The 62,855-nt window shown below is 48.7% G+C and overlaps 2 protein-coding genes across 2 annotated transcripts; both read right to left on the bottom strand.

The window, feature by feature from the left end:
- Nucleotides 1–18,255: 18,255 nt before the first annotated feature.
- Nucleotides 18,256–62,552, bottom strand: LOC144942763 (mannan-binding lectin serine protease 1-like). Its single transcript, XM_078869662.1, has 16 exons — nt 62,483–62,552; nt 57,500–57,743; nt 53,904–54,081; nt 52,829–52,963; nt 51,754–51,953; nt 50,961–51,108; nt 49,284–49,402; nt 46,039–46,123; nt 44,204–44,332; nt 40,199–40,273; nt 28,451–28,612; nt 24,209–24,307; nt 22,466–22,663; nt 21,571–21,638; nt 19,565–19,670; nt 18,256–18,854 (listed from the first exon to the last, which is right to left on the bottom strand). The coding sequence occupies exons 1-16, from the start codon at nt 62,506–62,508 to the stop codon at nt 18,670–18,672; spliced, it is 2,157 nt and encodes a 718-aa protein (XP_078725788.1). The 5' UTR covers nt 62,509–62,552; the 3' UTR covers nt 18,256–18,669.
- On the bottom strand, nt 35,274–40,080 carry LOC144942650 (uncharacterized). The gene is made up of 4 exons (XM_078869447.1): nt 40,061–40,080; nt 39,733–39,840; nt 38,371–38,775; nt 35,274–38,289 (listed from the first exon to the last, which is right to left on the bottom strand). Exons 1-4 carry the CDS (start codon nt 40,078–40,080, stop codon nt 37,035–37,037), a joined length of 1,788 nt encoding a protein of 595 aa, XP_078725573.1. The 3' UTR covers nt 35,274–37,034.
- Nucleotides 62,553–62,855: the final 303 nt, after the last annotated feature.

Raw genomic sequence — 62,855 nt, 5'->3', positions numbered from 1 at the left:
CCTATTCCATGAGCAATGCTCCCTCTATTAATTGACTTAACCATTGGTGTAATCGTCCCAGCTCTACGAAAGATGTCCCAAATGACGAAAAGGTGTGTCGCCACCCCCACCGCCCCCCCCCTGCTGAGCCGGAATTGCGTTGTGTAGCCGTGAGACGACAGTGGTGATGGGACTCTAAGCGGGGTAGGGAGATCAAGAATGCTTTAAGCGCTCACCATCGTTCGATGCACAGAACGCCCGAGTTCTGCTTATATTTGATTTCGCCCGTGTACTTCTCAACAGCAACGCATATTGGGTTTATACCGTCAACATCATCATCATCACGATCCCCTATGGGCAGATAGCAACGTAGGTGGTCCACTGCCACATCCCGTCATTTGTTTCCAATGGGTTTGTATACAACGTCGATCAGCACGGTTGGCTACGTGCCGTGCGAAAGAAGTTCAACATACGAATGGGGCCCCCGATGTTGAGATGGGAGTCCTTTTTGCCAATGTCTTCTGGCAACGAAGCAGCATTTGTTCAACGAGCCCGACTCTGCTCATGGGACCCCCCCCCCCACCTTCCAGAAGGTCCGAAGCCTGTGAATAGTTTTATTACTCAAACACATGCTGCTGGATCGTATTGGTCTCGGAGGCCGATAGGGGACTGATGTGAACTAAAACGCATGTTTATTTGTATTAACGCACGGTGCGAAGGAGTTTTGTTCATGTTCGCATATAAAACTTGGAACAAGTTGTGGCCAATATGGGGCCTTTCTTGCCAGTATCAAAATATAAGAATAGCTTTTACTCTTCCTGGCAATAAACCAGGTGTTAAGATGGGAAGAAAGGTCCCATATTGTAGCTGATCGCCTCGAGCTAGAATTGCCCTGAGAGTGCATTGTCTTTGTGCTGTTCGCCTTTTGAGATTCTCTCGTCTAACACTTTGAGACTAGACTCTATAGAAAGCTGTCTCTGGTGTGGACCAATAATTTAAAAAAAATGCATCTACTATCGGAGCATGTTTTTGTTTGCATGTTCACCACAAGTACCTGTGATGAATGCAGACAGTATTCCTTGCAAAACATATTTCTGTGTGGTGTTTTCACATGTCAACACCTCCTGTTTTATTGCCAGAAAGGGTAAAACCTATTCTTATAAGTTGTGGGCACGGGGCATGGTGCGTGTGGATGGGGTGGAACGGTAACACTGGTCATAAAAAAAAAATTCTGGCCTGGACTTTTGCAGCTGTTTTAGACTAATTTCAGGGTGCTAATTCCAAATCTGATCTCAGATTTGCTCTATCACATTATTTTTATGCTTATCGGCATACCTCATTTTCATTCATTTTACCCGAAATTAACTCTGTCACTTATGATTGCAAGTTGTTGCGAGTCAGTGACTGCTTTAGTGTTAAAATATGGTGCTGTATTTTTAGGATAGTGTGTTTATAATATCATTTTATGTAGATATCCACATTTATTTAATATTTTTCTTCTGCAGTTTTTATTGAAAATGCAATATTTGATATATCAAAAACCTGATGTGATAGACAAAAACTGGTGCCAGATTTGGAATCAGCACCCCAAAATAACCTTAAAACCGTTGGAATACCTTATGCCAGAAAAAGTGTGTTGACCAGTGTTATCAGTCAGCTGCTGCTGCTGTTGATAGTTGTCCTTTGACGGACGCTGCCTGTTAATTAATTACAGCCTGGCTCTGTTTTTTTTTTACCCAATAATTAATAACCATAACAAATTAGTGCGGTGCACATGTATTGCAGTACTCGAAAAAAAAGAAAGGCACGTATGTGCCCACCATGACGGTACAAACTTCCCAATTTACAAAATCTGAGTAATTTTATGAATTGGGGTTATAACCAATTTATAAATTGTATTTATACCCAATTTATAAACCTGAGTAATTTTATAAATTTGCCAACATCGCCCCCCATCCACCCACCCACCATCCCCCTCTCCCCCTCCTTGTCGGACTATTGATTGTGTGTGAAACGCAAGCACGTTCGTGGCAGCTCTGTTGCCGCCAGAGTGAATTTTATTCCAGAGCTTGAGATGATTAAGGAGGATGTTTTAGCCAACAAGCCACATTGTGCCAAATTGGGCTCTACCCTTGGACGTTAAGAATGCCAATTATTTACCCAGGAGAGCCTCACTCACAAGTTTCAACCGTTTTTTTTTAATAAGTGGCACCCTGTTTATTCTTAATCATGCATGACTCCGTGTGCTGCTGTGGATAAGCGTGAACATTTGATTAGTCTCAACGTTCCAGTTGAAGGATGGGACCTGCTGCAATTGGATGTTGGCCACTGCCAAGTACGTAAGTTGAACTTCTTTCGCACCGTACGTAGCCAACCGTGCTAATCGGAGGCGCGTAGGGGGAAGGACAACAAACTTCACACGAAAATAAGTTCCAAAGAAATTAGTTTTCATGTCGAAGGAAAACCGCAAAAAAAAAAACGGAGAAAATCCACCATTCCTGTTTGCCGTAATTTGGCCGCAGGCAAAATTCAAATGTACACTACAGACATGCACACAACTATACGGCACATCCTATATACATCATATATAATTGACGTCGCTTCCCTGTCATTGCTTATCTTGATACAACAATAAGAGGGCTATGTTAAAATAAAGAGCTCTCTGGGTTTTTTTTTACGAACGCTGTACTAAACTAAAAACACGTTTTCTTAAAAAAAATATTCATAAGTACTTTGTGTGTGTGTGTATTTCAGACAGGCACGGCGCATGTTAATTACAGTGGATGCACAGCAACTCGGTACCTCTGTAGCTTGACGCCACCTGAAGCCAAATCACGTCTTGAGTGAGTGAGAGAGTGTGTGTGTATATCACGCGGGGAGCGGTAGTGTAGCGGTTAGCGCGCTGCGTTATGAACCCGGCGACACGGGTTCGATTCCCGCTCACTGCCAACATCAGTGACAATTATCTGAACCGGTCCCGGGCCTCCCCTAGGTCGACTAAGCCTCAAATGAGTACCTGGTGTGGTGTGTAAACATCGCCACTAGGGAGACAAAGGCGGTCGGGCGTGGTGCTGGCCCAACCACTCCCTCGTGTACCGTTCCGGCCTTCATAGGTGCTCGCTAACAGCACTTGCCCCTACAGTCTGTTAAGGCTATACAGGGGATCTTTGTCTTTGTATATCACGCGATGAAAAGATCCCTCGTTTTCGGTGGAACCGGGGATGCTGACTCTGCGCTTTCCTTTCTCGTTAACTTGTTTCCCTGGATGGCTAAGCATTTGGCTGTCTCCACCTCCGCCTCGTTGCTTGATTGCACATTCTATTGTGTGGCCATAGTCACTCATACAGCCATATGCACGGGTATCTGTAGCGGCGTAAAGTCAAGGGCCCTCCCTTCGTTCAATACACTGCAGGGGAGCAAATAGACGCGGGAGCATAGTGCAGTACAATAGTTAGATTTTCCTGCACTGCCTGCCACAATGCAAGCCCCACAGTCTGTAGTGCATCGACTGCACGACAGTCTGCCCGTCCAAGCTTTTGACGTCTGACGGAAACGGGCATTTTCCCCGGTGAATTGTTCATGGGCCATGTGTTGTAGTATACCTACAACGTGAACATTTACAGCCCTTTGTCCATGCACTGATGGATCATAAAGGGCTCGCGAAGCCATATGGTCGTGGAGGTTATTTTGCCATAGTTCGACATGCCGGTCATCGCACATTGGGTGAAGGGGATGAACGTGAATCAAGAGCGGATCGGATATCACTCGTTACTGATGTTAGCCACGGCCAGGAATGAAACTCAGGTTTCCAGGTGCATGGCGGAGCGCAGTGCCAACCACTGCCGCCACCGCTCCACCCGCACTTGTTTTATAGTACCAAAAAAAGGGCTCGATATTTCAAATTGGAAAATGATGATCAATGTATTGCCTGTTTCGTGATTTATTTGAACTTATACATGAGGATGCATGAACGAATGTACCCAATTGAAATGGATTATAACGTTCGCAAGGAATGCGTGGAATCCTGAGTGTGAGGATCGATTGTTTACGATTCATAGAAATTATTTCGTCAAAGTGCTAACAATCGTGACAATGGGATGATCAGAGCTGCCACAAGAGGCCAAAGCAAATCAGAAAGTGGTAAACAACAAACAGAAATTGACCTCTGAATCGATTCGCAAGCCCCCCAAATAGAGACCAATGGTCAAATCGCCGGAGGGGTGAACTGGTGACAAGAGAATTCGAAATAGAGGATTATATTTTAACACTAAAATGCAATTGTCATTTTATTTTTGAAAAAATAATAAAAGGACTACGTAATTTTATCCCAAATTCCACTTCTCCTCTCATTGCCATGTCACGAGACGACAAATCCCTTACGGAAATCTGACCGAGCAGTTGCATCCCCCCCCCCCCCCCGCACATTGCATTGGAGAACTTCCCGCAGAAAGGATTTTTCATGGGACTTCTGAAAAAAACCTTCACACAGAGGATGGCATGGTTTCCGCATGCTCTGATGTGAGATTATTGCGTGAAATTCAAAACCGATATATTGTTTACTATTTTTTCTCAGCTGGAATTTTTTTCCGCAATTCAAGTGCAAATCCGAATATATCGTATGAAGCGGGGTTTTATATATAGAAACAATCATTGGTGACCGTGCTGAGACCACACGCTCCGCTCGGTTTTATAGCAGGCGGCTGAAAACATGGATTCGAACCGAGACTCTACGAGCCACCTGGCCACCTCAATCAATGTGCGCACCCATTTTCGGATTTTAAGAGCTTGAGACGCTGCTCAGTGAGCAAAGCAGCGGAAGTACCCAGTCACGTGCTCGTCAGATTAAATCAGCGGTGGGGGGGAGGTGCGGGACCTTTCCCTTAATGAGGGCCAAATAATGTTTTAGAATTCCTTTGACGGGCCACGCATTCGCCGGCACCGTTCGTAACGTTATCCATTATCGAAAGAAATTTCTAGAAAGTCAAGCTCGCTAAAATGACAAACACAGTGTCGTTGCCAGGCCGACAATATTTTCCGACTCCGGTAGCCAATTAGTGTGGCTAAAGATGCTTGTGGCGGACCGTTTAGAAGTGTCCCATCTCGTGTCTGCGGGCCCGACGAGAAATGAAGCTTTGGGCTGTGTCTGGCCAGGGTTATCCACCCCTGATCGTCGTCATCGTCCAACTGGGCTTGGTTAAATGAACACCGTTTTGTGAAGCTTGGTGCAGTGAAATTTCACGTGTTTTTTTTCATCATGATGATTATTTTGATTTACGAGTCGACTTGTCCCCGCCACAGTAACGTAATTTCTAACCACTGGGCTCAGGACCATCGTTGGCACTGAGCAATCGCTCAGTGTTTGCCTCGAGCACAGGGGCGCTTCTGTCCATGTTGTGTTTTGATTGTGTAGGTATTAGGAAAAAAACATATATAATAACATACGTTTAAAGATAGGCAACATATATTTTCTACATTTTCAAACCGACTGCAGGCAATAGAGAGAAGAAGAAGAAGAAAAAACCGGCGCCGGCGAGTGACGGCCAGTGGTTGCCTCGGCAGTGTTTTGGTGTCTCCCTCTGCACCCACGTGCGCGCCCTCGATGTGGCCGTGGTGGGTGCTGCACGCGCGCGACGCCGCTCCGTTTCTCGTGCGCGTGTCGTGCCTGCAGCCACCACTAACCCCCACGCGTCCCCCCCCCCCCTCCCTCCCCCACGCTGGCGCCGTGGTATTTTTCTTCGTTATCCGTGATTGTCGAGGAGAACGTGGGCGTCGCGTCTCTCGCATCAGCGGCGGAGGCATTCGCGGTAATCACGGCCGTTTGCGTCGGTCTAACGGGGCCGATTTGATGTTCTGCAGCGAAAACCGTTTGTGCTCTGTGTGTGTGCGCGCGCGCGCGCGTGTGTGTGTGTACATATATATTACAATGGAAACTAAAAATTGCCATAAAATTCCACCGCAGATCGTTTTTATTTGGCCACAGCGTAACGGCCCTTACAGTATTTTCATCGCGGTTAATTCGGGCAAAGCCGGGCATGCTAAACGTACTTAATGGTAGATGTAATATTAATTCAATTCCCCGGCGTGGCGGAATATTATTTCTCAAGTGCCAGCTCGACAGCACCGACCTTATGGCTAATGGGCTGCCTTTAAAAAGGAGTGCTCGGCGTTGCGTCGAACTACGCGCCGTGTTTCACCGCTGCCGATGTTCCTCGTCGCTGTGATGAGGAAGAAAGCGACGCTCAACAATACGAGGGTGGGTTTCTTGGTGAACGGGGAGTCCGTGTTGTTTTTTTGTTGTTGTTTGGAATATGCAGGAAATAAAAAAAAACGTTACTCTTTACTGCTCATAGAAAACTCAAGGGCGTGGCTTATTACGTGTATTCAAGTGCTCGTTGATTAATGCCAGCAAAAACAAAAGTCCACGAATAATTTAAAATAACATGATTGTGTTTAATGACTTGTCTTGTTTTGGCACCCTTCTGTCATTAAAGTGCTCAAAACAATAAACAAAAGAATACTTCTGAAAATCTGTACCGGGCACCATCATCTTTTCTTACAGCCCCCTTTCAATCTACTGCTGGATGAAGGCCTCCGGAAGAGCCGTTGCTCTTGAGTGATGCTTGAACCATACTTCACCACGCTGGTCAGCTCGGGTCCATGGACCAGGACCGGTTGATATATTTTCCCGCTGCTAATCTTGCACTGTGATCGGGAATCGAGCTCAGGTGGCTTGAGTTCATAGCCCATCGCACTCAGCACGACACCACCATTCTACTGTCATCATCACGAAACATCTATGTAAATCAAGGTGAGAGCTCATTTCAAGGGAGATCCGAATTTAGTATGGGTGTACGTTCCGCTATCCCATGGCCCCAAATGTGAATGGCACTTCACCGAAAAGGTCAGAGTTATTCCAAGGATAGAGTTTAATGCCTGGGGAGTGCTGGCGCAAGGCAAACGCAATGTTAGCACAAGCTTAGAGCCCCGAGGAGCTCAAGGGGACCCAGATTCATGAACAAAATTCCGTGTGAACCAAATTTCAGCTCGAACTCGCATCACGATAAAAAAAATGGTCATCCAAATGAAAAAAAAACTTCACGTAAATGTAATTGTAATTACTGTCGTATATTTAAGTAATTATTCGAAAACTATGATATCATTAAGTTATGTACTGTAGTTTGACCATTCCTGTTTGAAGTCAAAGACGGTCACTGCATCGCGCGCTTTCAGAAGCACATCTGCGGCCGTCTGGAACGCTCTTCCGATTATTAGGAAGCCACTGAGGCTGTGCACTTTGAAATAATCTCGATTGAAAACTCCCTTCTCTAGAACTGCTTCGTTGTGTTTAGTGTGTTGTCCTTCCCCCGCACCTCCGATTCGCGCGGTTGGCTACGTATGTTCTCGAATGCACGTGTTCCTCTTTCTCTCCATGTTATCTCTGCGCACCCTTTTCGACGATTTTGTCCTCTATTTCCCGTGAATGGCCACGATGTTTCTGCACCGCGGCGTCAATGCGTGCAGTGTGACGCCTGCGTCTTCACAGTTTCCCCTCTGCATACGTCATTGCCCCGACACTGAATTCATGCATTTTGATCGCAGCGTTGGATCGCGTTCGTCTCGCGCGAGTTATCGTTGAAAAAACAATTATGGAACATCCGTGCCCTCTGCTGGCGAATTCAACTCTTTAATTGTGGTTGCGTTACGAATGCCCGAAGGCGCCGTTAAGATCGCAGAATGAGAATAGCAAAGGTTGTAACAACGTGAGCCCCCTTCTCGTCTTCTTTATTTCTCTCGCTTAGTGTCCGAATTGTCATTGCTCTGTAACACACCACGCACCTGTGTATCTGTTCTTACAAATATAGATATCTTACGTGCTTCATCACTCAAATAGCTTTTGATCGCCGCTTTGGTTGTTGTTTCCATGATAGAGGTGTTTTTTGGGGGGGTAGATCGCGTAAATATAAATGTGTCGTTAAACCCGCCACCACCCGACACAGCCAATCAGCAAGATTGTGTCACGTGAACAGAACGTGCCCATTGGTTGCTAGTTCAGCACAGCAGTTGTGCGTTTCAGAGTAAACCCACGACATTTACAATTGACTTGTTTTTTTCACGTGATAAACCTCACTAATTGGCTGTGTCGAGTGGCGGTGGGTTTAACGACACATTTATATTTACGTGATCTAACCCCAAAATACCTCTTTTGGATATTGGTCGCGTGTTAAACTTGTTGCGCAATCCTGATTTGAAGCTTACGTGACTGCAGGAATTAATCTTTGGTTCTTTCGGTAAAGTCACGTAGAAATAAAAAATAAAATCAATAATAGCTCACGCTGTTTCGATTGCAACACAAGCAACCGTCATCAGGTGCAAGCTCGGAGAGAGACAGAGAGAGAGGCACAGAGAGAGACAAACACAGAGAGTGTATCTCTCTCTGTATATGTCTCTCTCTCTCTGAGCTTGCACCTGATGACGGATGCTTATGTTGCAATCTAAACGTCGTGATCTATTTTATTTGTTGTGCGTTCACGCACACGTGCCTGTTTCTGCCAATCTACTCCGGAAATTCGGCTTACTTCCCCCCCCACCCCCCACGCCTTGCAGCCCGTGAGACAGATGTGACCATACTTCACCGCACTGGTCAGTGTGGGTTGATGAAGGTGGGAAGATTACAACAGCAATGGACTCTTACCGCACTGTCCCCTCTTGCCCACAGAGCTTGCGACACCTGCCTCTCGCGCATGATGGGCGCCCTTCCAAGCAATATCCAGGCTCACAACCTGCTTAGCTTATTAGATCTGATGAGACCGGGCGCATTGTAAGCGTGTATATTCACATGCGCAATGACATTCAAGGAAACCTTCACAGTCAAATGTGTCTCTTATTATTATTATTGCGATTGCACTTTGAGTGTTTGCTCTGGGTGCAGTCGTTTCCTCCAACGGGTTCGTAACAAGAAAAGAAGAAACGTGAAACAAGGGAACGGGGTGAAACATCCCGGCGTGGCTGGTACCCTTCAGGAAACATTCACGGTCCAACACACTGGGAGGGTAGATGCCTCGGTGAGATCAATGGACGGGCTTTGTGGAATTCCCAAGACCCCACTGGGGTTATGAAGTGGCCAGGAGTTGGCAGTGAAGCAGACAAGGGGATGGCAGTACAGCAAAGAGGTTTCAATCCACTTGGGTATTTGCCCCCCCCCCCCCGATTTAAAATATTGGGGTTTCTCTCAACGCTACGATTTCTGCGGCGTAACGGTTAGCGCACTTGACTTGCAGTCCCTAAAGGTCGCCGGTAATTTCCCACCCCGGCGAGGCAGTTGAAGCGAGCGTGCAAGTCTCTGACGTTCTTAAATCACCGCCAGCATTGCGTGAAGTCCATGCGGTACAAATTGGTGAACTGCAGTAAGTCGGATCGGCAGCAGGTCGCGTGGGTACCTTCAGTTCTTCAAAGATGCCGAGCAAGGAAGAGTAGGCCAAATACCCTCTACAAGGGCTTTCTCGAGGCATTAACGCCAGCAGTGGCGTGGGAAAGCAATTGCAGGGCTGTGCCTTAACCTTTTGGTCTGAATTTCACTAACAGAGCAAAATGCTCACAGATTCACTGACCAGACACTCCCCGATGCGAGACAACTGCTGGGGGGGGGAAAAGTGTCAAGACTTAACCGAGGCTTTCCTGAGTAAACTAAGGGGCTATATTTTGCTCTCGCCGAGACTTTACTCGGCAAATGCCGACTTCATTGCATAGCCCTTCATCACATCGCGGCAGCCACCCCCCCCAACCCCGACTTGACGGATCAATTGGCAGGAAGCCGCTCGTGGCACGTGCGTGCAGACGGACAAGGGGGAGAGAGGACGCAGACTGCGGGCGGTGTCTCGAAGTGAAGAACGTGGAAGCGGTCACGTGCGACCCCCTCCCCCAAGTCAAGCCCCATTGCCGAGACGGGCATGGCGGTGCCACGATGCTCTTCTTCTGTACGACGCGGTGTTTAGATATTCACGTCGAGCTTAGCGAGCGAGCCAGTTGGACGGGCTTCACAGGAGTAGGCTGGTGGCAATCTGAGAAGCGTGCCGTGCGGTGGCGTCAGGGTGTGGTCCACGACTTGAGATAGAGACTCGGACATGGAGATTCCTTCGACTTGCAACTACAATGGACACAAATACAAAGATCCCCCGTATGGCCTTAACAGACTATTGGGGCAAGTGCTGTTAGCGAGCGCCTATGAAGGCCGGCACGGCACACGAGGGGGTGGGTGGACAACGCCACGCCCTGTCGCCTTTGTCTCCCCAGTGACAGTTTACACACCGCACCAGGTACTAATTTAAGTCCGAGTCGATCTAGGGGTGGCCCAGGACCGGTTCAGTTAATCGTCACTGGTGTTGGCCGTGAACGGGAGTCGAACTCGGGTCGCCGGGTTCGTAGCGCAGCGCGCTAACCGCTACACTACCGCTCCCCACACAATAGACACCCATAGATTTGCATAGCTACCCATAGACTTGTTTAATTATGTTTTATTATTATGTTTATTTTCATTATGTTTTATTTTTATTATTTTATTACTTCCCTTCTACGTTACTTTACCGAAAGAACCAAGAAGATGAATACCCATAGACTCGCACAGATTATCATAGATACCCATGCACTCACAGACTCACGCAATGCACGCATAGACTCGCATAGAAACCCAGAGACGCTAACGACAGAATTGGTCAGTGACGTTCCCATGTGCACCGTCGATTGAGATTGGTGACCGCAACTGCGCTGTGGACCATCCGTAATGGTCCAAGCGCGTACGATATGGCCGCATCTGCCACGGATTGTTCAGTCCGTCATGTGTGCTTACGTTTGACAAACGTATATATATTTATTTTTTGGACTTTCCTCCTTTAGAGTACAGAGACGCGGTCGAGACCTGACGCCTAATCCTCCTCCTCCGTCGCACATGAGCCGGGATTCCCCGTTATTCGTTGCAAAGAGGATTAAAATAAACACATTCCACTTATTCGCCGCTCCGACAGCGGACGACACTTTTGAGAACGTTAATAATCTCGCGTTCGATTGTAGGTCGTGGATTTGCAAGTCTTGAATGTTCGATTCGATGGCTCATTATTTTAGTTTTGTTCTTGTTGCCTCGTCGTGTTTGCTTCTGGTCTTGCGCGCCTCGACGGCTCATCGCTGGACGAGTCGCGTAGCTCGTCCCCCCCCCCTCCCCCCGTAGACGGTGACGAGGAAGCCCAGGTAATGAGAGTTGGTTCGAATTCTCTCATTTATTCAGCCGTTTCAGCAATTTTACATCGAGTCGGTTTCTCTTATCCACGCGCGTGAAAGTCCCGAGCTGTTCCTGCCTCTCTTGCAGAGTCCGCATGCCCGCGTGCGTGCGTGCGTGCGCTCTCACGCGCGCGAACGACACGAACGCATCACGTTCGTCCACATCAGTGGCCTAAAACTAGTTTGTACGTCGTGATTTTTGTTTTTATTTTATTTTACTTTCTACGTGACTTTACCGAGAAAAAACCTAAGAAGATAGTTTGTACACAACACATTCGGGCGAAAATGGACCCAATGCCTGAAACGCGGCCTATGGTTTAGATTTTTTTGCTTCTAAGGCAGTGCCGTTGACCGACGCGTTTGCGTTATTTGTGCACCTGTGCCAAACGCGGGTTCACAACACCAGCAAACAATACACAATGTGTTATATTTCCCAGCGCTGCTTCGGGACACTTTCCGTGGTGACCTTCAATCTCACGATCCCTCATAGCCCCCCCCACTCTCCCCTCGGGGAGTTAATGTTCACGTTTCTCTGAGTGGTGGCCTCACCTCTGAGGTTCTGTTTTTACATATCTTCTTTTTACCAGTTTCTTTTTCTCTCTCCTCTCTCGACCCGAGTATTTTTTTTTTTAACAGACCAGGACAGATGTAGAACCCCCCCCCCCCATTCCCCGCTCACGCCATCGCAATGGCAGGCAAGCTCACACGTTTGGTGTGAAAATAAAAACAAGGTACACGGGACGTGAGCCCCTCAATCTAAACGCAACTCAATAATGTTTGCTGTGACCCCAATCTGTCTTCGCCCTCCTCCCGTTCAACATTTTTTATTAAAATGTAATTATGTTCAAAGCAGGGGGTGAAACAAATTCTGCCATCATCCGGAGACAGGCTGCAGTTGGTGATGTCGTGCGTGGCTAATTCAGTGGCGGCACAAGAAAAACAAAGATACACCCGTATAGCCTGTAACAGACTGTTGGGGCAAGTGCTGTTAGCCAGCACCTATGAACTCCGGCACGGCGCACGAGGGGGTGCGTGGCCAACACCACGCCCGCCCGCCTTCGTCTCCCCAGTGGCGAAGTTTACACATCGCACCAGTTACTCATTAGAGGCCGAGTCTACCTAGGCGAGGCCCATGACCGATTCAGACAATCGTCACCGGTGTTGGCCGTGAGCGTGAATCGAACTCTGGTGGCCGGGTTCGTAGCGGAGCGCGCTAACCGCTACCCCACCGCTCCCCTCTTGCACACACACACACGCGCACCTGAACATTCAAAACTGTTAACAAACCTTGCGCTGCATAAACAACACAAACCTACGAATAACGAATACGTTTTCGCAGCTGTTCTGTATAGCTATCCGATGTAGTTCCAGATTCTACCGCGTGCTGTTCGGCACCAAGTCCGACGTTTTCGCTCCTCGTGCTGGGAATTGCTTTAGGAATTGAACATTTCAAAACCGAACGGGAACAATTCAGCTTTTGGGTAGCCTGTCACGGGGGGTGCAGACGGAGTGTTGCCATCTGCTGCGCTCTGGGTGAGCAGGCGTGGCCATCAGTCCATCCAACTCGGCCAATGCAATCGAGCAGACTCCACAGCAGAGGTCGCAAACGGGTTTTGATTCCTTACCCGTACCCGGCCGCACCAGGGTCGCAAACGGGTACCCGTACCCGGCCGTACCCGTACTCTACCCGTACCCGGCCGGGTACGGGTAGGGTACGGGTATCGGGTACCTGATTGCGACCTCTGGGATGAAGCCATGTTGCAGGCGCGGGTGGGTTGATTCTAGGAACTTGAATTGTGAGAAGAGACAAGACGTTGGGAAATGAGTGACAAACGGTGACTCACCAGTGACTCACGGCCTACCCGTACCCGGCTGGGTACGAGTAACCGGGTATCGGGTAGGGTACGGGTATCGGGTACCCGATTGCGACCTCTGCTCCACAGCTTTCGCTCCAGGTGCCGGCAGCTTCTTCAGGAGCTGAAGGTCCGAAGCAGACCCGCCCCGCCAGCGGCACGTTCAGCGAAACGTCGCAATCACCGCAGATCGAGCAGCAACGCGGCACAAACCCAGAAAGCCCCAGCGGAGAGCGACCGCCAAGCTCCCGCTACTCCCGCGCACCCTCCCGACAAGGAAACTTCACGTTGCGCAGGTTGAAACAGGATTCCCATCCTCGCTCGATAACGTGGAAGCTGCCTTTGCAACTGGCAGATTTGGTCATCGCCGGGCGCGGGGGGCGATGGTGGACTGTGACTGCGTGGTCAAGGCGCGTTGTGTCATCACGCGGATTTGTCACCTGACCGGCGAGTGCCACGGCAGGAATACGACAGCGCAGCGCCTGCCGTGATTCAACTGTGGTGTGTGTGTGTGGTGTGTGTGGTGTGTGTGTCGTATGTGTGGGGAGTGTGGTGTGTGTGGTGTGTGTGTGGTGTGTGTGTGATATGTGGTGTGCGGTGTGTGTGTGTCGTGTGCGGTTGTGTGTGTCGTGTGTGTGGTGTGTGTGTCGTGTGTGTGGGGAGTTTGGTGTGTGTGGTGTGTGTGTGTGGTGTGGTATGTGGTGTGTGTGTGGTGTGGTATGTAGTGTGTGAGTGGTGTGTCGTGTGTGTGTGTGGTGTGGTATGTGTGTGTAGTGTGTGTGTGGTGTGTGGTGTGTGTGTGTGTGATGTGTGTGTGGTGTGTATGTGGTGTGTGGTGTGTGTGGTGTGTGTGTCGTGTGTGTGGGGAGTGTGGTGTGTGTGGTGTGTGTGGTGTGTGTGTGTAATATGTGGTGTGCGGTGTGTGTGTGTCGTGTGCGGTTGTGTGTGTCGTGTGTGTGGTGTGTGTGTCGTGTGTGTGGGGAGTTTGGTGTGTGTGGTGTGTGTGTGTGGTGTGGTATGTGGTGTGTGTGTGGTGTGTAGTGTGTGAGTGGTGTGTAGTGTGTGTGTGTGGTGTGGTATGTGTGTGTAGTGTGTGTGTGGTGTGTGTGGTGTGTGTGTGTGATGTGTGTGTGGTGTGTGGGGAGCGGTAGTATAGCGGTTAGCGCGCTGCGCTAATGAACCCAACGACCCGAGTTCTATTCCGCGCACAGCCAACACCGGTCATGATTACAATCTGAACCGGTCCTGGGCCTCCCCTAGGTCGACTCAGCCTCAAAATTAGTACACAATGCGGTGGGTAAACATCGCCGCTCGGGAGACAAAGGCGGCCGGGCGTGGCACTGGTGTGCTGTGCCGGCCTTCATAGGTGTCACGAGCAGCACTTGCCCCACTGCACCAAAGGGATTTTTTTTCTGGGACCCCAGACAGGATCGCTGGGTTTTATGAAAGGTGAAAATAACAGAACCGATCCTAGGTAAAGGTGCAGCCCTGAAATGTTTTGCTCATGCCACTGCTCGCGGTTTGCTGTCCTTCCCCCGTACCTCTGATTCGCACGGTTGGCTACGTACGGCGCGAAAGAAGTTCAATGTACATACACATAGATGTGGCGGAAGGGCCTCCACAACGGAGGGAGCTCTTGAGGGCCCTTCTCTGGCAACAGAAACCTGCGTGTTCATTTCTGCCCTTGGCTCGTGAACATTTTAGTTTTTGAAGGACCAAAAATTGTTGAAACCAATTCGGGCTTTTGCGTGCTTCAACACAAACGCTGTCGTTAAAACGTGGTCCCAAGGAGCCCCTTCCAAAGGCTGGACTGAACACAAACCCGCTATTATATTCTTAGGTTTTTTCGGTAAAGTCACGTAGGTAAAAAATTTAAATTAATAAAAGTAAAATAAAAATAAAAATCACGACGTTTCGGAGGCAAAACAAGCTTCCGTCTTCAGGTGGAACCGAAAAAACCTAAGAATATGAATCCTTGCAGTCACGAACGCTTCAAATCTAGACACAAACCCGCTGTTTACGCAAATACAGATGTCCGTTTATTTTCTTTGTTCGACAATTAGAAATTCGATTTCGTGGACGAATGGCGACAGTGGTGGGGGGCAGTGTTCGAGTCACGCCGACTCGACCGCCTTTGGGCGGTGGACTCCGGCGGTGGCGCCGCAAGCGCAAAACCGCGTTTGAGCGAAATGTCGGAAAAATGTCACTGGCCGCGCGATGGAAATCACACGCGGCGCGTGTCGGGCGGTCGCGTGGCAGCCGCGGCGTTTCCGCGTTGCCGCAGAATTGGGATTTGAGCCTCAGGCACGGCCACCCCAAGCCACCACCGCTGCCCAACACTCGGACCATTAGCCGCGGGGCGGTTATGGGTTGTTGTTTTTAATACTCTTAGAAATTAAAATTAATAAAAAATAAAATAACAAAAATCACGACGTTTCGGAGGCAACACAAGTGAGGCCTCACTTGATACAGCAAATCTGGTTGTGACGGTCCCACCTGATGACGGAGACTTGTTTTGCCTCCGAAACGTCTTGATTTTTATGATTTTATTTTTATTAATTTTAATTTCATTTTTTACCTACGTGACTTTACCGAAAAAACTAAGGGTATGAATCCTTGCAGTCACGAAAGCTTCAAATCTAGAATTTGTTGTTTTTTACTTACCACCCACGGTTGCCGGAAGTGTCAAGCGGCCAGCGACAAACAGCGCTGTCAAAGTCGTGACAGGTCAAGAGTGAGTTAACGCGTTCCTCGAATTGAGCCGAGGTTATTATTGTAATAGCTTGGGGAAAGGCGACACGGGCGATGGTGTATGTACGCACGTAGAACTTCTTTCGCACAGAACGTAGCCAACCCGTGGGAATCGAAGGCGCAGGGGAAGGACAACGAAATAACCACGCACCAAAAAAAATGTTGATGCGAGGAAGGAATACCAAAGCAGGAAGCAGAGCGAGAGGAGTAGCAGAAAGGGAACCGAGGTGACCTGCAGCGTGGCCAGTGGGTGAGGAGGTGAGTGAGCGAGCGAGTGAGTGGGTGGCTGGATGAGCGTGTTGTTGTGCCCTGCCGTGTGTGTGTGTGGTGGCTGAAAACGGTAATGGATGAGACAGAACAATCGGTGTGGCAAGACGGAGTCCTCACCGTGGGTGACCTAAGTGGGTCGGAAAGTGCGGGGAGACACTGGGAGGTGGAGTGGGGGGGGATGGAGTGGCTGGTTTTAATAAGGCCAGACTCATTGCGCAGGACAGCGCACCGAATTGAATGAAATGCCCCATCTAACTGGGACAGCGAGGACATTTAAATGCACCACCACGCGGACGTAATTCCGTTCAGCGGGATTTCGATTTTTTTTATTCCCTTGAGGCTCTGTGATGTTTTTTCTTTCCGGCCACTGCACGTCCGTAGTGTGGCGTGGTGCCTCTGCCTGCCTGTGAGCGAGCCGTCTGCCCAAGCAGCCGGTGAGATGGGACAGGGTTAGGGGTTGTTGTCCGGAGTTAATCCTGACCATTATGGGAACGCTGGCTGGGGGTGAGTGGGATGGCGGGTAACCATTAATGAACAGCCTTTCACCAATTTGAGTGATTATTTTAGGTCAAACCTCCTTATGTGGTGCGTTTCTGCGGAGGTATGGATGGGACGTGTACCAAAAATATCAATAATAATTAAAGTGGAAGAAACATTTCAAATTGGCTGAAAAAAATAACGGAGAAACGCGTGCTTGGAATTACATCCCGAGACGGATCGGAGGAACGCGTAAATTCGTGAACGTGCGCAGGTGAATGACATCATTCACACAAAGAGTATGAGTCGGCGGGGTGAGGCAGAAGGGATGATGGCCGATGGCTAATAATACGGAGTGGCAGCAAGGAATTGTAACGCATCGGAGAGAGCGACGTCCGCCTGGGAGATGGAGCGTTGAAATCAGCTCATGTTGCAGGTGCTGAGTGGATGATTACACCGTAGGACCATGAAAGCTGGCAAGGGCTTGGGAAGATCTTCATCCAGCAGATGATGTTAAAAAATTACAGCCCCAGGAGAAGCTGTGCCCTCTGTTTTGTCTTCTCGCAATCCGATCGTAGCAATGCAGCCGTGGAACAAGAAATCAAACTTTACATTCCGAATTCTCAAAGCTAGCAGTGCACTATCCCGTGTCAAAACAATAAATGAACCTGGAAGTCGATGTCCCGGAACTAGTTTTGAAATTACCTAACAAGGCCTCTCGTCTCCCTTCGGGCACACCTTTCATAAGGCCTACAAATGGTGTTTGTCGCGTATGAATCAAACCATATACTGTTATCATTATTGGAGAGAGAGCAAGCCGAATTGTATGTATGTGGGTTGAAATTATTCCGTACCATACGTAGTCAAACCGTGATTATCGTGCTAAAATGAAGTGATAGCCCAAGTTCAGTGCGATTGGTTTTAATTCGGGCAGTTACTGGTGACCGATCTTTGACCATTATCTTAGGACCCCGAGAAACCCGCTTCAATTACGAGTGCCTGAAGCCAGGATTCGAATCCAGGTTCACAGTGGTGCCGATTTAATATTCTAATGCAGCATTTCCCCCCTCCCCCCTTAAGCTTAGCCAACCTGCAGTGCCTTTCTTCTTTTAAACAGCGGTGCAAATGGCCTCACTCGGCGAAAGATTCACACGAGGTCGCCCGACGAACTTTAGAGGGGCAGCATCGTCGAAATGATCCACGGGGCTCTCCACAACTGTCCTGTACTTGTGCACACCAACACGATCCACCGCTCTGCAAACACCAACGCAGGGCTCGCTGCAGTGTGCGCGCGACTGCTACCGCCTTGAATGAAGACGATCGGTGAACGCAAAGCGTGGAAAACTGCTGGAGCATGGGGGGGTGGGGGGTGTTTGGGTTGATTTACAAGGATGGGGGGCAGGGTGCTTATTTAATTTTTAATCTGGCCAGATGGTGTTGTGGTGGGTGCGCCTCATCCAAATAGCACGAGTATCGAATCCTGGCGAGGGTCGACTTAGCCCATCGTGACATCAGTGAACACTGCTTGATGAGAATTTAAAAATCCAACAGCAGTGGTTTTCACCTCCAGAGGGAGAAGCCCTCCATTGGAGGAATTCGAAATGTCCGCCACTGGCCTCAGAGACATGAACGGTGTTGAGGACCCCCCCCGCCCACTCCTACCCCTCCCCCCACGCTCATTTGAACGTGAGTTCAACCCAAATTGTAAACTCGTCCCTGATATACAAATGTGGAATTTCCGTGACCGGTGCAGGGCTGGCATTACGGACGAGCTCCAGCCACGGGCCGGTGCAAGCAGGGCCCGCGATCGGCCATGGACTTTTGCAATTAGCGCCGCAGCCCCACCAACCCGAATTAATTAATGGTGGGAGAATTTTTGTTCTAATTACATTGGGCTGGGAAGCGTCGAATTAAACGACGCATGAATCAAGCCCTCCCCCACGTCGCAGCCAAACACATTTGGTGAGGCGGGCGCCGCGCCACGGCTGAAGAAGTGAGGGGAGGGTCACCTGGCGTTGAGATGACGCCAGAAGGGGGAGCAGGGTGTGTGGGGGGGGGGTGGTGGCGGTCGTCACGGAGACTGAATGATGGAGAGGATCCAGGGCAGAGCGTGCTCCACGCGCGAATAGACTCCGTAGGCGCCCACGGCCCCGCAGCCCTCGCCCCACGACACCACGCCGGTCAGAAGCCAATCGCCAGACGAGTCCTTCACCACCAGCGGTCCCCCCGAGTCGCCCTGACAGGCGTCCTGCCCGCCTGCCGGCACGCACGTACAGGGTCACGTGCCACACGGAGGTGGTGGGGCACACGGGGTCGTGGGTTACAGAGAGGTGGTGCATACCTGTCAACGCATACGGTTTACCCCGTATTCTTGCACAGGGAAATTTGAGTTTTCTGGTCCATATGGCGTACAGCCGTTTCAATACGGGCAAAACATAGTTTTGGTCTATTTGTTTGTGTTTCTCCCTCGTGATGGGACTTTGTAGGATGAACGTTGAGATTTATAAAGGCACGGAGTGACCAATAAGGTCTAAATTGGTGTGTAATAAGGTAGGGCACTGATAAAGGGTTGACAGCTATGGTGGTGAAGCACACGGGGTCGCAGGTCACAAAGGTGGTGGAACACACGGGTTCATGGGTCACACAAAGGCAGTTGAGCACACGGGGTAATGGGTCACACAGAGGTGGTGAAGCACACGGGGTCGCAGGTCACAAAGGTGGTGGAACACACGGGTTCATGGGTCACACAGAGGCGGTTGAGCACACGGGGTCATGGGTCACAAAAGTGGTTGAGCACATGGGGTCATGGGTCACACAGAGGCGGTGGACCACACGGGGTCATGGGTCACACAGAGGCGGTTGAGCACACGGAGTCATGGGTCACACAGAGGCGGTTGAGCACACGGGGTCATGGGTCACACAGATGCGGTTGAGCACACGGTGTCGCAGGGAGAGAGGGGAGCTACCGTTGTGGAAGCCGGCACACAGCATGTCCTCCGAGACGACGTGGGACGGGACCGTCTGGCTGTAGGCCTCCTGGCAGGTGGTGTTGTCCACGAGCGGCACTTCCGTCTTGCCGGCACACGCGACGGCAAAAGAAACGCGCAACATTGAAGCGCCTCGAGTACTTGCAGATTGCGATAATTTTTTTTTAAATAATAATACGGAATTTGAACGTGTGTACACATGTGAATGTACATTGGTTCGCAGCTGCCCCACTCAAGGCCATGGATACGCGAGGGCAATTCTGGGGTAAACCGTCGACGGCAATTTTACGTTGTAAAAAAATACTAATAATTGGGCCAAACTGGACAAATCTGATCGCTCCTCCGAGTGGGCAACTGGGATTGTGACTTCCAATGAGGTCATAGGCAGAGGTCACGTGCCTTCCCCGAGGTTGTGCGTTCTCTAGACCAATCATCGCTCTCCAAGCATTCTTTTGAGCAACCTCTATTCTCCTTGGCGAGACAAGAGCTCCGTTGCTGTGTTGCCACTGCCTATGTCAACAAAGAGTGGGCAGAGTTTCTCACAGTAAATGTATTCCTGGGGGGGGGGGGGGGGGGGCAAACTGCCAGCGAAGATTGCTCCCCACAACTGTTGCGAGTGTGTCACGACATTCAGGATGATCGGCGTCGAGGTGCAGTGGGTGGCCTCACTTCAGTGGGTGGCGCAAGACTTCATCAAAGCAGGTAACGACCTTAGGGACCCGTGCAGCTTAAGGGACCCCCAGATTAATGTAAAAAAACAGGTTCAATTCAAGCTGCCACTGCAAACGCAATTAGATGTTGCGTGAACATTATTTGCCTGTAGGTGACCTCTCATATTTTTTAATGACTTATTGCACTATGTTGCGTGATATATATATAGAAGCTGCACTATTTTACTAAGTGCAATATCGTGATTGTTGTAATTATGACTGTAAATTGGAATGAGATGTTTCTCAGAGAAACAATTTTACCACTTGCGTTTGTATGCCTTATTTGCAATATGTTCTTCAATCATATTCCTCACGTTAGTTACATATTTAAAAGCTAATCCTGTATTATACTCGACATTCTGTGATCTGTTGCCATTTTTTTCTTTGTTTATTATGCATTTCTTTTGATTTCTAATTTTTTTCCGACCTCTTATGTACGCTACGATTGCCAGGGTACCAATGCTTTATGCTGATGAAACCCCAATCAAGAGCTCCTTAGCTCGCGAGGTACTTCAAAATAAACTGAAACTGAACGGAACTCAGCTATGAATTTATATAAAAATCCAATGGCACGTAAAAGAAAGCCACTTCTCATCTCTCTCATCTCTTCTCTCATCTCAATCCACCACCGCCTTTGTGTCCTCATTTCTCTCATCTCGCCACATCTCCATCTCTCGTGCACATCCCTTCTTACACATCTCTTCTGTCATCTCACTGGGAGTTTAAAAAAATGAATAGGGGGTGGGGGCGGGATGGGGGCGGTGGGGGCGGGTGAAAAGTGGGGGAGGTGGGGTTGGTCGGGTAGGGGGGGCGGGTGAAAAATGGGGGGGGGGGCTCCCAATGGGCTAACTCCACCAAAGACAAAGATCCCCCATATAGCCTTGACAGACTGTTGGGGCAAGTGCTGTTAGCAAGCACCTATGAAGGCTGGAACGGTACACGAGGGGATTGGTGGCCAGCACCACGCCCGACCACCTTTGTCTCCCCCGTGGCGATGTTTACACATCGCACCAGGTACTCATTTGAGGCCGAATCGTCCTAGGAGAGGCCCAGACCGGTTTCAAATAATCGTCACTGGTGTTGGCCTTGAGGGGGAATTGAACTCGGGGTCGGCAGGTTCATAGCGCAGCGCACCGACCACTACACTACCCCAGATCACTCTCTTGAGTTAAACAAAAATATAATTGAGACTTCGAACCTCTCGCCATGTAAAAATCCACCTGGCAATCTGCGCACAAACTGATTTCATCGCTCACCCACCACCGTCTCACTCACCTGCATGAGAGTTTCCGGGTATTTGGAGAGGAACTCTTTACCCCACCCGGTCACCGCCAGCATGGTGCCTGCACAGCCAAAAAATAAAACACAGCACGCCGATCGGTAAGCACGCGCATTCTGGCATTCTGATTCTAACCCGATGTGATTGAGAGAATAACCACTTCGTGCCAGGGAGGGGGCATCTCAGAGCGCCTTACGCAATAAGAAAGCAACCGATTGAAACGTTGCATTTAAAATTGGGTTAAAGTAGATTTGACGGAGATGAGGTGAAACAAAAACTACGACCTTTTTTTTTACGTCTGTAGAAATGTATTCGATTGAAGCAGGAATAGGGGGGTACCGTGCATCACGCGTACGTTTGTGGGACGGCTGAACGTCAATCGCAAAGAGTTGGGCAAATTGCGTGCTGGCATTAACGGTCAATAATTTTCGCCGATTTAGAACAACGGCACCGCGAAAGACTCATCTGGAATACACACGTGCCAAAATATCCACGCCAAACGTGGTAGGTTCCTCACCATCACACAAAGTCGGTTAGGCTTTCCTGGGCAAACAGGCGTTGTCATTATAATAATGATAAGTCCATGGTCTACTTACAGTCGTCTGGAGAGCGCACTCCCTTTTTGTGTTTAGTTTGTTGTCCTTCCCCCCACCGCCCGCGCCTCCGATTAGCGCGGTTGGCTACGTACGGTGCAAAAGAAGTGGAATGTGCATGCACACATCTACGGCCTTACGTAGAAGCCAACCGCTGCGAGTCAAGAGCATCACGTGACGGGGCACGAAGCTTTGTGCTGATGGACCGGTGTAAAAATGCGGCCGACCCGAACGATTCGGGGAGAAGCGGCTCGGCTGCCGGTCGAGGCACGATCGCCGGTGCGCGTGGCCGGCTTGCCTGGCGTGGTGAGTCTCTGGATGCGCTCGTCCGGGAGGCACACGGGCGCGATGAGGTCGGTGACGCGCACGTTGCGCTCCAGCTCGACGACTGCGATGTCATTCCGCAACGTCTGCGCGTCGAACTCGGGGTGGACCACGTAGTTCACCACCTTCAGGTCCAGCTCGCCCGGCGTCGGGCGCAAGGTGTTGTGCTTCCCTGCAGCAATGGCCGGCACAGTGCTCGCTCGCCCACTCGCTCGCTCAGTCGCTCGCTCAATCGCTCGCCCACTCGCTCACCCACTCGCTCACTCAGTCGCTCGCCCACTCGCTCGCCCACTCGCTCACTCAGTCGCTCGCCCACTCGCTCGCTCAGTCGCTCGCCCACTCACTCACTCAGTCGCTCGCCCACTCGCTCGCCCACTCGCTCACTCAGTCGCTCGCCCACTCGCTCGCTCAGTCGCTCGCCCACTCACTCACTCAGTCGCTCGCCCACTCGCTCGCCCACTCGCTCACTCAGTCGCTCGCCCACTCGCTCGCTCAGTCGCTCGCCCACTCACTCACTCAGTCGCTCGCCCACTCGCTCGCCCACTCGCTCACTCAGTCGCTCGCCCAGCGACCCTCCCAGAATCAGAATATGTATTTCTACTGGAGGAATCCGATAAGCTGTTAAGCTCTTTTTCACAGATGTTCTAGTAGGGGCAGGTTAGAACGTTACTCACTTCGGCCACTCACTCATTCATCGGCTCCACTCGCATGCTTACTTATTCACTCATTTATCCCCTCACTAACCCACTTAACTCATTCACCCTCTCACTCACCCATTCACTCGATCTCGACTTTGACTTGATGACACGCTCACTCACCAACTCACTCAATAACGCAATCATCATCATGATATCCATTCGCTCATTCGCTCACTCGCTCACTCACTCATGCAATCATTGATGTCCATGCTCAGTCATCGATCTACTAACTCATTCACTCACTCACCTATTTATAAACTCTTTCATTCACTTACTCTCTCACCCACTCACTTATTCATCCACTCACCAACTCAGTAAAGAGACCGACACAGAGATATGCATTAAGACTGAGACACAGATGAACCTTCAAAGAGACAGAGACACAGAGAGACCCGGAAGGAGACAGCCACGGAATAGATTAATAGAGAAAAGGAAAGCTGGAAACATCGTGTTGATCCGCAAGGCCATATGCAGACGAGGTCACTTACAAAGGATGAGGACAGAGACGAACACAGAGATGTAACAAAGACAAAGATCCCCCATATAGCCTGCAACAGACTGTTGGGGCAAGTGCTGTTCGCGAGCACCTATGAAGGCCAGAACGGTACACGAGGGGGTGGGTGGCCAGCACCACGCCCGAACGCCGTTGTTTACGCACTGCACCAGGCACTCATTGGAGGCTGAGTCTACCTAGGGGGAGGCCCAGGACCGGTTCAGATAATCATCTTTGGTGTTGGCCGTGAGCGGGAATCGAACCCGGGTAACCGGGTTTGTAGCACAAGCACGCTAACCGCTACACTACCGCTCCCCAAAACAGTGCCTCTTACACACACACTCACACGGAGAACAACACGAATAACGAGTGGGAATTCAGAGAAGCGGACGCAAACATTTGGCGGGACGCTGAAACGACCTCTGGAACATATGAACGCACGTATGAACTTCTTTCGCGCCGTACGTAGCCGACGGTGCTAATTGGGCGGTGCACAACGCAGCGTGCTCGGGCCCGCAGTGCTCACCGAGCTTGATGTGGATGCCGCTGACGGAGACCGGCGTCGGCTGATCCTGGAAGTGCCGCGTGAAGAGGCAGTGCGCCGCCGTCACGATCCACCGCTCCCCTGCGCACATAGCAATGGGGCGTCAAAGTCGCAGTCGTCATCATCAGTCAATCCACTGCTGGAGGAAAGGTTCCCCCCTGTTCCCCCCCCCCCCCCCGCCACCAAGCAAGCCGTCGCCTCTCACGAAGCCGGGCGGTGATGCGGCTGGCCCAGCGGAAGCGCGTTTGCCGCTTGCGGCCAATGCAGAGGCCCACAGTTCGGATCCAACGGCCGCCCTGATTATTGCTGCGGTGTGCATTTATCCAAGACACAACGACAGAAATCCCGCGCCGTGTTGCCTTAACAGACTGTTGGGGCATGTGCTGTTAACGAGCTGGCATGGTACACGAGGGGGTGGCCAGCACCACGCCCGACCGCCTTTGTTTTCCCAGTGGCGATGTTTACTAAACACCGCACCAGATACTCATTCGAGGCTAAGTCGACCTAGGGGAGGTTCCCGGTTAAAATAATCGTCACTGGCGTTGGCCGTGAGCGGCAATCGAACTTGGACGTCGCCGGGTTCGTAGCGCTGGCCGCGTTAACCGCTGCGTCAGTGCTCCCCACTAACCACGATACGTCCAATGCGTCACAGCGGATGTGAAAACATCCCTTGATGTCGTGCCCGAGAGCTGGCCAATCGTGTGCCGGGGGGCAAGGGTCCAAAATTTTCTCTCGAATTCGGAAATGATCTGAAAATTACTCAATTGGGATCACACCACACACACGGGAAGCAGCAATCATCGCTAACCCCTGCCCCCACCACCCACTGGCAGACTGAAACCCGAGGTCACTCTTGTAAACGAGACTATGCCCGGTCTCTTGAGTTCTCACCGAGTTAAACAAAAATACAATTGAGACTTCGAACCTCTCGCGATGTAATAATCCACCTGGCACCCGCGCACAAACTGATTTTATCACTCCATCTCCTCGGTGTCTGGAACCAAATTGGATGCATCCCATTCCTTGGCTGCCACTCCGTTGTTAGTTTTCTTGACCATTGGCCTCTTCATCCCTTCTGTTGCCCAAGCCCACGTGTGTATGTTTATGTTTCTCGACTGTAGCCATAATATCCTTAATTCTACAGGCTCGTTGAGTCCACACGATGCATCGCCAATCTAAAATACTTTATGTAAAGGCGACCTCGGTTACATAATATAATGTATCATGCAACGGATTATATATACAAAAAAAAACATTTAACATTTCACGAGCATAGACCGCAGTTAACCATGCTTGCATACGATTTGCACGCCGCTTAATAAAGAAGGAGAGTTGCAATTTTAAATGCGTAAAAACAAATAGAATGTCATTCTTGGAAAGGAAAGTGACTATATTGGGTAGAGGCAATAGCAGAACAGTGCTCGAAATGTTACAAAATTTAAACAAATTGGCTTCAGGCAAAGGGAAAATAGTAAAACAGGAGTATTAATCAAAACATTTACAGCGGGGTTTAAAAGGTAAAGGTGCAGCCCTGCAGCTGCCGGCAGACGGGCCTCTCGGAGGCTCTCAGGAGCCTCTGTGGAAGTTATTTGCCCTCCTACTCTTGCACGAAGTGTTAAACGCATTGCGAGGAGTGCCCACACTTCCCCCCACCGCACATCGACTGTGCCGGGTGGACAGAGAGGTGGTGAGGTGGTGGGGGTAGGGGGTGGTGGAGGGAGGGTGTAGTTTAAGCATTGGTTCAATTGTCGCGGCTGTCTGATCAACCAGGGACCTCTGAATTGCGAGTCCAATCTTCTAACCGCATCCCCCGAGGAAGATGGGGGGGGGGGGGGCAGGGAGGTTGGACAAACATCGCGACATTTTTTAAAGCTTTTGTCGCGTATAAAAAGTCATTTAAATGTTAATTTTAATTAATAATTAAGTTCCATCTTGCTGTTTTCAATACATTTGATTATTCGATTTCATGCATTTAAATAATTTTCAATTCATATTTGATTGCGGTAAATCTCTCAATGAAAAAAAACGCGTTTTTTTTTTATAGTTGCAGTCGTTGCAGATAGGTTTCCGTCACGTACGCGGGATGAGCGCCAACAAGGTCAACTAGGGTGGCTGTAGAAGGCAGCAGAGAAATACGACAAATCGCTAACCTTAAACACCCAGTCGTTCATAAAAGTTGAAGGCGGTATCGTACTATAGTAATAGAGCAAGTGCAGAATCACTGAACCGGAATTGATAGCTTGAAAGCATTTAGCGCGGAGCCCTTGAAAGTGCGAGGCCCGTAGCATGTGTAGCTACTTTTGCTGCTAGGATCATCCGGCACTGGATGTAGGTCACTGCCCCCCTTACTGGATCTGGGATCGATGTTGCCCTCCATTATTGGCACACTGTGAGTGATAAAAAAAATCCACATTCCTTCGGCGAGGGCCAACTGCCATAGTGAACATTCATGTTAAGACTAACAAAGACAGTAAAATATTCGTACATTTAAAAATATGTATTACGATTAACATCCATTGCCAATCCACTCGTTGGATGGAGTCCTCCCCGTACTCTGTCAGTCACGGGAGTTACGTGACCATCGGTGAAGCGTGGCTCAAGACCGGTTCGAATGTATCGCTCGCCACCGATGTGAGCCGTGGCCAGCAGTCGAACTCGGATCGCCCGGGGTTCATTGCACATCGTGTAATTACGGAGGAGAAAATAGCAATGTGATTAATAACTCACGCTCATTATGGGGCAGTCGTAAATTTTTTAAATGCAATGACATATGAGCAGCAACCGGGACATTTCAAAAATAAGTAATACTCTAATGAATTATTTAAAATAATGATAATAGTTTAGCATTTGTAACGCGCACAGTTTTTGTTCTCTCACAGATGCGGAGAATGATTCGGAGGCATGGGAGTCCACCAGCAAGCAGCAACGCACCCAGAACCGATGCCAACAATTGCCCAAGTTCTGTGGTCCTATATTTAATTGTTTGGCCAACTCCATTTTTACGAGAACTCATGCATGCGGGAGGAAACCGGAGTAACCAGAGAATACCCATGTGTGCAAGGGGAGGAGGGGGAAACAATCCCCGTACAGATGGAATACAGATGGAAACCGGTACACTTGCCGTCCTGCCTTATGCTGGCGAGCAAGGTAAAATGCGACCAAATTTGCGTGATCCACCGACCCTTGCCTCTACAATGCTGCATTCCAGGCGTGCATAGTGACTGACCGCCGGTGAGCGAGTGACTGGAGTGAATGGGTGAGTAATAATAATCGTCATCATTTGGATTTATATGGCACCTGCAACATAGATCTCAGAGGGCCATACATGTAAAGGAGAAAGGAATAGGAAGTAACTGGGGACCTCAGAGATCTCAGTGGAGTTTGTGGCTGAATCAACTCCTGGATGTTGGGAGCAGCAAGCCCAATAAAAGTTAATCGTTTAACAGTAAGCACAGTAGTAGTAGCGATAGATCAAACAATTTTTCTTTTTATTTTACCAGGTAAGGCCCACTGAGATGTATAGCTTTTTTTCAGATGCGACCAGGCCACAAATGATAGTCCAATTAAGTGGCTTATCATGTGGACATTTATAGCAGCCAAATACTCTTAAACGCGTGTCTCTAAATGTGGAGAGGAAAACCGGAGGTCCCGGAAAAAAATCCACGCGACCAAATATACAATAATAACCCCCCCTCTCCGCCTCAAATCGTTGCACCTGATGAGTTGATGAGTTAATGATGACGTCACCCTGCTGCTGCTCTATTTAAGACCGGGAACCAGAGCAGAGCCTCACCATTCTGGCGAATTGCCCGATGATGCTGGATGCAATTACCAGCGAAACGTCGTACTACTCAAAAATTGTAAATGTTGTGGTTTCACGCTTCAACACACCGGTTGGCTAAAGCAGTGAACTATTTGTCTTTTGTCAACGTGACACTTTTCTTGCTGATTGGCCGTGTCGGGTGGTGAAGGGTTACGACACATATATAAAACGCGATCTAAACCCAAAAACGTTGATTATGAAAAATATACAGCAGCAGGCGTCGTCAGGGTCCGGATTGAACCCACGGCCTCCTGCACACCAGGCGATGTAGTTAACGTCTCGTAGCCACTGCAGCGACCACAGGCCGCCAGCGAGCAAACGTCTGGAGTAGATCGGCGCGCGCGAGACCAACCGAAGCGGTGAACCCGCGCTTTTTATTATTTTTTTGTGTCCGTCCTCACCAACGAGGGATCCTCCGCAGGACGGGCGGCCCCTCAGCTGGTAGAGAGCCGCCATCCAGGGCCACGCGCCACGAGCCGCGGGGGTGCCCCCCGAGATGCGCTCACGCCCCGCCATGCTGCGGTCCGACGTGCCGGCCACGGGCTTGCGCGGGCGGCCGCACACTGCGTCGCGCGGGGTACACACAAAGACAAAGAGACGCCCGACAGCCAATGCAGACGGGCCACGGTAAGATGTATGGAGCGGTGGGACGAGTTTTTGTTAATGTGGACTTCAATAACAATTTTTTTTAAATACGTGTTGAAATTCGGAAATTTCTTTCACACAACGTCCGTAGCCAACCGCGCTAATCAGAGGTACGGGGAACAATAAACTAAACACAAGCAGTTTTAATGAAATTATTCAAACCGGTGGCAAAGTGGCCGATCAGCGGTGAAGCGAGCGGCTCGCAATCGGAGATTTGTGACTTCGAGTCCTGGCTTGGGGGTTGTAACAACCCCATCCTCCCTCTAGGGTTGTTAAAATGAGTCCCACCTTCTGGGAAATCAACAGTGGATGCCCGATAAATGCACTTGCCCTTGCCGCACAGATGTGTAATTTCCACCACTGGCTCAGGGCTGGTATACACCAATGCTCGTTTGAACAAGAAATCACGTTGGCTTTAAAAAAATGATGACAAACGCAGTCCCAATTACAAAACGCAACGCAACGATTACATTTTTTCCATCCGATCGGGCTGCAAGCGATACGCCGACGCTTTGCATAAAAGCCAAATGTACAGCCAAGCCCAACGGCTCCCTACAAAACAACCGCCCTGCTGCTCCACAACACGCGCGCAACACACGCACAGCGCGCAAAATGCCCGTGAGCTTCTGTCAGCGAGCAGCCCTGTGGGAATAGAAAAGAGCCGAACGAATGACGCCCCCGACGAGATGAAAAGGCAGGACGCAGGTGGTACAATTTGCCGAGCCGTGGCCACGATCGGCCGCACGCCGAGTTGACGGCATCGCAAAGTGCTCGATGGGGCAGGAGGAGGATTGAGGAGGAAGGGGGATCGTTAGAGATCGGAGAGAGTCAGGGACTGGGTAACTTTGCGGCTGATAAACAAAGGGATAAATGAAAGCCTCGCACACGATCGCCATCATCGTCATCGTCTGGTGTGTTGTAATCAGCTGCTGCATCGTCATCATAATAAGCAGCTACATCATCAACACAAGCATCATCATAATGATAATCTGCATCATCAGCAATCAATCTCCCACATTGTCCAGATGTCTTGGAAGAGGTGGGAGTCATAAACAAATAAAGTACAACATTCTTTGGGTCTTTAAGTAAAGCCACGTAGATAGAAAAATAATTAAAAATATATCACGACGTTTCGATCGCAACACATGCAATCAAAACGTCGTGATATTTTTATTTATTTTTTATTTTTCTATCGACGTGGCTTTACCGAAGGACCCAAAGAATATGGATTCCTGCAGTCACGAAAGCTTTAAGTCAAGATATAAAGTACAACATCTGTGAATTTACTGGACACCTGTGAAAAAAACTTCATAGCTCACCAGATTACTCCAGGATAAATACAATATTTGATATATTTCTAAGTCACACGGAGTGAAAGTCCTGTAAAAATTGAACGGGCTCACAGTCCCTGCAACATGCCGATGTGCACACCTCCCACGTGAGTTGCGATTTAAAGGCACGCCACAAGTGGTGCAATTGTGGCCATGCAACTATGGACCAAACACATTCCTGCGGAGGGAGCTGGTAGGAACACGTTGGGTTGCTCGGTCAATGGCCAGGGTCAACGGCGGCGTGGTGTATTCCGCAAATATGGCCGACTGTGAGGGCGGGCACAAGCCGGCGTGAGTAGGTTAAACGTTGAGTTTTATAAGGGCACCACGGGGTGACCAGCCCCTCCTCACCCAGCCCCACCCCCCACCCAGCCCCACCCTCCCCACCCAACCCTTCCCTGCACGACTGACGGACGGACACAATAATCCCCTGTGGGCTGGTATAACCAGGTGGTTCCTACCAGTGATAGTGAACCACGATAGTCTGCCCTCCATCAACGGAGGTGCAGGAACAGCATAACGACACCAACTCTCTGCTGAAGCCCTCTCGTGACTGGCAGACCTTGACGCGGGCATTTAGCGCCCAAACACGTTGCCATCAGCAAGAACAGAATACAATTGCAAACGCGAGATTTGATCGGCAATAAGCTATTCCACGCGCGAGAATTAAATTCCGCACGTACGAAATCATCGTCGTCGTCATCCTGGTCACCATCCCTGCGCTCTGCGCTCGCAAGGCAAGGCGCAGCTGGGATGCTTCAGGGATCACGCGTGGACTCTCGCGAGCCACTCGACGCGCCAGACGTAAACCGTCCCGGCGATGAAACGCGGCCGATGGACAATGTTTTTCTAAGCGCCGTCACCGCCGAGCGTAAACAAGAGGGAGCCTGCTTCTCGGAGCACGCACTCACTTACACACACACACGGGGCTCACGCGGCTTGCAAAAAAAAGGTGGCCAGAATAGAACGGAAATTGTTCGGTGAACAGCGACGTTCTGCGCTGCTCTGCGGAAACGCACGCAGACATAGAGGCGTGCGTGTCCCAGGGCTCATGAAACGATGTATCAGGTAAAGGTGCAGCCCTGAATTGTCTCTTGCTGCACTAGAGAGGGCACTAGAAAGCCCTTGTAGAGGGTATTTTTGGCCTACTCTTCCATGCTGGTCAGCACGCGCCCTGCCGAACGGTTGACCGCGGTGAACACGTTGACACTGCTGCGTGGACAGAGGTGGCCAGGGGGAGGGGGTTTAAGAACCTTGCACCGTTGTCTCAACTGCCACGCCGGGAGATAGAACTGGTTTCTTCTGGATCGCAAAATGAGGATGACGCTAACCGTTACACGGTCTACCAGAAATCTGTGAAAAAAGAGCTTCATAGCTCATCGGATTTCTCCAGTACAAATACTGATTCTGATATGACGGCAGTTCCATAAATAAAAAGCAGTAATAACATTTTCCGCAATGCACTCGCGGCTTATTATCAGACATTTGATATATGTCTATGCGACGTAAGAACTCATTATGTACAACATTTATGCATTGGACAACATTGATTATTACACACGCGACCCAATGCACGTGTCGACGGGCTTCGAGAATGGATACAAATCCATGAATTTGCGTGTCGTTACACCCATACAATATAAGGGATCGGTACGTACTCAAAAAAACATTAAACAGTGGGAAAAAAGTCACACCAGACAGCTCTCATTAAACTTCATAATACATTGTTTCCGTGACATTAAACACAACGCAAGAGGCTCATCTAATGAAATGGCATGCCAGGTGATTCAATGATGAAATGGTCAGTGCCATGCCATAAGGTATCGCAATATCTATAACAAGCTGCCAAGAGGGTCCACGGGGTGATGAATATTACTGCAAATGATAGAGCCCCATCATTTCCTGGAAGGACGTGACACTGAGCTGACAATAAAGGTGACTGTAATGAAAAGCGTGAATGGGGGGACATTAATTGTGCACGTAGCCCGGTCACCAATGACTGCACACAAACATGAATCTCATCAAGCTAAGTTTGTTTCGGGGGATGAAAGAGAAAAAAAAACGTTCGGATAACTTCCAGCTCAGAGAATGAGAGCTGGCATTGCAACAAACGTTACTCGCGTACGGCACAGCGCGTGGAAAGACGTCGCTTGATGGGATCTCGGAGGTAGCTCTGTAATATCCGCTTTCTTTTAGACCATTCTCTAACATGGAGCATTGCGACTGCTTTCTCCCTCCCGCCCTCCCCTCCCCGGAGAGATCCAAATGTCTCGTGGCACAAAGCCGGTAGGGTAGGATCACGATTGGAGAGGGAAAACAATTGGGATAATGTTGATGGTAAAAATGGCAACAAGTTAAACACAAAGAAAATAAGGGGGGGGGGGGGGGAGAGTGCTAACGGGATGTGAATCATGCAGTCTGCATTCTCGTACTTTTTTCGCCCAACAAGACATGATAAAAGCCTGCCTGTGGACTGAATGAAGGCCCTGTCCCATTGGGTACAAGTTTATTTTTTGTGTGTTTACGAATTTTGTTTAAAACGTTGTCCAATCGAAATCTCTGTTGCAAGTGGGGGGTGGGGGGGGGGTTGCCATGACAATGTTAAGGAAAATCATGGTGCATTATGGGAAAAAATTGCAAGCTGGGACGATAAGGGGGGGTCTGGGAGGGGGGTTGTGGTGCAAGGACAACGGGGAAATGATCCTGGGTGGCTGATGTAAACATCGCTGACAAGTTATCGCAAACTGCCGAGGCGTGTGTTTGTGTGGGCGTGTGTATCTGTGTGTGTGTCTGTGTTATTGTTTCTGTGTGGCCTAAATACTTGAGTGGCAAAACCTAAGCGAGGGTGGTTGGTTGGTGGTGGTGGTGATGCAGAAACAAAAATGTTTTTTTGCATTTTTAGCGCCACTCATATGCCAGCAAATCCCTCCTTTATCCTTTAAGCGTAGCTTCTGAGCACGCGAATTGGATAAACACATTACACGCATGTTTACTGCGCGTGTTCACCACATTCACATTTCTGGGACCGAGTTAATGGTGGACTGGGACAACAGACTAGAGAGAAAAATCATTTTACTTATTGCCATTCATAAGGACTCTGCTACCTTATAAGCTGGCGACATACATAACGCTAATGGTCACGGCAATGTACTTTCTTCAGAAGTAAATCACAAGCCGGCGACTCCAACTTCTCTGAGGAAGGCTCTCCTATACAATGATTGGCTAATAATACAATTGGATAATATTGTGCAGCCCTTTCTCAATCCACAATAGGATAAAGGCCCTCCAAAGCCGTGTTGGACATGGGGGGTTAATATGACCATACTTCATGACGCATGGGCTATGCACGCTTGTGAAGGGTACACCAGGGCAGGGCTGGTTCAGATATGGCTAGCCACTGATGTTAACCGTGGCTAGAATCGAACTCGGGTTGTTAGGTTCATAGTCTAGATGCCTAACCACCGCGCCACCGTTCAAACCTACAACGGGTGACTTCGAGACTGCATTATTCATGTTTGGGTCAGATCGCATTCGTAAAATGTGTGTCGTGTACCCTCCACCACCCGACAGCCAATTAATAAAGTTGTCACGTGATGAACACGCGCTCCAATGTGTTACTGCTTCAGCAGCACCGCCGGTGTGATGGGAGGCAATCAACAACATTCAACAATTGGGAACCGAAATGTTGTGGATTGGGCATCGTGTGGCGGAGGGTCAACGACACACCTTACACTTGTGCGGGCTGACCCAAAAATCAGCCTTGGTCACGAAAGCCTACGCTGTTATTTTTAAGTGACCTGCGATTCATCTTACGAAATGAATAATAACTAATTGCCAAACCTACAGTTACACTTCAACATTTTTCGCCTTTATGAATAAGGGCCAATGCCTGAAACGATCGTTCATTGGGCGTTCATTTTTCAGTTCAGTATAAATAAAAGTGAAATCAAGCATATGCTTTAGCATACATGTTTATGTGTGAAAATGTGAACACACGTAAGACTACTTGTTCATACGGGAATGGGAACTTGTGTGTATGTATATATATGTGTGTGATGTGTGTGTGTTTACTTGGATTGCAGTGGCACCAGTGTTTATCACACCAGCTGTGAATTGGGCGAGTTGGATTCCTGGCCACAGATAATACCAGTTGTGAGGAGTGTCCAAACTGGTCCTGGTGTGAGTATCTGAACTGGTCCTAGTGAGGGGTATCGTGAACTGGTTGTGGGCCTCCCCCTAACTTAATCTTACTAATTAGTACCACCCAGGTGGTTGGGCATGGTGCTGGGCACATTATACCTTTGTGTACCATTCTAAATTAAATAGCTGCTCGCTCATGGCAAATGTCCCAAAAGTCTATCAATGATCAATACTCCTTCTATCAGGGATATTCGTCTATGTTTGCATGGGGCTCTCTAGAAGACATAGCCTAAAAAATATATTTTTTTATCTCGTACAGATGACATTGACTTTTATAATTGTATTGTTTTATATTTTTTAGAGATTAATATATAAGCCTAATTATTTTTATGGAGGAGGCTCAAAGCCAACCAACCCCATTTTGACCTTGCCAAATATAATTTTTATAATACATTATCATTTGAGTGCCCTTCCTCAAGTGAATGATGCACATTCAATGGCGATTCAAGCCTCAGACCTGGGCAAGCAACTGACATAACATTGCACAGTTGAGTAATGATGATCAACATTATTGTTGTTACGAATGTAACCCGCCGTGTGAAAGTGGGCCACTCTATCGCGTATAAACTTTAACCTCTCGGCACCCAAAGTCGAGCCCCCTTCCAACACCGGAGGGGCACTGGGGAGCCACGGTGGCGAGATGTTAACTACCTCGCCCGGTATACAGGAGGTCGTAGGTACGATCCCGACCCTGATGCCTGCTGCTGTATATTTGGAGTTTGCGTGTCTCTCTCCCCATAATCGCATGGATTTTTCTCCAGGTCCTCCAGTTTTTCTCTCCACATTTAGAATCTAAATCACGCGTTTAGAGTCATTTGGCTGCTCTACATTTCCACATGATAAGGCACTTTGTTGAGCTGTCAGTTGTGTGCCAGGCCGCTTCTGAAAAAGAGCTACATAGCTCAGTGGGCCTTACCTGATAAAATAACATGAAAAGATTAGTTTAGTTTAACATTAAACAGTTTCTGACACATTTCAAAGAAGCCACGTATTTTAATTTTAAATGTTACATTTACGATCGGCACAGATGTACTCGTGTGGTGTGCACAGTTCACAGGGTGCACTCTCATCATCGTAGTAAAAAAAAAATGAGTGGATATAAAATGTAATAAATAGGAACAGAAGTTGTCAAGTTGTGCCCTCAGCAGAGACCCCGTGTGCAGTGGTGCTGCTGCTGCTATAGACGTATCAGGCCAAAGGTTTTAACGGATCGTGCACCCACAGCTCAGGTTTTATTATGGTGACGTGGTTAAATGGAGTGCACTAAGCTCAACGCTCATCCCAGCATCGCTACCAGTATATATAACAGTTACAATCACGAACCTTCCACCCGACCGTAAATCATCGTTGCTCCCTGAATGTGCGTCACAAAAGTTCAGTCTCTTTAAACACATCTATCGTACACCTATAAAAACAATATATAAAGCAGTCCTTAGATAGATACCAAACGGAGAACGCTATGGCTTTTGAAAACGAAAGTTGGGAGTGTCACATTTTGTTGTTTGCTGTTTATAAATCGTGCCATGGGGAGATGGAAAAAGTTAATCAAATCTCTCACAGAAAGGGGGTCACATTACGTCGCCTTCTGTCAGGGAACGGAGCTGAGAGATGATAACACAGCACGTACTTCTGAATTCCCTTCAATAAGCCCCTTATCCACAATTGGTGCTGCACCTTTTTGGGTGCCCTGTACATAGATTGTTTATTGCATTGGGTCCAAACTGGAATTTGCTCATCGTCTGGAAACTGCTGAATGACACGGTTAATCGTATTTAATGTGGATTTTAATGCTATTGGATGTAACCTTTTCTGAGATTTTTTCAAGTGACTTTTATATCCATACATCAGGGGCACACTTCTTACAGAGAAATGTTCATTGCGGGTCAGTCAAGCTGATATGTTTAATTCCCAGAGATGCGATGCCCCGGAAAATTCGATTTAATTTTTTTTTAACTTTTTTAAATTTGGGATTGAATTGAGACTTCTTGCACTTGAGAACCCCGGCTTAATCAAATGTCCAGATTCAAACTCAGCGGGACCCCTGAGCCAATGTGCAACTCGATTATTTTAATGGTTTCCAATTAAAGTTGAATTAGCACTTGAGCATTACTAAACTGAAACTATCTTTTATTTCACCAGGTCAGGTCCACCGAGCTATATAGCTCTTTTTCAGAAGCGATCTGGTCACAAATTATAGCTCAACAATGTGGCTTATTAAGTGGAAATGTGTAGCAGCCAAATACTCTGAACGCGTGATGTTGATCCTGAATGTGGAGAAAACCCGGAGGACCCGGAGAATAATCCATGCAACCACGGGGAGAGAAACATGCAAACTCCAAATATGCAGGCATCAGGGTCGGGATCGAACCCACGACCTCCTGTATACCAGGCGAGGTAGTTAACATCCCGCCACCGCGGCTCCCTGCTCTGCCTGTCTGTCCCTTAGCTCTGTCCATCTGTCCATCTGTAGCGGGTGGTCAAAATAACTCCCGTAAGGATAATCCAATATAAATACAATTTTGGTATTAAGTTGTGTTGCTATGGGACTTACCCTAGAGAAAATAAGACGCGATGATAAAAGCTTTGCCCAAAACTTGGTGATTAAAAAAAGCCTCCAGTGCTAAACAGATAAGACTGTTTGGCCAATGCGATGATGTCACACACTTTCCGTGGCACCAACACGTGCGACACCATCTCATTGTGCACATCGGAAGGCCGCGTTGTCATCACTCATTAAATATTTTTCGAGGACAAACAGGATTTCGACAGCGCTGCGGAATCCATGCGTGCGCGTGACTTTTCGCCGTCTCTAAAACTCAAACTCATCCACGTCGGGCGGTGGCGCCTCCATCTGCTCCCGGATCCAGGAGACGTAGTTGGCGAGGCGCGTGTACACGCCGTACAGGCCCTCGCGGCCACACTCGCCGGGGCCGCCCCACGACACGAGGCCCCGCACCACCCAGTGCTGCCCGGGCCCCACCTGGCCCCTGCGACTGCCGCCCTCCATCCCGTCTCCCGCACCGAAGCCCAAATCCCCAGCGCTGCTGCTCTCTACCATCCTACCCTCCCCTTCGCTCTCGCCACCGCTCCTGCCCTCTCCCAACGTGCTCCGTCCCTCGGCTGCGCTGCCGCCCTCCACGCCGCTGCCCGCCGCGGCGTCGCCGCTCTCGAGCCGGACGAAAGCGCCCCCGCTGTCGCCTACGCACGTGTCGCGGCCGCCCTCCTTGTAGCCAGCGCAGAACATGTTGTCTGTGAGGCGGTAGCTGGGCCGGGGGCCGAGCGCCTGCCGGAAGCCCTCCTCGCACTCTTCCGCCTCCACCACGGGCAGCTTTACGTACTGCAGCGTGGGGGACACCATGGTCGACGACGAGGAAGAGGACAGAGGCGATGACATGTTTTGCCAGGCGGTGGAACCCCAGCCCGACACCACGCCCAAGTCGCCCGGGCGCAGCTCATCGTCGAGGGCTCCTCCTCCCTTGCCGTCGCCGTTCCGCTCCTCTCCCGTCTCCTCGGCATCACGTCGCGCGGGGGCCTCCACGGCCGGCGCCTCCGCCAGGGTGGGGCCCGGCACGAGGTGGTCCACCGCTTGCTGCGGCGTCTGCGCGAGCGGGAGGAAGAGGTGGACCCTCTGCGGCCGCGGAGTCCCCGACGGCACCGGCGAGCCGCCGCGGCTCGGGGCGCCGTCCAGGAGCGGCGCTCCGTCGTCGTCGCCGTCCGACGCCGGACCGAAGCTGTCCCCCCTCTCCAGCGGCTCCGTGTCTCCGGCGCCTTCCAGGATGAAGCCCTCCCGCGAGCGCCTCCCCTCGTCCCTCTCTCCCTCCCGCCCGAGAGGAAGGTGCTGCGGGTGGCGCGGAGAATCGGTGGCCGGAGGCCGCGCCTTCTCCGTCGCAGCGGCCGCGGGGGGCAGGCACACGGGCATGACCAGCGGGCCGAGATGCACGGCCTCGCGCAGTTCGATCAGTGCCACGTCGTTGTCGTAGGTTTTGGGGTCGAAGCGCGGATGGAGGATGATTCTGGCCACCTCCGGCCGGAGCGCGGATCCAGCGTGCTTGTCCGTGCCCCCACTTCTACCGCCACCGTTGTCACCGTCACCGCCACCAACGCCACCACCGCCTCCACCACCACCACCGTAGGGATCATCGTACTCATCGCCGCCGCCCCGCCGTGCGTCCCCGGCCGGCTCGGGCCCATCCCTGACGCGCACGTCCGTGAAGCCAAGGTAGACGCGCAGGCTGTCGGGCGGCACCGCCTCGACGGCCCAGCGAGGCACCGGGAGCAAAGACTGCGACGCCACCGCCGCCGTCGCCGCCGACGACGACGCCGACGAGAACGCCGCCGAGAGCGAAGAGGAGCGGGTGCGTCGCCACGGCAACAGGACGTGCGCCGCCGTGACCAGCCAGCGCGGCGCAAGCAGCGCGGCGCCGCCGAACCACGGCTCGGAGTTGACACGCGCCGGGTCACGTGCCACCACCAGCGCCTGCCACGGGAAGGCGCCGGGCTCGGCCGCGAGGCCGCCCACGATCCGCTTGCGCAGCGGAGGGAGGCGGCGGCTGGGGCGGCCGCACACTGACGCACAGCGCAATGCAACTACGGTTGCCAACCTGTCCTGGATTTCTCGGGATTGTTATTTTTTTTTTTACGTAGCTGCTGTCCTGGGAAAAAACAAATCTGTACATCTCCTCTGGGATATTAAAAGTCCAGGGGTTTTTTTTGTCAGTCGTATAATAATAATAATTACAATGAAGATAAAGCACACTGCTCAAGACAATGCATTCGCGTGAATTCTCCCCTCCTGCTGGTACTGTGAAATATCCGTCATCTTCCCATATGCCCCGGGAGCTCTGTGGTTACCCGATCTGTCATAGATGCTTGGATACATTCGTGAGAAAAGCGGCAGTCTAGCCAAACTAAAACTCGCGGAGTGTACCAACGTAATAAGTTTAAGACTCGGCTTGCAAACAATTCGTATTTACTACAATACATGAAAATAGTATCAAATAGTATATAATACCGAGGAATAAATTAACTTTAAACAAATATATAAGGACTTACTTCATTTAGAGGCATTTTCGAGCAGTGCAATACAGTATTTTACTGTACTACAACTATATAGTAAACGACATGCAAAATTATGGCTGCCTGGCACTTCACATTAAAAAATTTGGCGGTTAATTATTTTTACTACTTAATTATTCGCATATTTGTATTCTCTTAAATCTTTAGGGGTCCCCAAAAACACCCCGTAAGATGCAGGACGGACACGGTACACCCGCCCGGAAAATGTCACGGGTGAATATTTGAACTTCAGAAAAAAAAATGTTAAAAGGATAAATTGCAATATTTATGTAAATAGCTTTCCGAAGGGGAGGAAGCGGAGGGTGTGTGGAGCAGTCGTCTGAGATCGGGAGAACCAGAAGTGATTTGTTGGAGCTTATCGCTTAACGCGCTAATGATGCTGAAAGTTTATAGGCGCGGTGTAATTATGCTCGCAGCCTCCCATCCCGCACCTCCCCTCCGCGTCGCGCCCGGCAAAGAAACGAGCGGGGTGTTCGTACTCGGCCCCAGAGGCGGCAGGGATGGCTCTCCTGAGACCTACGCAATCTTGCTGCTGGTCACTGCGGGGAGCCACCGTCAGGGCGTTATCCGTGTAACAACACGCACGCAGACTCGTGCGATCGTTAGTACTGACCAGGTGACCCCGTGTCATCGTTAGTACTCACCAGACGTGCCCGTGTCATCGTTAGTACCCACCAGGTGACCCCGTGTCATCGTTAGTACCCACCAAGTGTCATCGTGAGTACTCGCCAGGCGTGCCGTGTCACCGTTAGTACCCACCAGACGTGACCCCGTGTCATCGTTAGTACTCACCAAGTGTCACCGTTAGTACTCACCAGACGTGGCCGTGTCATCGTTAGTACTCACCAGACATGCTCGTGTGATTGTTAGTACCCACCAATACCTACTAGTACCTACCGGGCTCACAGTACGGCTTCTTCTCTCCCGTTTCTGGGTTCATCCACGTGCCCGTCTCGTTGCAAACGAACTTCGCTGTGTGACGAGATGGCAGAAAAACAACAACAACAACAACAACAAAAGCGAAAGCAAATGAGACGCAAGTGAGACACAATAAGTCGGACAAGGGAGCCAAGCAGTGAGTACGCCGTTGGAATCTGGAGCGCTTTTCCTAACGCCGTTTGTCAGTGGTGGCTGTCACAGACATTTGCGTAAAGTCGTGAGATCAGCGGCAGTGTAGCCAAACTCAAACTCAGCACTGTGTGCAAACTTAATAAATTCAAGATTCAGTGTGCAAACAATTCGAAAGGGTTTCATGTTGTAATGTCATCGTCACCTCCGGAATCCTGAAACATTTAAGCTCTAGTTTTTAGATCATGTTTTGGGCAATTCGGGTGGTTTTCGCTAAAGTAAATGCCGACGTGACTTCACATTCATATCAGATCACTTATACGAGAGTTATCGTGTCCCCTTGTTACAGACAGACACTAATGCTAACTGGGAACAATTTATTTTACCAGGTAAGGCCCATTGAGCTATCTACCCCCTTTCTTCAGAAGCGACTTGGCCACAAATGATAGCTCAACGAAGTGGCTTATCACGTGGAAATGTATAGCAGCCAAATACTCTAAAGGCGTGTTTAAAAATGCGGAGGGAAAAACCGGAGGACCGTGAGAAAATTCCACGCAACCACGGGGAGAACATAGAAACTCAAAATATACAGGCGTCGGGATCGAACCCACGACCTCCTGTATACCAGGCGAGGTATTTAACATCTCGCCAATGTGGGACCCCACCCCCCCCCCCCAATGGTGTGTCAAAACAAGAAAGGTTTACGTTTATTTTTTTTGTTCTTTTAATTTCCGTCGGTCCTGCTTTACGGAGGAGAAAAATAGCAAATGTGGACAGAAGAGAAAGCAGTAAAAGTTTACCGGAGGGTCTTCGTTTTACATTTCGGGCACATTCCTCGGTTTGAGGAGCGGTTAGAGTAATTCAACGCGTTAAGGCCCCCCTCAATTATTTACGAATGAGTTTGCGTAGGAAAGGTGTTCTAATTAAACCCCCGGCGTCGATGCCGCACGAGACTACGGGCGCCGGCTCTGCCAAGCGTCGAGTGTGAATTCAGGCGGTGGAGTCTTGCGGTCAGACCCCTCTCACCCAGTGTTCCAAATTTTAATCATTTTTCCTGGGCAAAAAGGAAACAAATATACTAAAGCTGGCTAGCACCTCACATTTACGGCGTCCTTTTGCTATCCCCGCTCCAATTTCAATCTAAAATTTAATTCCATTATTAAAAAGCAAGTTACGACTTTGGTGATATCAAGATATATATATTTGTTTCTATCAAGGGAAACCTGCATCGAATAAAATCATCAAAACAACAAACAGGTTTCGGAGTCGCAGATTGAAACGCAGAGTTAAATATCAGCAAGGCAAACGTGACAAGAGAAGATGTTCTGGAGTGATCAAATTCAGTTTCACACTTAAATCAAAAAAACATTTGTCAGATCATACAGGTTCTAGAGAGATCAGCGATTAAATCACAGAGTTAATTTATGCCCCCTCCCACCCCCTCAATTTTTTCAATGTATTTAATTCCTACAGCTATGCTAAAAGTCTTCATAAATCATACTCCTTTCACAAACACTGAGAAGACGTTAAACCGTGATGCTGCACGAAATATATATATGGGGGCAAATGTGAACTTTATCAAGAAGCAGTGTTTACTAACCGCTACAGAATGTAAGAGGGTGACCTAGGTTGTTGTGTTCGTTTCACGTTTTCACGGTCGTATCTCCAATTTCGTGCTTTTTGTACTTTCATCAAAGATCTTTGTTGCAAAAAACCAAGACGTCGCATATCTCAGCGGGCATTTGCCCGTTTGAAAAACAAAATTAATCTGTAAGGAAATTTCCCCAATGTGCGTACTGTATTGAACACTGGGCTAGTGCAGTACTATTATTAATCAGGGTTGGAGCGATGGATAGTGAACCGTGCTCTAAACCCAGCGACCTCAATTTGATTACCAGCCCCGGGGAGTGACCTTTGAACCATTTCTCCTGACCCATAGCCTTTCTCCAGCCTGCATTGCCCAGCGAGGTGAAGTACGGTAAAAATATATAAACACATGACAAACACGGCTTGCGGGAATCCTTCATTCAGCAGTAGATTGAGAAAGGGCTGTAATTATTAGCATCATACATCAGTGGCACATACATCGAGTACTGTCAGCGCTACAGCACCACGCACAGAGAACAACACTTAGAGAAAAGGGAACGGAACGTGAGAAGAATCACCGCGACTGTTTTATCCCTACTATTTTATTATGTTCAACAAAACGTTCTGTTGGCAACAACACAGAAGCCCCAGAGAGAGGGAGGGGAAAGCGGGAGGGGGGTCTGACTCTCATTTTCAAATTGTGTTAGCCTGACCTGATTCCACGAGAGTGCTGAACCTCCGTCAAATCTGAGGCGAAGGCCCAAATCCCCAAATGATACTTTGTTTTGCTTGACAAACAGAGTAAAAGGGGATCGTGGTCAGGGAAAGAAAAGATGAACTCTCCATCCGGGGTGTTGTTAAACAAATTCATATTAAATGAAGAAAAAAACCAAATGTTCTTTTCGCATTATTCTTTTTGGACGTTAAGAAGTTTTAGTTTCGTACTTTTAAATAAGTTTACTGCAACCGAGTGTCGTGCAGCTCGATTGTAAAAAAGAAGAGCTTTATCCATTCTTTGGGGGGGAGGGCATGTTTGATACGAGTGCTGGCAATTTTCCAAGATAGATTTGGCCACAAGAACGGCTTGCATAATATTAAAATAATGCATTATGGCTTGCTTATATCCTCAGCTTCCCTTGCAAGACGCCTCTTACAAAGGATGGCCCGCTGCTTTGAAAAATGTCTGGATCTTTGTGAACAGAACCTTTTTCCATGCAAATTTCAATCTATGGACTTTCGCCTGCTTAGCTGGTGCAAGCCATCACCCCCCCCCCCCCCCCACACTTTCTGGCTGGTGCCAGCTTTTGTCCAGCATTTTGAAAAGGTAAAGGTGCAGCCCTGAATTTCCTTGCCTGTGACCGCTACCTGGCGGACGGGCCTCCACGAGAGGTCGACGTTTCCCGTTACAGCTTTGGTCATGCCCTCTCCAGCTTAATGTCCCGGCGTGGCAGTACGAACGGTGGCGAGATGTTAAATACCTCGCCTGGTATACAGGAGGTCGTGAGTTCGATCCTGACCCTGACGTCCGTGAATTTGGAGTTTGACATGTTCACCCCGTGGTCGCGTGGATTTTTCTCCGGGTTCTCCGATTTTCCCCTCCACATTTAGAAATGTGCATTTAGAGTATTTGACTGCTATAAATTTCCACACTATAAGCCACTTCGTTGAGCTATCATTTGTCGCCAGGTCCCCTTCTGAAAAAAGAGCTACATAGGTCAGTGGGCCTTACCCTGGTAAAATAAAAAATAGTTTAGGGAAATAAAAAGGCAGGTTTATTAACCGCCCCCCCCTCCGCAACCGCCTCTGTCCACTGCAGGATAAACTGGTACCCCATAGTTGGTCGACCCACAGGTCACGTGCAGTGGAGTAAAGTTAGAGTGCTCCCACATTTTTCAAGACGTGTGTCCAGCGTGGTAGAGTTCACCCAAATACCCTCGAGAGTGACGCGCTAGACAATGCAAGGGCTGCACCGTTACCCATCATTATTTTATCATTATTATCATTTTCATGAATTTTTTGTATATAATTTTACAATTATTTATTGTTACTTTTCATAACACTTTTTAAAATTATTTTTCAATATTTTCTATACATATTTTATAAACATATAAAAAAAATCATTGTCATTCAACTTGCCCAAAATAGTTTCCGAGGATGCGCAAAAACTGAGAAAGCCCCGGGGAGGAGGAGCGCGAGGGCAAGGGGGCGAGGGGGTCGTGTGCGGCGGCGGGCCGCGTGCAGGCTCACTGGCGCGTTTGGAGCGGAGGTTGTAGTAGGGCTCGTCGCAGGCGTAGTCCACGCTGGCTTGGAACGTCGTGGAGTCGGCTTGCGTGCATCTGCCGTTGTCGAGCGCCAACGGTGGACCGCAGTCGACGACTTAAAAACAACACCATCAAAAAAAGCAGCATCATCATCACGGAGGCACGGCGGTTTACGCCCCGGGAACAAGAGCCGGCATTCGATTCTTGACTCGGCCGTTTTTCTGCCGCGCGGTGTTTGTGCGTTTCTCTCCCCCAGTTTCCTTGCATGGCTAAAACGTATTACAAAGTATCTGGCGTTGGCCAAATATCTACTCGCGAAAAAGAACATTGAGGGTTTCCCTGGGTTAACAAGCTTCAAGTAATAATAATATGACCATTCCAACTCTGAATGTTTCACTGCCAAGTAAGTCAGTATCGCCACGCTCAAATGTTATAACCAGGCATTTAACTCCGCACTCATCCATACAGTATGTCCTGAGGCAGCGGTGGAAATGCTGCACTTCTATGTCTGGGATCAGTCCATCTAGGCCAGGGGTCGGCAACCAGCGGCTCTTTCAGGACTGCTTCGTGTCGTTATTTATGAAGGACCGCGGACTGGTTTCCACCACGTGCGTTGCGGCTCTTGAAATATTTGGGTTTTTTTTTTACCAAATTCGAACAAAAATGTCCCTTCATGTCATTTTGGTAGGGATGACGATGGTGCTGCTGAAGCTGTTTTTGTAAAAAAAATTCTACTCAGAATTATTTAATTGGGACCCTCCTACCCTGCCATAATTACTGCACTAACCACATAACACATTGTATGATTACCATCGCCACTGCTGTCATCACATCTGTTATTCTCATTGCAATTCAACATTTATTTCATGTGGTGGTTGTTGTTGTTGATTTAATTTAAGTCCAATTTGCACTTCTGCAGTGGTTGTGACAAAGCCTTCACGGGCCCGCGATTTGATTTAAAAATTCTGTTAAAATGTGTTGAAAATTGTTTTCAAATTGCGTTCTTTCGTGTTCCTTCAGCCTAAGACCGAACCGCACAAAATGCACCCAGCAATGGTATTTGGCCAAAAATGCCAAGGACAGGACTCGCTTGAAAACGTCTTGAGACCTCATCCAAAGCTTTCTCGGGTAAATAACTGAAGTTTTTCAAATTATTACAGCAGAACCCCTCTTAACGACCGCCCTTGTTAACGACTAACCGCTTAATGACGGACCTCCATAGAGCCCAATGTGTAGTGTATAGTAGTGTAGTGCCTCCATAGAGCCCAATGTGTTAGATTACTGACCATTCCCCTGTTAACGACGGGCTGTTGGAGGTACAATAAATATGAATGCATTGATTAACCATTCTTTTTTGATATAACGTGTTTAAAATGTTGTTAGTATCTTGATGTATTATTATCCATTGTTGAAATATTATAAAGTAAGGTTTTTGGGCGAAAAATGCGGAACTTTCGATGCTATCGGAACGTCATTAAGAGGGGGTTCTACTGTATAGGGTGCTTCAATTTTTTTGTTAAACACTTATATGGGAATATCGTTTTTAACATGATAACAAGCGGATGTTAATAGCTTCAAAAAGTCAACGAGTCTCCACTTGTTCGCCATCATCGTCAACGCGTGCCTGGAATCTTCTCCAGGTGGTCTCCAGAGGTCTCCAAAGCCCGATAGGTGCATTTCTCGTGGCATAGTTGCAAATTCTCGAAAGCGTTAACATTTTTTGAAACACCCTGTAAGTTTACTCTTTATTTTTTCCTGCACATTTTGCTTGGCATTGACAGTGGGGTCCCCCTTAGCTTGACGAGTGCACCGCCGACTCACTGCGGCAGCTGGGCGTCATCCTGCTCCACGTGCCGTCGCTTTGACAGGCCATCTGCAGCGAGGGCACCACCTCATCGTCTTCCTCCTGCCCACGCCATCGTCATTGAACGTCATCATCATCAGCATCATCAGCATCATCATCATCATCGTCGTCCGTTCTTCCCGCCCGCACCTCCAGTTAGCACGGTTGGAGTTCCACACATGTACATGACCTGCAATTTCTACCTCACTGATTCAACGAATTCAATGTAAAACGGTTAAGTTATTCTTCTTGGCTATTTAGGTAAAGTCACGTAGAAGGAAAATAATAAAATAATAAAAATAAAACATCTCAAATGCAAAGAGGTTACAAACTCGCAATATTCGCGGAGAATTGCGCATGTAAGAATTTATGATTTTCGATCCATGCAAAAAAAAAACCCCTATGCAAATGATGCATGCTAATTTAACGTTTAGGCTAATGGGCCAAATAAGAATGTACAAACCAGACAGGAAAATATGACGTTGCAGACGAGATAGTAAAAACGTCTCAACAAGTAATTTATTTCGATTTAAAGCTTTCGTGACTGCAGGGATTCATCTTCTTGGTTCTTTCGGTAAAGTCACGTATAAGGGAAATAATAAAATAATAAAAATAAAACATAATAAAATAATTCTCACGACGTTTCGGCCACAACGCAAGCAGCCGTCCTCAGGTGAAGAACAGGTCTGTCGGAAAGACAGCGTCCGAATGACAGCCCTGTTCTTCGCCTCCGTATTATTCTTCTGTCGCCTATACCGTGGTTACTGCTCCCACGATCTTCACTTGCCGATTCCTCCGCCCATGCTGAGGACTCAGCCCACCCGACACTGACTGTTTCAGCTAACCCATACCTTGTTGTGCAACCGCCACACACACAGCAGGTCAAGAAACGTTTCTCTTCCTGATACTTTCCTCGCAACAAATGCCCGACGTTGAAATCCCCTCGCATTGTCTCATTTCCCCAAGTTCTGATAGTGACCTTGCTAATCTCAAGAAACCCTTAGCACGTACACCTTGAACTCGCACTATTTGTTGCCTGTCGCTTGCCATTTTTGGGGCTTTGGGCCTGCCCTCAGAAACCGTAATAAGATAAAATAAAAAATATAAATTCAGTCTTGAATTGGCCTGGAGTACGCTCATGAAAGAACTAGGCCCATGGATGGTTCCTCACTAAGCATGACCACTGCCATGATTAAGTTAATTGTCTCCATCATTTCGACTAAAATACCGTAACTACAACTATTTATCACCGCTACCAATATCCACAAAGACAACCGATGAGGGATGGAGTTGGCAAATTTAATCCAGTTACATAATGTATGTATGTTGAACTTCTTTCGCGCCATACGTAGACAACCGTGCTTATCGGAGGTTACAGGGCAAGGACTACACAAAAAGCAGTTCTAAATAAATGAGTTTCCAACCGAGATTTAAAGTGCAAAGCTCCAGTGGCTTACTAACATCGGAAGGACGATGCGTTACACGGAGGAGCAGATGTTGCTCCCCGCAGCAACGAGGATGGTCAGACGGATCTCGCGGGTTGCTGAGACCAGGTCAGAAATGAAGAGGCGAGGAAAACGCCAAAAGTTCATACCGAACTCAAACAAGCAGAACGACGAGTCGACTCAGGCGGCTCGGATGGGAAACGTCTTTCGAAGGTAATGGAGGGGTGAAGAGGTGGGTTTGAATTCGTGCGCCATATATGGTGAGCCATGCATGAAAGACTGCAGAGTTGATGTGGAGCTGATGGCCCTGGACAAAATAAGAGAACCAGGAAGGCTGAACCCCCCCCCCCCACGTCACGAGTGGGGCAATGAGGCCGTTATCAAAAGAAAGGAGCCCTGATGTTTCTGGTGCATTCATCTCATTCCTCGATCACTGATGCGCACGCAGGGGCATGTTGACATGTCTGGACACGCTTGCAGAATTCTAGATTTGAAGCTTTCGTGACTGCAAGGATTCATACTCTTAGTTCTTTCGGTAATGTCACGTAGGTAAAAAATGAAATAAAAATTAATAAAAATAAAACAATAAAAAAATTATAAATAATAAATTATATACTTGCAGAATGTTCGCTAGGGGCCAGTGGTGTCCGAGATAGCCCCTTTGTCAATAACAAATAAACACAAGTCTCATCTGGTCAACACTGCGTCATAACATCAAATTATATAACGGGATGTTCATGACGAAGGACCCTTCCCTCAGAGTTGAAAGTGGGTCAGTTCTACTCGGAGATTGCACTTTATACTCCGGTGCATTAATAACTTGAAATAATGTGGACACACGCGCATCTAGGAAGTGACGTTTCTTTTCTACACTTTTTGAGCAAATTGCAAATGTTGAGCGTGATCGGCAACTACGAGTCAGACAAATTTTCTGCCCTTTGCTCTGAGGGAGAGACAGTGTCAGAAACAATTGCTGTGTGGGTTGTCGCGGACGCCGCTGAAGCCGCTCTCCGACGTGTTTGTGGGTTGTGCCGCGTGTCATTCCGAACGACGAGCGTTTCTACAGGGGCCTCTGGCACGTGGAGCGAAACGCCGGACATCGGAGAGTCAGAAACGTTAGCCTATTGCGGTGCTGCATGTAAATTACTTGGTCAAAAGGCAGTATTCATGACCAATGTAGCGTGGTTTGTATTCTTTTTGTTTTCACCCCGCTGCTAACACAGTCCCTTTAAATGTGTTTTTTGTCTCTGAGCTCATGAACGATGGTTTTGGACAGCTGGGAGCAGCAGCAACTCTCCCCGGAGTATCAGCTGGTGGGAGGAGGAGTGATGCCCACCACAACAACAACAACAACCCACAGCAGCACTGAGCAGCTAATCATAATAATTTGAATTTATACAGTCTACATTCTAAAGGCATCTCAAGACGCGGCGCAGGGCAAGTGTATAAAACACACCTCCATTGAAGGGGCACAAAACAGGGGAGAGAGAATGTCAACCATGAAAGGTGCACAAGCGTGACCTCCCCACGGTTCGGAGGTTGATTCTAAAACACAGCAACGTGGCCCAAGAGGGAGAGTTAGGTGGTGCATATGCCCCCTCACAGTCTAAGCAAGCAGTTCCCGGTTGACAGATGTCTGTCCCTGTGTGGCACGAGGCTGTACCCAGAACCAGCCTGCAAATGGGCAATAGCTCGACTCCACAGGGAGGAGGGGCGGAGCAATGTTGCAATGTGTGTGTTTGTTTTGTTGTTGTTGTTCAAATTGAGCCACGACTCACCTGAATTAACCTGTAGCCAGTGTTACAGAAGAACACCACCTGGTCCTTAAAGGAGTAAGAGTCCTGGACTGGCTCGATGAATCCGTGTGCTGGTTCCACCACCATGGGGCATGGGGTACCTGCGCAGCAGAGCAGAGGGTGTGGTGCTAAGATAGGTACGCAAGAGAAATCCATAGGATCTCGTTTTTTTTTATTTTTTTCTCCGTTATTATCCCAATTGCTCTTTCGGCATCGCACGACAAAATATCTTGTCGGATCGCTCACAGGGTGGCGGTGCGGGCCTCCGTGTTCAGAGAATGGCCCACGTAAGCGGACATCGCAGATCAACAACACCTTGGGGTCAAATTCGGATCGGTGCAAACTGATTTAGCGTTTGACTTTCAGCAGATTAATGGGTCCAAATCGGTGGGAAACAGAAGTTTGTTTGGAATTTACTTTTGCACCAATACATGGTTTTGGGCTGGTCTTAATAATATGTGTGAAAATCGCGGGTGCTTTCCAATTTTGCCGAGTGTTCTATAAAATAAAGGACACTGATGGAGTTTAAAGACACTTCTCTTCCGAAACTTCTGAATATTAATGTGTCCGCAATTTAAATTGTGTGAAGTGGCTTTACCGCTTTAGATGTCATTATTATATGATTTTGTTAAAGCTGATTTTCTTGAAGCCGCTTTAGAGGTGGCTTTAATAATAATAAAAAATCCTCACATAAATCAAAAGCCCTCTGATGTCATTGAATTAGAGATAAATCCTGACATCAAAAGAACATTCACAGAGCTGAACCGTAAAGTAAGATATTACGAATACGTGAAGGATAATTTAAAATAGTAATAATGATCATCTGTTTGAAAAAATATCCGAGCAAACGAATTCATGTTTAATTTCAGCGTTTTGTCAGGATATACAATTTTCGGCAGGGAACAGCCGTTAGCAGGTGAGCGTAGTAGCGACGGGCGCGTGTAAGGTAGCTACTAATTAATCAGTGCCTGCAACATTAAAAATGCAAAGCAGCTGTGGTCACAGTTGCATCGGTGACAGGGGAGTTATTTTCATAGGCGTTCATGGATTAGGTGGACAATTAAGGGACTGCAAGGGGGCCCCTCTTAAACCATTAAGCAGTTACGACTCCTATTTATCGTTTTATTATTTCATGCCGTTATCAAAAAATGTGGAAGCTCCATTAAACATAGTATTCATCAGTGCTCAGGCGAAGATGGATTGCAGTGCACCTGGAAATATATACAGTATTTAACGTTTTTTTTTCTTTCCTTCATTCACGAAACATCAAACTAATGTCGGACGATCCAGGACTCACATGTTTACAACAGCTCTCTTATGGATTTAATTATTCTTTCAATTGCAATCCCAGCGAACACCCTGGATGTATGGGAGGCACCGTTCACAATATATCAAGTATGGCCTGGGCCTGCCCTAGGTCGACCCGACCATAAATTAGTACCCGACACAGCACGCGTGAATGACAATAATGGGGGGGACATGCAAGATGCTTGCCCTGTCACCGTGCCTATTACGTTAGCCTTGATGATAGTAATAACTCACGGCACTTTTTTTAATATATTGCTGAATGAAGGTCTTCTCATGCCACGTCGGTCACGGGGGTCGTTTGGCTTTTCCTATGCAATGGAGTACGCGTGTTCCGCCGCGCGGCGTTCTGACCCTTGGAGGTGTAGTGAATCTTCCAGCCCGTGTTGTCCCCAGACTTGTCGCTGGTGAAGACGATCTCGGCCACGGGGCTTTTGGTCTCGATGGGGTCGGGCAGAGTCTTCCCACAAAAAGGCCCCCACTGCTGACCGCCCGACCGAATCTGATGCAGGCGCGTGGGTGCACGCGCGAAATAGACACGCACAGACACACACACATACGCAAATTCAGAGGCGTGGGTACAGACCAGGGCTGGCGCTAGGGGTTGCGCTGGGGTGGGCCCTGCACCACCACACGGCCCTTTGGCACCACCCCAAGTTCACTCTCCTTCCTTAGAGGTGCAGCACCGTGATCGTGGCCCATCATACAACAGCTGTCCTGGCCCTCACATCCAAGAGGAGCTGGAGCCAGGCATGGTGGTCGTGGGTTCGATCCCAACCCTGACACTTTTACATTTGGAGTTTGCGTGTCTCTCGCCCCATGGTCGCGTGGATTTTTTCTCTGGTCATCTGTTTTTTTCCCTCCGCAATTATAAGCATGCGTTTAGGGTATTTGGCTGCAATACCTTTCCACTCGATAAGACACTTTATTGAGCTATCATTTTGGATGGCCAGGTCGCTTCTGAAAAAGAGCTACGTAGCTGAGTGGGCCTTACCTGGTAAAATGAAAATAGTTTAGTGTAGGTGAGAACTCAAGAGACAATGACCTCTACCATGGGCCACCAAAAGTGGCAACAGCAAAACAAATACACTCAAGTGCGGCTTTGATGCAAATAGAATCGACACGCGTGTCACAACGTTGTACGTACCGTCACGCTGTCGTAGGGGCAGTTGTCTATGTGGGGGTGCAACTCCAGGTCGAAGGTCTCCTGGAAGGCAAGGTTCAGCACAAAGCCCTCCTCCAGGCGCACCGTGTAGCTGCACTGGGAGGCCCACGGGTAAGGCTTGGGGTACTCTGGGCTCGACAATTCGCCCTGCCGCTCCGTGAACACGAGGCCATTGCACTCCACTGGCGGCGGGTGGGAGGGCGGGCACCACGGGGGGAGGTGTGGTTGGCACAGTTATACAATTGGTCAACCACGCAGGGCCTCGCCACGTTTGGGACACGACAGCGTGGCGCAGTGGCCTCACGGATAGAAGTGCCCAAGTTCGAATCCCAACACGGGGCACCTTTCTGTTGCAAGTTTTGTATATTCTCATCCGGTTTTTGCATGGGTTTCCTCCGGATTCTGGAGTTTACTCCCTTAGCTTCACACGTCACTAGTGTTAGCCAAACATCGCATTGCCAAAGATAATTAGCTGGATATCACTCAAAGGCATTACACACAGCAACATCGCCCGCTACTGCAAGACTTGACAGGACCCTGGAGAAACATGTTCTCGAGACGATGTGAGGCTTCCCCGGGTAAACAAGCATAACAGCAAAAATATAAAATATTAATAATAACAACAAGGGCTCATCCGAAGCGAAGACTTGACATGTCGAATGCAATGACGCATCATCCAGGATGACGATGCCACAGAAGGTGTGAGAATCAGAATATTTATTTACACTGGAGGAATCCGATGCAATATGAAGCTTTTTTCACAGATGTCCAGCAGATCACGCATCAGATCACTCATCAGGTGTAGAGGATTCCTTATCGCATGCGACTTACCAGACGTGACCCAAAGCACCTCGCGGAGTGTGTGTATGTATGTGCGTAAATGTTGAACGTCTCTCGCACCGTACATAGCCAACCGTGCAAATGGAGAGGCGCGTTGAACCTCGACCAAAAATACTGTGGACGTTCTCGCGATTTGTCGGGCTCTCCTTACATTTCGCAAGGGGACACCCCCCCCCCCCCCCCACACGCACACACACCATGTACACGATTGGCACACCTGTGCAGGTGCGTCCGTCTGGATCCAGGGAGAAGCTGTGGCGGCAGGAGCACAGGAACCCTCCCGGGTAGTTGTGGCAGAAGTGGTTGCAGGCGAGCTCCTCGTGCTCGGCATACTCCACGCACTCGTCGATGTCTACGGGCGCCAGGGCCGCAAAGCGCGTTCCACGGGGAAGGTCACATGGAAGCAGCCAAGCGGCCGGTTGCATCGAACGCCCGAAAGTGAGAATCCACCCCTCAATTGACACCGATTTAAAATAGCACCTCAAGTTGTTTCATATAACTCGAAAACCAGGGTAGAAAATACCCCAATCTCTACCTCTCCTCCCCTTACAGGCAAAGACAAAGATCCCCCAGTGTAAAGACTTTAACAGACTATTAGGGCAAGTGCTGTTAGCGAGCACCTATGAAAGCTGACATGGGGGGAGGCGGTGGCCAGCGCCACGCCTGGCCACCTTTGTCTCCTCCGTGGTAATGTTTACACACCACGTCAGCTCCTAATTTTTACTCATATAAGGCCTAGCCAACCTAAGCGAGGTCCGGGACTGGTTGGGCTCATCAACGCTGATGTTAGCCATGGCCAAGAATCAATTTGCTTGTCAGGTTTGCACCACTAGAGATTTAACCACTACACTACCGCAATAGACAGTCTGACAGTTGCTCGCTCCATAAACACGGTGCCAAGGTCAAATGGATTCGCCGCCTGTAAATGAACAAATCAATTAACATTTTTATTTTCGGTAACTGCTTCCACAGCGTTTAAACCCAGAAAAACAGACAGACGCTCCTCAGTGCTGTCAGTTAAGGAGGGTTGCCACCTCTGACCTACAAAAAAGCAGGGACATATATCATGGGAAGAGGAATATCTAACAATACTGGAAGAGGGGAGAACCTACAGGTTCAATGTATCCTCTCGAGTGGTGAACTATTCCGCAAATCACAGAACGGGAGACTTTTAATATTCTGGGATGACTCGCAGATTTCCCAGGACAACAGCTACCTCGACACAAGAGGATGGATCCTGGAGAAAAGAAAAAAAACAGGCAACACTACAGGACTCATGGTTCAGGGCCTACCCACGGCGGTGAAGTGGCCCGCGAACCCCGTGTAGTGCTCCTCATTGGAGTAGTCGGAGCGGAAGGTGACCGTCATGGTGTTGCCGGGCGCCAGGATGGGCTCCTTCCCGGGGACCTTCTCTGTATCCGTGCTGTACTGCCCGCAAAACAAGCCCAGCTGCTGCTCGCCTGCCATCACCTGTCCGGGGTCGGGTGACAGGTGATGTGGGGTTAAAAAAAGCCAAATCGCATGCCCTGAAATGTGCTTTCCCACGCCGTCTTCGCTGCTGGCAGAAGGGATTGTGTCGAGTCGCCCTCCCACGGAGATCGTCGGCCGACCGTTTCGCTCGGGTTGAGGGTGGCGAGATGGCTGAGGTCAGCGTTTCAAATCACGTGTGTAAAAATGGATGGTATGTTTAACACGTAGGCTTTCGCGACCAATATTATTCATAATCAACGTTTTTTGGGTTTAGATCGCGTTATTCTGGTGAATTGCCCGATGATGCTGAATGCAATTGCCAGCAAAACGTCGTACTCAAATTGTAAATGTTGTGGTTTCACGCTTCAACACACCGGTGGGCTAAAGCAGTGAACTATTTGTCTTTTGTCAACGTGGCACTTTTTTACTGATTGGCCGTGTCGGGTGGTGGAGGGTTACGACACATTTTAAAATAACGCGATCTAAACCCAAAAACGTTGATTATGAAATGGATGGTATATTTGATTCAATTATAAGTTGTATGCATTGGGTCCATGTGACCCCTGCAGACCAGAGTGACCACTATATTCACCACCATGTAACATTATAATGATTATATTGAAATCGCCAATAGCATTTCCCCCCGAACTGCTACTGCTTGGGAGGTGGAGTGTCGTGGATACCATACGGTCGCGGGATGGTAACTACCTCGCCTGGTCTCCAGGAGGTCGTGGGTTCGATGCCGAACCTGACGCCTGTATATTTGGAGTTTGCGTGTCTCTCTCTCCCCCGTGGTCGCGTGGATTTTTCTCCGGGTCCTCCGGTTTTTCCTTCCACATTTATAATCAACATCGTGCGCTTCGAGTACTTGGCTGCTATAAATGTGCACACGATGATGAGCCGCTTCGTTGAGATATATACTCTTAGTTCTTTCGGTAAAGTCACGTAGGTAAAAAATGAAATTAAAATTTATAATTAAATAAAAAATGCTCTTTTAATATTAACTTTCATTTCATTTTTTACCTACGTGACTTTACCGAAAGAACTAAGAGTATGAATCCTTGCAGTCACGAAAGCTTCAAATCTAGAATCGTTGAGATATCATTTACAGTCAGGTCACTTCTGAAAAAGAGCTACTGTATACAGCTCAATGGGCCTTACTCGGTAAAAAAATAAAAAAAGTTTCGTTTATTTTTAGTTTAAAGGAGTGGAAATACTCACATTTTACCCCACCACAGGGGACCTACCGATTGAATCACTGTGGTGTACCCAGATATAACTTCTGAGTAAACAGAGGTGGGTAGGGGTCAGGGGGGAGATTTAAGAAACTTGCTTCATCGTTACAGCTGCAGTGCTGGATTTCGAGTTCAGTATGCTCACCATTACAATGTGGCAGCGTCTCCGTAGACACTGCATTGAGATCACACATTGTCACATTAAAGTGCCCCCCTTGCTCGGTGAACAATTGGCGGTGTTCATCTCCATCGTTGGCTCCGAGTGGGAAAGAGTTTAAATGCCACTGTTCTGTGGCAGGGACCATTCCTCTTGATTAACACAGCCACGGTTGATCTCTAACACCAAACGGTGCAGCCTCGTCACAGTGGCTTTGCTCCATCGGCCGCAGGGCGATGACGACGACGATGATGGGCTGAGTTGGCCCTGACCAGGGACTCAAACTTACGTTGAAGTGGTGATGAGCGCGGGGCTCTATCGCTTGAGCTACGGCAACCTCCACACGCGTAACATGTGCATGCCATTTGGACGTGCCGTACATGTAACCGCCTACAGTAATTGTCAGCGGTCCCATGTTTCGCTTACACGTGTTTCCTGAAACCGCCTTGGCAGTCTTCCTTTAAAATGCTTCTCTGTCACGTTTGCTAAACATTGCTCATACGGCCCATCAGACATGATGAGGTGGAAGGAGGGGGGTAAAATGGGGTACACCGATACCAAGGCTACAAGCTCAGGTGTTGGTGTGGGGGTGGGGGGCCGGAAACACAACTGAAAATGTGTTGTAATATGATAGCTTAGCGAGTAACCATGTCCCGAGAGATAAATGCCAAACAAAGGGTTGCATTGTGGTTAAGCATCCCAGCTATTTGTGCGCACACAGTTCAATCTCGCCTCTTGTCCAATAAGAGAATAACATTTCAAAAGCACGTGGTGAGTAAATATTGCAACCCTGGCTAGCATCTCGGCCTGGGGAAAAAAGCTCCCTTTGACAACGGGGACAGGGGGATGGCTAGGGATGAGGGCCCCCCAGCCAACAATATCATTATTTACTGTGGTTCAGAACCAGCCCCCCGCTCCAAATGAAGAAAAATAATTGTTGCTATAGTTTGTGCCCCTTTGGTAAAGGAGCACGTGTTATTTTTGACCGTTTCTGGCCTTAATTCAGATTTTATTTTTGTACACCCCCACCCACCCACCCGCCCAACCGCTCGCCTGGCCCGCATTCGTCTCCGCACAGCATGGCCACACATCTGTTCGGAATCATGGGGATTTCTAAAGGCTCGGTTTGCATACACACACACACACGCACAAAGAAAAGACAAAGATCCCCCGTATAGCCTTTTAACAGACTGTTTAGGCAAGTACCGTTAGCGGGGAGGACTTATGAACGCCGACACGGCACACGAGAATCATATGTAACAACTCAGTGTCACCTTGCGGAATGAGTCATTTTTCCGAAGCAAAAATCAAATAAACGTTTAAATTAGCCGGCGACTAAAGCACAGCTCTAGATATCTGATCGATCATTCTCCAATGTATGTATTGACGAAGGCAAGCCACGTGTGTGGACTCTAAAATAAAACCACTCTCTTCGTAAAAATGAAAGTCCTTGCGGGAGTTTCTTTATAAACAATTTGTACGAGAACCATGCAACGAACGAGGAAGTCCTGCAAAGAATAGCCAAAGACAGTGAATCAAGACTCCTCGGTCAGGTCAAGTGGATGGTGATGGGAGGGAACACTGGCAGCTGGATCGGCACGAGGCGGATGCTGCTGGGACCCGCACCACCGAATATCCCTTTGGCACCACGCAAGTTAACCCTCCTTCGTGGTGAATCACTGTGCCCTCGCCCCCCACACGCACACAACAGGGTCCAGCCCCCCCCCCGCCCCCATCTGTGCAGAGTTGGAGCCGGGCCTGAGTGGAAGGTGTTGGGAAAGAGAAAAGGCCACGATCTGACCGGACGTCAAACCGCACCTGACGGGACGGAAGCCGTCTCCGTTGAGAGACGATGGTGACGGACGGAGAGAGAGAGAGAGACACTGGAAGGAGACATCGGTGAACGATCGTGGCCCAACGGTCTAAGACGCCATGGGCCTACAAACAAGACGCGCGTGTGTGAAACGCGCGCACGCGCGAAAGAGTTCCGCGGGACCGGCTGGAGGCTTCTGGGGCGATTTCTCACCTTCAAGTAGTCGTACTCGCACAGGTACGACGGCTCCACCTCGAAGTGCTGGAACTCCAGGCGCAAGCGGTACCCGGCCGGCACGGACAGCTGCCAGGTGTGGACCACCTGGTTTTTGTACGGCGTCGGGTAGCCGGGCGACGTGAACGATCCGCTCATGCCGCTCAGGCGATGCTGCTTCTCGGCCACCAGCCCGCACAGCGCCGGCGGCAGCAGCAGCAGCAGCGGCAGGAGCCACCGCGCGCTTGAACGAGAAAAGGTGCGTTACCCTCACGCGCGCTTCTGTCATCCATTATTTAATCGCCCCGGTGCCGATAACGCAGTGACCCAGGGGGCAGCCTCCACGGGATGGCCGTGTCTTGCTGCGGCCGCTTTAAGAGTCTCTCCGGCGGGCGCCTGGTCTGATATAAAATAAATTCGTAATGAGGGCACTTTCCCCAGGGAGAAATTGGTGAAGGTGCACATGCCTGTAAAGTTCTTAATCAAGCCGCTTCTGGCAGACGGGGCCTCCACTCGGAGGAGCTTTACAAGTCCGCCCTTCCACTCTGCCCAGACGTCTTGGAAAAGGTAAGCAACCCGACACTTGCCTAGACCACACGGGAAATCTCTCGATCGAATCTATCGACTGCCTGTGTGGTGTACAGTACATTTATAGCGTTGGGTGGACAGAAGGGTATTTGAGTAAGGCCACAATTGTTTCAACTGCTGCGCCAGGAGATGGAATCGAATGGGAGACTTCTGGACTGCAAGTCGAGCGCGCTGACCGTCATCGCACCACGGCAAGCAACATTAATTTTCCCTGCGGGTAGCTTCGTGCCAGACGTAGCGCTTGGTGGAACGAGTTCTCCCGAGCATATGAATATAGGTAGGCAGGTGCCAGGAAGTCCTCCCACGCGTGAGCATGCCAGCGTTGGCTATTACGTGGCGAAATAAAAAATAATAATTTCCATGGTCCCATCTGTTTGCCTATAAACCGTCGCCTGAAGAAGTCTCCTGACGTCGTGGGCATATGTGTGGCATTACGTGCAGGTGTGCAGGTGGTGTGGTAAAAAAAAAGTAAACAAAAAATCCCAGTAATTGCAATTATATTTCTCGTTAAAAAATAAGCTTTTCCACACCGTGCGTATTTGTATTTATACGCAGATATGTCTGAATCATCATCAAAGACATTAATCTCACCATCTGGAACGCTCTTCCTTCCGATATTAGGAAGGCACTGGAACATAGCACTTTTAAACTCGTTTCTTTGAACTGCCTTTTGTTGTTTAATTTGTTATCCTTCCCCCGCACCTCAGATGAGGACGGTTGCCTACGTACGGTGCGAAAGAAGTTCAACGTACATCACGCCCCTCTTGTAAGGGCAGTGCAGTACAATGTAGATCTGACATACAGAGCTAGGAAAATACATGTGGTTTAAACCAAAGAAAATATCATATATATACATTCTAAACACTATCAGTTGTTATCCATAATTTAAACTTTGTCTCTCTCTCGCTGCTTATCTTTCAATATTTTAAAACAATAATTAATTCAACTGGCCTTGGCTAAAAGTGCCTCCTTTTGAAAATATGGACTCATAATTATTTGTTCTTGCTGTTGACAATGCTTTCGTAGTTGGCGGATCAAGGTCCAGAACCAATGTCAACATTTAAAAACTCTTCGCAGGAAAGGTTTCACTTTTAAAAGACAAAACACGCGTGTCAATACGTGTTTACGCAGCAACAAAGCTTGTTAGCCCTTTTGCGTGTAGCCAGTCACGGTTGGAAAGATGCATGTACCATGCATACCACCGCGTGCTTGGAATTAAGTAGAGAGACAGAAAGAGGAAGACGTGGACTAGATAACAAACGAGTTAAATGCGTAATTCAAACACTTACGCCAAGTAAGCGTGCTTTGGAAGGACGCGTGGAAAAGAAAGAATGATGGCGGATGATTATAAGCATTGTTGCTGCTTCGGAACGCAATGCGTCCGAGGGCTACGTGGATTGTTGCATCGCAAGAGAACGAGAGACGGGAAAAGAGCTTGGGGATGCCTTTGTCCAGCAGTAGATTTATTTTTTCTTCTGATGATGATGATGCATCACGGCCTACATCAAAACCTACGATTTTAACTTGAACAAAGCAAGAATAGGCCGCGTCACGTCTGCGTTCAAAATCAGAGCACTCGGACGGCGCTACTGTTAATAACTTTCTCCGGCTCTGTTAAACATGGGTCGTTTGGCGATGCTTACGACTTGGGGGGGTGGAGGTGAAAAAACTATTTGGAATGCAGTGGTACCCCGGAGATCGAACTTAATTCGTTCCAGAAGGCCATTCGAACACCGATTTGTTCGAACACCGAATTAATTTTCGCATAAGAATTAATGTGAATTACATTAATTAGTTTCACACACAAGATATCTCTCATTATAAAGCATTTTTACACGAAGTTCACAGTAATTACATGCATAAAATCATACAAAAAAAACAAGAAACAATCAATAAATGAAAAAATTAGTAAATATATGGAATAAATGAATGAACATTGAACTTCACTTTACCTGTAGTAAGGGGAGTTGATGGCTTGAGTGGAAGGTGGTGGTGATGAGGTGGTGGTGGTGTTATTGTTAGGAAGGGGAGTCCCCTTCCATAATAACGTCAGGTAACTGCCCTTCTGGGGTTCTTTCTCTTTTGTGCCTCTTTTCTGCCACTAACTGTGAGTCACTTGAGCCCTTTCTGACTAAAAACTTATCTATAGAGGTTTGTTTCTGCCTTTCATACGGTAAAACCTTTGTCTGGGCAAGCGTCATGCACGCTGGCCATACGCGTCTCAGCCGTACAGGTGCTTTCAAGTCGCGATTGTCCGTTCGACCTCCGAATTTCGCTCGTTTTCGGGGGAAAAAATGTTCGGAAATATCGTTCCAACACGGAATTGTTCGAGTTCTGGTGCGTTCGATCTCCGAGGTTCTACTGTACAGGCTTGAACGTAAGACTTGATTATATTCCGTGGAGCTGCATGCATTCTCACTGGAGCATTTTGTTTAACAATGATGCTAAGAAAGTTATCAGCACGTCGGCTAACGATGCAAGCAAACCTTGCACGGGCGAACATTGATCGCTCTTGCTCACGTGTTAGAGAGCAACATTAATGGCGGGTTATGACGCTGCTGTCATTGACGTCACAGGTAACCAGGATATGACGACTCGAGCGGGGATTCATTTCTCAGGGGGTGGGGAACTTTCAACAGTCGCTGAAGCCCCCCCCCCCCCTCAGACCGCAAGGCCTTGTGGGAGTGCATCATTTGGGCAGCATTAGCTCAGTACAAGCAAGGTCTGGATCAGTTTCGAAATAAGGCCTTTGTGCTCAATGGGAAGTATCAAATATACTTTTTTTTAATGTGTATGTGGAGGGATTGATATATGATGGAAACGATGTATTCTTAGTCACCTTATTTACTTATATTCTCCACAACGACGCTAATGATCACTTTGAGTTATGAAAAATAAGAATAGGGTTCATCCTTTCTGGCAATAGAATAGAACAGGAGGTGTTAAGGTGTCCAAGCACTAAATATAAACCTTTTGCAAGGAATGGTGTCTGCATTAACCAGACACGGTACTTGTGGTGAACATGCAAACAAACATGCTCTGGTAATTATATATGCATGGCCAATCAGCCTTCAAAGACAATGCATACATTTTCAGAGCATGTTTTGTTTACATTGAACAGGTTCTGTGAATAAAGTCGTTATCATTGCCTTTTTGGTTTTATTTTTCCTATGATTCCAGACTCATGGGACACCCGGTATACGTTTATATACACAGAGGGACAGGTATGTATACGGAGGGATATCGTCTGTACGTTATCCTTGGAGCGACTACGATGAGCAACACAAGGAGGGAAAGTGTCCAGTGAGCAGGGTAGGGGGACGCTTTAGAATCAAAATATTGAATTATACTGGAGGAATCCGATAAGCTATAAAGCTATTTTTCACAGATGTCCAGTAGGCGCGGGTCAGAGAGTTACAACAACAAACGATACAAACACACCATAGGAGTGCAACGTATAGGAAAAGTAAGAAAATCATTTGTTTCAATCTAACCAGGTAAGGCTCACTGAGCTATTATCTTATTTTTCATAAGCGACCTGGTCACAACAATGACAGCTCAACGAAGTGGATGGCGATCACGTGAAAATGTGTAGCAGATAAATTACACTGGTCAACAAAAAAAACCCCATTTTTTCTGGCCTGGACTTTTGCAGCTGTTTTAGACTAATTTCAGGGTGCTGATTCCAAATCTGATCTCAGATTTGCTCTATCACATCATTTTTATGCTATCGGCATACCCCATTTTCATTGATTTTACCCGAAATTAACTCTGTCACTTATGATTGCAAGTTGTTGCGAGTCAGTGACTGCTTTAGTGTTAAAATATGGTGCTGTATTTTTAGGATAGTGTGTTTATAATATCATTTTATGTAGATATCCACATTTATTTAATATTTTTCTTCTGCAGTTTTTATTGAAAATGCAATATTTGATATCTCAAAAACCTGATGTGATAGACAAAAACTGATGCCAGATTTGGAATCAGCACCCCAAAATTACCTTAAAACCGTTGGAATACCTTATGCCAGAAAAAGTGTGTTGACCAGTGTATAATCTAAACGCATGTGTAATTATAAAATACGGAGATCTGAGCACCCGCCTCCCCTTCTAAATCGTTAGTCAATACAAAAACATAATGTTGGAGAGCGCTGGACAAAATTAAAACATTAACACAACCAGGGACGACGTTTCTGCGGGTTATGAGCTTGTTAGAGCAAAGGATGCAAGATGAACAAAAAATCAGATCGTTCCACGGTCCGTTCAGAACGTGTGCGTAACGTTCGCCTACCGTTGACGACGTCGTGTACGGCCGCGGAGTTTCCATACACCCCGCCAACTCTTCGAACGCAGTTAACGTTACCGAAAACGAATGTGTACCACGCACGGATATTACCTGAACATGCTCGCCATGGGTGCCATCTCCGTGCCAGGCTCAGGGAGAGAGGGAGAGAGAGAGCTTTGGCTCAAGCGTCTAAATTAATGAAATAAGCGCAACTTGCTATGGGGCGGAATCCACACACACACACAAAAAACACTGGGCGCACACCATTGGATGAAAGTTGGCGTTCCGTGACCCAAAGAGAACGTCCGAACAACTGTGGTTTGGGTGGGGTGGGGGTCGCCCCGTCACTTCGCATTGCGCGTCTGTCTTTGTGTGTCTATGCAGCCCGAGTGGGGAGCGGTGGCGCAGTGGTTAGCGCATTGCGTGTCTATCTTTGTGTGTCTATAAAGCCCGAGTGGGGAGCGGTGGCGCAGTGGTTAGCGCA

The sequence above is a fragment of the Lampetra fluviatilis genome, chromosome 28 (genome assembly GCF_964198595.1).
Source record: "Lampetra fluviatilis chromosome 28, kcLamFluv1.1, whole genome shotgun sequence".
NCBI lineage: Eukaryota > Metazoa > Chordata > Hyperoartia > Petromyzontiformes > Petromyzontidae > Lampetra > Lampetra fluviatilis.
This window is presented reverse-complemented; position numbering and strand designations above follow the sequence as displayed.

Bases quoted from the DNA above. Each gene is read 5' to 3' on its own strand.
- LOC144942650 (XM_078869447.1), bottom strand. From the start codon at position 40,080: ATGACACGGGGTCACGTCTG. The intron at 39,841-40,060 runs GTGGGTACTAAC...GGCTCCCCGCAG, and splicing joins ATGACACGGGGTCACGTCTG to TGACCAGCAGCAAGATTGCG. The intron at 38,776-39,732 runs GTGCGGGATGGG...CGGCCGCCCCAG, and splicing joins GGGCGCGACGCGGAGGGGAG to CCGCCGCCTCCCTCCGCTGC.
- LOC144942763 (XM_078869662.1), bottom strand. From the start codon at position 62,508: ATGGCACCCATGGCGAGCATGTTCAG. The intron at 51,109-51,753 runs GTACGTACAACG...CGCCTGCATCAG, and splicing joins GCCCCTACGACAGCGTGACG to ATTCGGTCGGGCGGTCAGCA. The intron at 24,308-28,450 runs GTGAGGACGGAC...CTATGTGCGCAG, and splicing joins CTGCGGAGGATCCCTCGTTG to GGGAGCGGTGGATCGTGACG.